This window comes from Anolis sagrei, chromosome 5 (assembly GCF_037176765.1).
Source record: "Anolis sagrei isolate rAnoSag1 chromosome 5, rAnoSag1.mat, whole genome shotgun sequence".
NCBI lineage: Eukaryota > Metazoa > Chordata > Lepidosauria > Squamata > Dactyloidae > Anolis > Anolis sagrei.
The window spans coordinates 20,273,858-20,345,023 of NC_090025.1; the positions used below are offsets into that span (position 1 = coordinate 20,273,858).

At 41.2% G+C, this 71,166-nt stretch overlaps 4 protein-coding genes across 4 annotated transcripts in view; 2 read left to right on the forward strand and 2 right to left on the reverse strand.

Annotated features, from left to right (window-relative positions):
* The first annotated feature begins 217 nt into the window (after window positions 1-217).
* LOC132777009 (probable E3 ubiquitin-protein ligase HERC6) lies at window positions 218-33,744 on the forward strand. Its single transcript, XM_060779251.2, has 23 exons — window positions 218-583; window positions 5,400-5,556; window positions 5,814-5,890; window positions 7,601-7,828; window positions 9,731-9,825; window positions 10,984-11,114; window positions 11,203-11,348; window positions 11,840-11,913; window positions 12,960-13,087; window positions 14,321-14,380; window positions 14,505-14,601; window positions 16,998-17,187; window positions 18,207-18,358; window positions 18,437-18,553; window positions 21,689-21,790; window positions 22,737-22,907; window positions 24,221-24,367; window positions 24,893-25,059; window positions 25,953-26,019; window positions 27,563-27,633; window positions 28,193-28,376; window positions 30,135-30,237; window positions 31,405-33,744. The coding sequence occupies exons 1-23, from the start codon at window positions 331-333 to the stop codon at window positions 31,629-31,631; spliced, it is 3,144 nt and encodes a 1,047-aa protein (XP_060635234.2). The 5' UTR covers window positions 218-330; the 3' UTR covers window positions 31,632-33,744.
* Window positions 33,745-37,513: 3,769 nt separating this feature from the next.
* Window positions 37,514-71,166, forward strand: part of LOC132777271 (E3 ISG15--protein ligase HERC5-like) — a 43,403-nt gene continuing 9,750 nt past the window's right edge. The window contains exons 1-19 of the mRNA XM_060779623.2: window positions 37,514-38,168; window positions 41,595-41,727; window positions 43,535-43,611; window positions 44,941-45,162; window positions 46,806-46,897; window positions 48,151-48,281; window positions 48,825-48,973; window positions 49,920-49,996; window positions 50,398-50,501; window positions 53,513-53,572; window positions 53,806-53,908; window positions 54,258-54,441; window positions 55,778-55,950; window positions 57,232-57,339; window positions 58,718-58,756; window positions 60,657-60,761; window positions 60,841-60,951; window positions 68,504-68,647; window positions 71,040-71,166. The exon at window positions 71,040-71,166 is cut by the window's right edge and continues 40 nt beyond it. Of these exons, the coding sequence (XP_060635606.2) occupies window positions 37,814-38,168; window positions 41,595-41,727; window positions 43,535-43,611; window positions 44,941-45,162; window positions 46,806-46,897; window positions 48,151-48,281; window positions 48,825-48,973; window positions 49,920-49,996; window positions 50,398-50,501; window positions 53,513-53,572; window positions 53,806-53,908; window positions 54,258-54,441; window positions 55,778-55,950; window positions 57,232-57,339; window positions 58,718-58,756; window positions 60,657-60,761; window positions 60,841-60,951; window positions 68,504-68,647; window positions 71,040-71,166 (2,494 nt within the window). The 5' untranslated portion in view covers window positions 37,514-37,813. The remainder of the gene's footprint in view (window positions 38,169-41,594; window positions 41,728-43,534; window positions 43,612-44,940; window positions 45,163-46,805; window positions 46,898-48,150; window positions 48,282-48,824; window positions 48,974-49,919; window positions 49,997-50,397; window positions 50,502-53,512; window positions 53,573-53,805; window positions 53,909-54,257; window positions 54,442-55,777; window positions 55,951-57,231; window positions 57,340-58,717; window positions 58,757-60,656; window positions 60,762-60,840; window positions 60,952-68,503; window positions 68,648-71,039) is intronic.
* Window positions 62,583-63,439, reverse strand: PIGY (phosphatidylinositol glycan anchor biosynthesis class Y). Its single transcript, XM_060779254.2, has one exon. The coding sequence runs from the start codon at window positions 63,437-63,439 to the stop codon at window positions 63,224-63,226; it is 216 nt and encodes a 71-aa protein (XP_060635237.2). The 3' UTR covers window positions 62,583-63,223.
* Window positions 63,480-65,447, reverse strand: PYURF (PIGY upstream open reading frame). Its single transcript, XM_060779252.2, has 2 exons — window positions 65,222-65,447; window positions 63,480-63,621 (listed from the first exon to the last, which is right to left on the reverse strand). Exons 1-2 carry the CDS (start codon window positions 65,410-65,412, stop codon window positions 63,480-63,482), a joined length of 333 nt encoding a protein of 110 aa, XP_060635235.2. The 5' UTR covers window positions 65,413-65,447.

Consider the following 71,166-nt stretch of genomic DNA (forward strand, 5'->3'; position numbering starts at 1 on the left):
TGTAATGTATTTTAAAAAACACAAAGTTTAGAAACTTGGTGCTTATATTAAATGTCCTTGTAGCTGGCCACTTGGAGTGCCTCTGGTGTTGCTCTATTGTGCATGTGGCATGACTCGAGGCTCTGTTATGATTCTATGAAATTGGCAGTTTCTGGTGTGGGCAGGGCTGCTGGGATGGGCGGTGCTCCCTCTGGGCTTGTATATGAAAGCCCGAAGTGGGAGGCCAGAGGGGTGCTTCCTTGGGAGGGAGGAGGAAAGGTCCTGCAAAGGAGGGGCAACGCGGATTAAACCCTGGGCCAAAAGGGAGAGGCGCAATTGCGGGGCGAGAGGATGCTGTACTGCTGGGGCCAGGGCTCTGCTGGGCAGCTAGGACTGGGGAAAGAAGAAGGGGTCTCAGAGCCGGTGCCTTTCCGCCCAGGACCCCGAGCTCCCGTGGACCAAGCGGTGGTGCTGGTGGCTTGCGGGGAGCGGCACACGCTGCTGTTGCGCGATGATGGCGGGGTAGCCTCTTGCGGAGACAACAGCCGGGGACAGCTGGGCAGGAGGCTCCCTTCGGGACAGGAGAAGCGCTCCCACGTCCCAGGTAAGTGGCCCAGAATCGGGGAGAGGCTTTGGGTCCAGGGAAGGGGCTCCAGTCCCTTTCCTCTCCCTCAAACCTCCAGATGCCAAGCATTCTGAGTGTCCCAAAAATGTATATACATGTTAAACTCCATGCGATTGATTAACGGAGCCAATCCCTGGGAAAGCATTACTTCCAGGCAAAGGGCTCAAGGCATTCTCTCCCTCTGCATGTACAGAGTGCCTCCAAAATATCTATGCACCCTATAAACACGCATACTAGCCGTGGGAATTATCTGAAGGCTAAGGAAATGCACTTCCATTGAGTCCTAGAGTTGGAAGAAACCTCATGGGTCATCTAGTCCAACCCCATTCTACCAAGAAGCAGGAAAATTGCTTTCAAAGCATCCACAACAGATGGCCACGCGGCCTCTTGTTTCAAAGCCTCCAAAGAAGGAGCCTCCACCACACTCCGAAGCAGAGAGTTCCACTGCTGAACAGCTCTCACAGTCAGGAAGTTCTTCTTCATGTTCTGGTGGGATCTCCTTTCTTTCCTGTAGTTTGATGCCATTGTACCACCTGAAGCTACGTCTCCACACTAGAGAATGAATCCACTTAAAATCCGGTTTCTGCCTCCTGCAGAATTCTGGGGTTTGTAGTTTAGTGAGGCTGTTAAAGGCTCCTTCCTAAACTACAAACCCCAGAATTCTGCAGGAGGCAGCAACCAGACTCTAAGTGGATTTTTTCTCTAGTGTGGTGAGGCTATAGTAGTGTCATCATACTAGAGAGAGAAAATCCACTTAAATCAGCAGAAAACAGGCTTGCTCCCTCCTGTGACTTCCCCTCACATCTTGATACATGACCCTCATCATGTCTTCTCTCACCCTTCTCTTCAGCAACTAAACATGCCCAGCTCTTTAAGCCACTCCTCATAGGGCTTAATCTCCATACCCTTGATCATTTGAGTCGCCCTTATCTGGACACATTCCAGCTTGTCAACATCTCCCTTCAATTGCGGTGCCCAAAATTGGATGCAGTATTCCAGGTGTGGTCTGGCCAAGGCAGAATAGAGGGATAGCATGATTTCCCTGGATCTAGACACTAGACCAGTGGTTCTCAACCTGTGGGCCTCCAGATGTTTTAGCCTTCAACTCCCAGAAATCCTAACAGCTGGTAAACTGGCTGGAATTTCTGGGAGTTGTAGGCCAAAACATCTAGGGACCCACAGGTTGAGAATCACTGCACTAGACTCTTCTATTTATGCATGCCAAAATCTCATTGGATTTTTTTGCTGCCGCATGACATTGTTGGCTCATGTTGAAATTGTTGTCCACGGGGGATCCAAGATCTTTTTCACATGTACTGCTGTGGAGCCAAATAAATTCTGTATCTTTGAATTTCCTTTTCTCTGCCTGAGTGGAGTATCTTGCATTTGTCCCTGTTGAACTTCATTTTGTTAGTTTTGGCCCAGTATAATAGTGAGTTAATCAGAATTACAAGTGCCACCTGAAACGACAATTTTCTGACAGATGTTCATCCCTGACTTAGCAGACCTCTCTGGCAAAGTTCCTCCTGGCATTTCAATACACTTCTCCACTTTGGGAAGGTTTTGATATTTTTCCAAAATGTAAAAAGTGGTAAGAATTAGAAACTGTTACAAGCTGTATACAGTGTGTATCTCTAAGGGCACTAGAAGATTCACCCCACAAGAAAACATATAGGCTGCATTGCCATCCTTAGATCTTGGAGTAGTTCCTTTGGGAGAACTGCAGTTCCCAGAATCCCAACTCCCTCCGCCATGGCCTTTCCTCTCAAAACTGGGAGCTGAAATAGCTTAAATCAAACATGGGCAAATTTTGGCCCTCCAGATGTTTTGGACTTCAACTCCCACCATTCCCAACAGCCTCAGGCTGAGGGGCAAAAGGAAAGGGCCTGAGGCTGTTGGGAATGGTGGGAGTTGAAGTCCAAAACATCTGGAGGGCCAAAATTTGCCCATGCCTGGCCTAAACAATGAAAATAAATTGTATGAGGCATATGTTTAAATGGATTGCAGCCACCTCCCCAATGCAGAGGCATGAAATGTAACTTGTGTGTGAAAGAGAAGCAGATGGAATAGAAATACAAAAAAGCACAGCATCATGCTGCAAGTCTCCACTGTTTCTAAAAGGAAGATTGTCATCCAGCCTTTTTCTGCCTGCATGAACTCTAGAAAGACTTTTCTGAGTTTCGTTTCCTGCTTACAGTTGATCAGTCCGGATTCCCTGTTCTCAGAGATGAGTCACTCCTGAAACAGTTTCAGTTTCCTTTCCTTCCCTTCTCAGGCTGTGTTTGTGCTGATAGATGAACCCTCCTCCTCCCTTTCTTCATATGGATCCTTTTCTTCTGTTCTTGGAACCTATTCAGACTTTGGAGGGAGTCCAGGACTGAACCTGGACTGAATCAGCAAAGGCAACTGGCTCTTCAAGACTGTCCAGCTTCTGCTAACATCTTCGGACAGGAGGGCACTGTGCCCAGCAGAAGTGTGGGCACATACGTGCCTTCAAGTCACCTGCCCAATTAGGGCCACCCCAAGAATTTAATAGAGTCTTCATAGGCAAGGAACAGAGGTGGTTTTGCTAGTTCGTCCTCTGAAATACAGCACACAGGACCTGGTATCCATTGGCAATCTCCCATCTGACTACTAACCAGTACTGAACCTGCTTAGCTTCTAAAATCATACCAGATCCAGGTGTTTTAAAATACTTAGGGCAGTGGTTCTCAACCTTCTTAACACCATGACCCATTAATACAGTTCTTCATGTCGTGGTGACCCCCAACCAGAGGCGGCCCTAGGTAATTTTCAATGGTAAGCAAACAGTATTTTGCCCCCCCCCCAACAAATCAATGATATATATTTTCTATTTGTCGTGGGAGTTCTGTGTGCCATATTTGGTTCAATTCCATCATTGGTGGAGTTCAGAATGCTCTTTGATTGTAGGTGAACTATACATCCCAGTAACTACAACTCACATATGTCAAGGTCTATTTTCCCTCAAGAGCGCCTCTGGTCAGGCATGTAGCCGGGGGGGGGGGGGGCTTGGGGGGCTTCAGCCCCCCCCCCCCTCGAAATTCTCATGGTGGTCCGTGAGAAGGCCTTACTGGTACATTATTTAAACTGTTATGTTTATTCATATCATGATCTGATCACCATGCTCAATATATCCCATACACATGGGGGTATTGGGGTAATGATGCAAAAGGTTTGCCAGGGTAGACCCTCTTTCACTCAGACTCAGCCCCCCCCCCCCGCCCCCCCAAAACAAAATCCTGGCTACGGACCTGCCTCTGGTCAAAATCAACTATACTGCAAATGCTTACTTTGCGTAATGGGTTGAGCTCTCCTGCCCCCAACCATAAAATTATTTTTGTTGCTACTTCATAATTGTAATTTTGCTACTGTTACGAATCATAATGTAAATATCTGATATGCAGGATGTATTTTCATTCACTGGACCAAATTTGGAACAAATACCTGATAAGCCCAAGTTTGAATACTGGTAGGGTTGGGGGGGGGGGGGTTATCATTTGGGACTTGTAGTTGCTGGGATGTATAGTTCACTTACAATCAAAGAGCATTCTAAACACCAACGATGTTTGGCACGCAGAACTCCCATGACCAACAGAAAACACTGGAAGGGTTTGTTGGGCATTGAGCTTGTGTTTTGGAGTTGTAATTCACCTACATCCAGAGAGCACTATGGACTCAAATAATGATGGATATGGACCAAACGTGACACAAGTACACAATATGCCCAAATTTGAACACTGGTGGAGTTTGGGAAAAATACACCCTGACATTTGGGAGTTGTAGTTGCTGGGATGTATAGTTCACTTACAATCAAAGAGCACTCTGAACTCAACCAATGATGGAATTGGACCACACTTGGCACATAGAACTCCTATGACCAACAGAAAGTGCTGATTCAGAAAATTGCATTGGATAGACCACATCAGCTCTAGTTTCTGATACAGAGCATATGCCATCTAGTAGTCACCATCTGCTCTCCCACAGAAAACCATATTTAATAATCTAGAGCTGATGTGATAGTAGTAATCTTTTGTAGGTAGTCAGCAACTCCCCTCCCAACATCCCTGTTGCCTCAGCACGATAAGAGGGTTTCGCGAGACCAGTCTCTTTTGTTGCTGCGTGGTTTCAAGGCAATGGTGTAGCAATGGTAAGGCCATGGACCATATTCTCATTCTTGTGAACCACTGGTGGTCCACGTACCACAGGTTAGGAACCACTGATTTAAACCAAGATGTTTTAAGGGAGAGTATATGTTTTTGGGCAACTGAAATAACACAATTGAAACTCATCTATCTATCTATCTATCTATCTATCTGCATTGGCATATCTTTGTCCCTAACAGTTCAAAGAGATATCTAGGCTTTCAGTTTAACAACTGAGAAACCTAATTACCTTGCATGAATACTAGTGGATATTTTACCACTAAGGAGAAGGTTGACTCCAGCAGGTTTTTAATTTTTCTCAGGAAGATTCCTGGTTTTCCCAAATGGTAATGTATGCCATTTCCAAAAAGGTTATGATCTCGACTTTCCTGTGACAAGTGGTTTTCCTGTGACAAGTGGTTTTCCGAAAGGTTATGGAAATTCACATAACCATTCATTCAGTGGATTTCCACCTCCAGAAGCATAGAGTGTAAAAACATCTTTTCAAGGAGCAACCAAATTCTGATTATTTTTGCACTGCAGTACCGTTGTTGTATAACTTATGCAAGTCTTTCTATGATCGTGGTTTATGAATTAATATCTTGTATCTTTCTTTACTTCCTTCTTATAAGAGCTAATCCAAGCATTTGAAACACAAAAAATTGTCCATGTAAGCTGTGGAAAGGAGCACTCATTGGCCGTTTGCAACAAAGGAAGGGTCTATTCATGGGGAGCTGGCACTTTTGGACAGCTGGGCACTGCTGAATTGGGAGACCGTTTACTTCCAAAGTAAGTGGCTAATAAATGAAATCTTGTATGAAATATTATTTTGATATTTAATATAAGATGCTGTGCTAAAAACACCTGTGTATTAATGACAGGTCTTGATCAAATGTTAAGTCCAAAACTTGGGATATATACAGATTTCATATTTTGGCAAAGTTGTTTTTGTAAAATATCAATAATTATTTATTTTGAGGACTAGTGGGTTTTTTCTCCTCCATTAAAAAATCCTAACAGTTTTCTTCTTTCATATATTTTTACAGGGCAATAAATGCTTTGTCCAAATACAAGGTAATCCAGGTTGCTTGCGGACATGACCACTCAATAGCACTGACAAATGGTAAGAATTGATTTTGGTATATTTGTTTTGTTTTTGCTAATAGTATTTGCATCACTATAGAAGATATTGTATGTTCCACTTTTAAAGATTTCTTTGCTGTCATTGCCATACTTAATTTTGTTGCTGCACAAAGTAGTTGGAAGATAATGAACAGTGCAAACTAGAGTTGTGCGTGGATTCTGTTTACTTTGGTACCTTCGGTATCTCCGGAAGCTCATAACAGTAATGGCCCTCCTGATAAATAAAAAACCAAAAACTGCTTGACACGAAAACTCCTCCTCCTCCTCTCGGCTCCTCCTCCTCTATTGAGCATCAGAGTTGAATCTTTTTGGTTTTCCTTTATTTTCCTGATTCTTTTTATTTAGTGGGACTGACTGGGAGTTGGGGACATCAGGGATGGTGGGTGGGATGTGTGTGCATTTGGGGTCTTTCATCCTTTGAACTTCTTTTTCTCCTTCCCTTCCTTCAGAAAATACTTCTAAAAGATAAAAATTATTAACGGTAATAGTAATTCCAGCAAACAAAAAGAGAAGCCTACCTCTCCTCTAGCCTAGAAAGTAGAAACAGCTTTAAGGAAGCAAAACCCCAAACAGAAAGGTGATTTCAGTCTTGCAGGTAAGAGAGGGGATTTTTAAGGTAGTCGAGGGAGGATAGCTCAAAGCTTCACTGAGCTCCAGGTCATCACTCTTCCTTCCTGGACCTCCTTAAAATGTCTAAGTTGGAAAGCTGTGTGGCATGTTGCTGGTGCTGGCCTTGGGAGAGAAAAGTGCGTGTCTGCCTCTCCTCTAGGGTAGAACAGCTTTAAGAAGCATTAAACCCATCTCCTCCTCTACAAATGGAAGGGAAAGGATCCAGAGAGTGGTAACTGGTGCATTTTTAATCCAGGTCTTAATGGGGAACCTGTAGGAAGTCCCCCCCCCCCCCCCCCGCATAATGGGCTGGATAGGGTGCTTTTTTAACCCTGTTGCTGACACCCAGGCTCCCTTGAAGGGAAAAGAGGAAAGGATCCTAGGGAAAAGGGGAGCCTTGTAAGTTACCCTTTGCTGCCAATGGGCCAAAAAGAATTGATTTTTTTCGGATGCGGAACGAAAAAGCCCATTTGTCAGCATGCCCATTTTCAGGAGACACTGGAAAACTGATATGGGGGGCTTCCAGTATCCGGCAAGCAGAAACAAATAGCGATTCACCCTAAATGCACAAACCTAGTACAAACTACTTTCTTTACAGTGGACTACATTTCCCATTAGGTTGAGAGAGCAGGCTAGTGGTGGTATTGTCTGAATGATAAGATAGTATTCTGATGCATCTGGTGAGCATTAAGTTGAGGAATGCTGACTTAAGAACTTGTCTTTATGGCTCTTTCAACAGAGGTCAGATGGGAGTCTTTCAGGCATGCTGCAGCTCTGCATTTCTGCAGGGCCCGGGGGTGGACTCGATGTCTGTTATGGTGCTACCTAGATTAAATATACTATACATGTATTGTCAAAGGCTTTCATGGCTGGAATCACTGAGTTGTAGGTTTTTCGGGCTGTATGGCCATGTTCTAGAGGCATTCTCTCCTGACATTTCGCCTGCATCTATGGCAAGCATCCTCAGAGGTTGTGAGGTCTATACTATGTATGGTTTATGAAGATATACTATATATAGTTTATGAAGATGTTGTACAAATATGATTAAATTCATTTGAAACATTTTTCTTTTTAAATATAGATGGCAGAGTTTTTTCATGGGGTCAGAACATCCATGGGCAGTTGGGGCTTGGCAGAGACATCTCCTCTCAGGCTTTTCCGCAGCAAGTCTCTGCTCTGGATGGCATCCCATTAGCCCAGGTGGCAGCGGGTGGAGCGCATAGCTTTGCCCTGTCCCTTTCTGGTGTTGTGTATGGATGGGGAAGGAACAACGCACATCAGCTGGGACTGAGCCAAGCTAAGCCCAAAGGTAAGCCTTCACATTCTAGAAGCCCAGTTGAGGTCCTTTTCCCCCTCACATTTGACCTAAAAGCCTTGGCTTTGGAATAGTCAAACAATACCATGAGCAATTGACTGTTCTTTCAAGAAACTGCTTTTCTTCGTGTACTGTTCCACATGTCTCCTTTGTTATTAAATGGCTATAGAGGGGACCCTTGGTATCTGCTTGGACTTTGCTCCAGGATTCATTATGGATGTTAATTCAGGGGATGCTTAAGTTGCATTATATAAAATGGTGTCTTTTATATAAAAAGGCAAAATCAAGTTTTTGGAATTTAAAAAATATATAGGAACCACAGTGGCACAATGGGTTAAAACCTTGTGCTGCTGAACTTCTGACCTGAAGGTTGGCTGAATTGCTGATAGTTCAAATTTGTGAGATGGGGTGAGCTCCCTCTTGTCAGCTCCAGTTCCTGCCAACCTAGCAGTTTGAAAACATGCAAATGTGAGTAGATAAATAGGTACCACTTTCACGGGAAAAAGCAAAGAGATGCTCCAAGCAATCTTGCCGGCCATATAACCAGGAGGTGACAACGCAGGCACCTCTTCAGAGCCAGAGATGAGCACCACCTCCAGAAGCTGGAAATGAAAGGGGAAGCCTCTGCCTCTGTTTGTGTGTCTCATTGTATGTGATTGCAAAGGCACTGAATATTTGTCTGTATAAATGCTGTAATCCACTTTGAGTCCCCTATGGGAGAAAGGCGGAATATAAATAAAGTGTATTATTATTATTATTATTATTATTATTATTATATCATTTTAAGTTGTGCGTGGTTGAATCTGTGAAATATGAGAATTTGGAGGGCCAGCTACATCTGGATTTATTTTTAAAAAAATGGGTTTATTTTTACTGGCAGTTTCATGCAAGGTCTCTTCCAACTCTATGATTCTATGATTCCACAAGGAGACTCAAAATGGCTTACATTGAAAGCATTTCACTACAATTTAAAATATACAAACATTAAAACAAAATTAAGCATCAATTATATTACAAAAGAAACAGTTAAAACCCATAAAATGTATTCAAAACCAAATACCACAGCACCCCAACTTGGTCTTAAAAACCATTTTCTTTCAAAGCCTGCCTAAATTTTAAAACAAGTTTTTAATGTTTTTATTTACTGCATATGTAAAAGTCTAGAAATTTTAGTCAAAAAAATCAACCCATAAACCTGTGTCAGCTTATCCACAGGACAGCGTACATTGTGTACTTTAATTCTTATTTTAAAAAGAAGGAATAATCCCCTTCTCTGAGCAAAGTGGAAAAAGGCAGGAGTGTAGTCTGTCTTAGTAGAACGTAACAGGTACACTGATACCTTCTAGTACAAACTTGTGCCCTCCAGGTGTTTGGACTTCAACTCCCACAAGTCCTAACAGCTGATACGGATTGTGGGAGTTGAAGTCCAAAACATCCGGAAGGCCCAAGTTTGCCCATGCCTGCTCTAGCTGCTCATCACACCTTTGAGGGAAGTGCCAAAGAGATATTAGCATTTTTCCTCCAGGTATTAAAAAAGATGTCACCAAAGAAAGTACAGAGAGTTAACATTACTTTTAGGTTGTCCTATGACAGACCAAGCTCTCACTTTTTTTTTTTTTTTTTTGGCCATTCAACTCAGACAAGGGAATTGTTCCTTTTATTTAAAAAAGACACATCCTCTTCTCTGAATAGAGTGGCAAATGGCCTTTTTGATAGCCTGGGTGGAAAATGACAGAGATGGCACTTCTTCCTGACTGTATCGTGATGGTCAACTTATCCATAGGTCATATGAAAATTCATAATGCTGGCCCTAAACCTTGCCCTTGACTTTGACATGAGATTGGCTTATACATAACTATATATGGTATTATTCTAATGTGTTTTTTTTCCCCACAGAACAAATCTTCAAACCATACTCAATAGCTGCTTTGAGGAGCCTTGATGTTGCTTTTGTGAGCTGTGGGGCTGAACACACTGCTGTGCTCACCCAGGTACTAGCTAAATCACAATTCTTAAACTGCGTCCCAACCCCAAATGGGGTCCTCTTAGCTCAATGTTGGGGTCATGAAAAAAATGGCAACAGTAAAAGTTGTCTGAACCTCACATAGCGACTGTTTTAGACATTTACATAAATCTGTTAGTAAGAACATGCAGTGTTTACAGTGGACTCTGCAGAAAATGCTTCAGCTGTACTTTGTGAAAAGGAAAAGTGGTCTATTTACCAAGCCTTACAAATGCTGATTTCTTATATTTGTTTGTATGCATATTTTATGCATTTTTGGCTCTTATACATATTTGATATATCTATATGCTGCACTGGACCATGATCTTACCCTCCATATTACATACAGGATATTGCCCAAAGTGACTAAAAAAAATGTGTGACTCTGTAAAACCAGCAATACTCACTGAAACAGTCAAATGTTATGTTTTGAGATAGTAGCAACAAAACCACTTAGTGAGCTTCATCCAAAGATTGAGACTATTTGTGTAGGTCAGTGGTTCCCAGCCTTTTTTTTTTACCAGGGAGCACTTGAACAGGGACCATTTTGACCAAGGACCACTCTCCAACATTAGTTAGTAGCAAAAGGGTTACCAATCAGTTTTTGGTCAACTTTGGGTTCGGTTCAGTTATCTGGAGTGCTGATTCAGAAAATTGCATTGGATAGACCACATCAGCTTTAGTTTCTGATGCAGAACATGTGTCAACCAGTAGTCGCCATTTGCTCGTCCACATAAAACCATATTTAATAATCTAGAGCTGATGTGGTAGAAGCAATCTTTCGTGGGTAGTCAACCTCTCTCCTCCCAAGATCACATTATAAGAGGGTTTCACATGACCAGTCATTCTCATTGCTGCATGGTGTTGAGGCAACGGTGTAGTAATGATGAGGCCATGGACCATATTTTCATTCTTGCAGGCCACTGCTGGTCCAGGGACCACAGGTTGGAACCACTGTTGTAGGTGGATCTTGGCATGTCTGCACACGAACATAATTCTGTTTGTTGCTTGATGAACACCATGGTGATATTGTAAGGAAAAACAAAGGTTGAATTAAAATACATTTTAAAACTGCAAAAATTGAGTAGAATTTGTCAACACTACCCATGACAGTAACACAAATTTGGTTTTCAAAAACCCTGAATAGAATGGCAGTGTGTTCACATTTGGAGATGACAGCGCTGGACAACTGGGACGCAGTAGTTCTTCAAGTCCAAAGTTTGGTCCTCAGAAAGTTGAGTGGATTGATGGTCCAGTATCACTTTTGGCATGTGGAAGGTATGTACCAGAGCCATTAAAGGTTCATGGATTGAGTAAAGGCTTCAGCTAACCAAGTTACAATATCCCTTTCTCCTTCTTACAACAGTTATCACACTCTTGTGTGCATCTCTACTTCTGGTCACCTTTTATCTTTTGGCCGTGGACCTTTGCAGCGAAATGGAAGTGGAACAACGCAGAGCAAGCTGGATGAGGGAGGATGTCTGAACATTAGTGCTCTTGTTTCTCCAAATGGTACCTGTTTTAAAAGGGCCAGGAAGAAATGTTTGAGTATTTGGGTCATGCCTCAAGGTTTCAGTAACCACACCGAAAGTGCAATAAGACTTTCCTGGCCATGGTTGTACAGGTTGATTAACCCTATCTGAAATGCCTGAGACCAGATAGGTCCCATAATTTATTTTTATTTTTATTTTTGGATTATGGAATCCTTAGATATACAGAATGATATATATTGGAGATGGGACCTAAGTCTGTACATGAAACTCATTTGTGTTTCATATACATTTTATACAGATGGCCTGAAGGTGGGTTTATACACAACATTTTAAATAATTTTGTGAATGAAACAAAATGAAAGGGTAGAATGCAAAAGAGGGGGAAAACAATACATGGGATGTTTTATTGGACATCTCAAAACTATCCCTTTATGGTTGCACAGATAATTCCAGGAAAGAAGTTAATGCGGACTCATAACTTAGGAATGACCTGCTTTCCTATCATTACAGAATTGCAGGGCATCCAAGTGAAACAGATTTTTGCTGGAACATATGTCAACTTTGCCACAGTGTTTCGCACACAGGTAGGCTGTTTGTTTATATTGCCTTCAAAACATGTTTATGTAGCACATGGTATTTGTTATAGTGACGGCCTGCTGCAGTATAATTATTACAGTTTAAGAGCTGAACTGACACAACAGGAGAGGTGGAAAAATGTGCTTTTGGAGGACAAAAAATTGCCAAAATCCATCCCACCTAGAACAGACACTTTAAATTAATGGAAACTTGTGTAGGTTTTTTTTTTTTTAATTCAGTAGATATACTGTAGTTGGGCTACCAGTTGGATTTAGGCTTTGGACTGCAATTTCATGGGGTTGTGCTAATTGGGGATTTGAGGCTTTTTAGTATAAAAGGCAACTTTCCCAAGCTGTTCTGTAGTGTATTGTCGAAGGCTTTCATGGCCAGAATCACTGGGTTGTTGTAGGTTTTTTCAGGCTATATGGTAATGCAGGCGAAACGTCAGCAGAAAATGCCTCTAGAACATGACCATATAGCCCGAAAAAACCTACAACAACCCTGTTCTGTAGTGATTTGTCCACATCTGATATCTCTCTCTTCGCTTCTCCACTGAGTGATATGGAGACAATGATTCCACATTGCAAGATGGCTACGGTTGTTGCTCAGATCATATATTTTGCGTCTAAATTTGTATCCATCCATGCTAATACATTCATAAGATAGAATCATAGAAACTAGCAGTTGAAAAGACAATTGAAATGGAATCGTAGTGCTATTCACTGCACAGTATAATCTCTTGGAGATCTTAGGAGCAGCTATTCACTTTTTAAATCCTTTGCAGAACCCCCTATTGAACTATGTAAGAAAATAGCATTTTTTTCAAATTACAGAAATGAATTTGAAGTCATATTCATTAGGATGGGGCAGTTTGTTCAGCCTGCAGATGGTCCTGGGGCAGAATATTGGTACCCATATTATTTACAATTGCCGGTCCATCTCACACTATAAATTAAGGATCTGTGAGTTTAATCTGATGATATCTCGAGGTATGGATGATTCCTGTTAAAAACGATAAGGTGAAAGCTCTTCATGTGGCTTTTTCTTTTCAAAGGTTTCTTCATATGGGAATGAAACCCTCTCTATGGAACCCTTGCCACAGATTAGCCGGCTGGAGGAAATGCAGATGGACATGTGGTTGTCAGCAACTGCAGAAAGTGAAAAGCGGCAGAATGCAAAAAGGCTGGTGTTCATACTCTTTGTCTTCACAGAGTTTAAGAAACAGGCATGATAGCGAACTTTGGCTTTTCAAATATTTTAGTGCCAAATTCTAGCAACCCCAGTAGCAAGTAATGAAGGATTGTGGGAGCTCCAGTCCAAAATTCCTAACCAAAGTTCCTAGCAGACTTATAAAACCATAATTATTTTGTGTTGTCGAAGGCTTTCATGGCTCGAATCACTGGGTTGCTGCAAGTTTTCAGGGCTGTACGGCCATGTTCCAAAAGCATTATCTCTTGACGTTTTGCCTACATCTACAGCAGGAATCCACAGAGGTTGTTAGTAGTTTACAATCTCTGAGGATGCCTGCCATAGATGTGTGCAAAACATCAGGAGAGAATACTTCTGGAACATGGTCATACAGCCCAGCAAACTCACAGCAACCCATAATTACTTTTTTTCTGTATGATCTCATGTATTAAAAGTAAAAACTATGCTGCTCTCTCTAAAGCTTTGAGGGTATTTTTTTTGTTACCCAATATAATTTGTGAGCCACAAACCTTTAAAAAAACAACGTTAAACTGAATTCAGCTAGCCATCTATTTCCACATGTCAACAAGTTCAACCAGCCACAGCTTAAATATATTTGGAAGAAATCCCCAAAGGAAACCTTTATTGTGCCATTTTGTATAAGGACTCCATTTCACCACCTCATTGTATATTATGTTATTTTAATACCCAAGGACATGTTTATCCATAGGGGGTCCTGGAATCAAAGCCCAACAGATAATTTAACAACTAGCTGGTTTTATCCTGGTGTGCTGCTAATCTTAGAAACTAGCTGTGTTGTATAAGGTGGACAAATATTTACCAGTCCTGCTCCAGTGTAGATAAACATTTTTTTTTTTGCAACTAAGTGAAATTACATTGGCAGTTCTAAAATAATTAGTATCCCAGTCTGGATACACAAGGATTTTCAAGTAAACATTTGGATATGCTATTAAGCATACTTCCATAGTATTATGACTTCCAGGCATGTCAGACTTCAACTTCCATGATCCCCCTGTCAGTTGTGCCACGTTCTAGAAGTCTGTGGAATTACTCCCATTTTAGTTCCACCAAGTATTATAGGTTTAATGAAAAATAACAAAAATACAATTTGCACAGAAAAAAAGAGGAGAATAAAATCTCCCAGGTCCATATCACAAGCATGATGGTGTGTTCTGATGGATATTCTTTTTCTTTTCTTTAAAATAGGGAAATAGAAACAATATTTTCATCTTCTTCTTGTTTAACTGCAAGCTTTTTAAAGCAAGGGTAAGTAGTGTGCTTTTTATGATACAGAAAAAGGGACGGGATGAGATGTCTACAACATCTTAGACAGATTTAAAGCATTTCCTTTCATAAAACTTCAGGAAGGTAATTCTTTTTCCCCTTCTAGATCTCCTTTTAAAAGTGGCTGTTGTGTAGCAATCGATCTGGAAAAAGCAAGAAAAGTATTTGAGAAACTTGCAACTAGAGACTGGATAGCTGGAAGAGTAAGAATGATTTCTCTTTGCTCTTAACAACTTTATTCATTTCTGTTTGGTGGCTGGTGTGTAGAAGATATGAGAAGTCATAAATACTTATGGATAACTAGTTCCATGGCTATCTCCCCCCCCCCCCCCCCCAATAATAAAGGATTAATTACGTTATATGCTCAGCATTCCAAATTTGCTGGAGTTAAGAGTGCAGAACTCTTTGAAAATGAAGAATTGCAAATAATAACATTGCTTTATTTCAACCTCAGAGATCTCTTCTTTAGGATCTCAATCATGACTATCATCAACTTTCACTGGATGTTGACCACAGAATTGCATTACATGACCTAGAACTTCCTAGAGGGTGTTCTCTCTATGAATCTGTAGGTCCTCCATCATGACTTTATGATCAGCTTTCAGTGGAAGTTGGCCACTGGAGGATCTAGAGCAGTGGTTCCCAGCCTTTTTTTTGACCAGGGACCACTTGACCAGGGACCAATTTGACCAGGTACCACGCTCCAACATTAGCACTAAAAAGTGCTAATGCCAACCAGTGGTCACCATCTACTTGCCCACAGAAAACCATATTTAAGAAGTTTCAGCACTATAAGAGGGTTTTGCAAGACCAGTCGCTCTCGTTGCAGCTGTGTAGTAATGGTGAGGCCGCAGACTATATTTTAGTTCTTGCAGACTACTGCAAGAACCACTGATGTAGAGATCCCTGGAGAGAGCGTTTTCATCAAATCCACAAAAAATCTGCAAATGTGGAGGGCCAACTGTAACACAATTGTGGCTTAACAAGTGATTGCTGCAGTCCTAGCTATAACTTTGTTGATACTCTTTTAGGTGCAGGTTTGAGGTTGTACCATAAGGAAGAGGGAAATATCATATGGCCTTGTAATGCTGCCTTATTCTTGGTCATAGAACTGTGTTCTATAACACCTGTTTCACAAGCCCAAAATAACTAAACATTGTAGGAAGAAAAGTACTTTTTAAATTGTCAAAGGCTTTCATAACTGGAATCACTAGAGTGTTGTGTGGTTTCTGGTCTGTATAGCTGTGTTCTAGCAGCATGTTTTATCTGCATCTGTGACTGGCATCTTCAGAAAATGCAGGTGAAATGTCAGGAGAAAATGCGGCTAGATCACAGCCATAGAGACCAGAAACTACACAACATCCCTGTATATTTTAACAAATTATTATTTTTTGGTCATAATGATTTGCCAAGATAGTTACAGGATTGACTTCTAGAGAAGAGAAATCTTCTGATGTGGTTCTGTTCCTTTTTGTGATTTGGCTCCAGACTTTGAAAAAGTTTAAGTATGGACTGCCGCTCTTGAACATTATGTGGCCAGCATAATTTCTAAGTCTTGGAATTTTATTTATGTCAGAAGTATTTATAATATTTTGCTTTTCCCATTCCATAGGACTCAAGGTGGCTGACATTTCATTTAATGAAGTAGACATAAAAAAAATGGAGCCAAAATGTTTCACAGCCGAGAACAATGCTTCCCATACTCTAGTTCTCCACATGCTTTGGACTCCTGGAAGCCTCAGCTGCCTTGGCCACTGAACAGGAAATATGGGAGCTAATATAGAAAATCCTGGAAGACTACAGTTTGGGAAACACTGGTCTAGAACCAATGCATAAAATGAAACAGAATGATAGTCATGCCGGGTGGGAAATTCTGGGAATGACAATCTAAAAATGCTTTCCCAAGCATTCCAGGTTTCCCCTGACCAGGCCCGTAGCCAGGGTTTCGATGGGGGGGGGGAGGGGCTGAGGTTTTTTTTGGGGGGGGGGGCTGAGTCTGAGTGAAAGAGGGTCTACCCTAGCAAATCTTTTGTATCATTACCCCAATACCCCCATGCATATGGGATATATTGAGTATGGTGATCAGATCATGATATGAATAACATATCAGTTTAAATAATGCACCATGAGAATTTCGGGGGGGGGGGGGGGGCTGAAGCCCTTCAAGCCCCTCCCCCCCCCCCCCCCCCGGCTACATGCCTGCACCTGACATTAAGTCTAATCGTGTCTCATCTCAGTTTCTAAGCTGAAGTGCTGGAATTGTCCATAGACATCTCCAAGGTCATGTGGCCAGCATGATTGCATGGAGTGCCATTCCTCTCTCGCCAAGGCGATATCTATTGATCTACTCACATTTGCATGTTTTCAAACTGCTAGGCTGGCAGAAGCTGGGCCTAACAGCAGGAGCTCACCCTGCTCCCCAGATTCAAACTGCCAGCCTTTCGGTCAGCAAGTTCAGCTGGCCAATGGTTTAACCCACTGTGCCACAAGGTGGCCATTCCAAGCTTAGGTCGAATATTTTTTTAAAAGTATATGTGTTTGTGTTGTGTTGTGTTCTGTGCTCATCTAAATGTATTGTTTTTTTTTAAATTGGCTATAGATCTCTTTCTGCCTGTTGAACTACCTGATTCCAGCCCTTCCGCTGAATTCTCCTCACCAAGAAGCCCTTTCGATCTTCCTGCTGCTGCCTGAGTGTTCTGCAGCCCTTGAAGCCCAGAAAATGCAGTCTTTGGCCCTTCCTTTTGCAAAAGCAGTTCTAGGCTTAAGCAAGCGCTCTTCCGAAATTTTAGGTAAGTGTGGAAAGAAGGAGAAAGCAGACAACGTATTCCAATTTCTTTGCCTTTACTCGTGTTAATTAAGATAATGTAGTCCTAGGCTTCCAAAGAGTTTTTGGATCAGGCTAAGGCAGTGTTTCTCAACCTTCTGAATGCCGTGGCCCCTTAATACAGTGCCTCAGGTTGTGGTGACCCCCAATCATAAAATTATTTTTGTTGCTACTTCATAACTGTAATTTTGCTACTGTTATGCATCATAATGTAAATATCTGATATACAGGATGAGTTTTCATTCACTGGACCAAATATGGCACAAAGACCCAATATGCCCCAATTTGAATATTGGTAGTGTTGGGGGGGATTGATTTTGTCATTTGGGAGTTGTAGTTGCTGGGATTTATTTTTCACCTACACTCAAAGAGCATTTTGAACTCCACCAACGATCAAATCGAATGAATCCTGCCACATAGAACTCTCAAGACCTAGAGAAAATACTGGAAAGGTTTGGTAGGCATTGACCTTGAGTTCTGAAGTTGTAGTTTACCTACCTCCAGAGAGCACTATGGACTCAAACAATGAAGAATCAGGGCCAAACTTGGCATAAATACTCAATATACCCAAGTGTGGACACTGGTGGGGTTTGGGGAAAATAGACCTTGACAGTTGGGAGTTGTAGTTGCTGGGAATTATAATTCACCTACAATCAAAAAGCATTCTGAACCCCGCCAATGATAGAATTGGGCCAAAATTCCCACACAGAACCCTCATAGCCAACAGAAAATACTGTTTTTTTATGGTCACTGGCAATCCCTCTGACACCCCCTCGCGACCCCTCCCCCAGGGGTCCCAACCCCCAAGTTGAGAAGCACTGGGCTAAGGCTTTGGATCAGGATAGCAAAAAAGGCACTAAGAAAAACTAACATGTCTCCTAAGTTCTTGTTCCACATGTCTAGAAATATCAACAGTAATGTCTTTCTATATATTGTTTTTTCAAGAAGGGAAAAAATAAATATTTTTATTGTTTTTTCCCCCAGAAAACTATTGGTCTTTGCTGCCAACCTCATGTTTTGACCAAATAGTTCAGATGCTTAACAAAGCTGTGAAATCTCAGCTGTCCTATTACCATTTCTTCCCGCAATGCCAAGAAGTTATTCCACTTCTCAAAGTACTTAAAAAATTGTACAAGGTAAGCATGTGGGGATCTTGTCCATGGTAAACGAAAGCCATCACTGTTTATAAACACGAATATTTGTTGCTCTTCAAGGTAAACAAGAAGGCAGACTACAAGCTTCAGATAAGAAACTTCTACATCAATGAAATCAATCAAATAATTAATACCTTTGGAGACTTAGCAAGGTGGCATGTACAGAAGATACACCCAGTAAGTATTACTGCTTTGTTTATTCTCCAGGCTTAGAATTAAATGAGAGTAGCAAAGTTTATGTAGTTTCTATAAAATCAATAACATTCAGAAACACACTGTTGGTTTTGGAGAACACATTGCTTTGGTCAGTTAAAAAAGCTTTTGGGAGCAATACTTGAAAAGATATCTGTGACATGCCTCTAGAACATGGCTCTATAGCCCGAAAAAACCCACAAGAACCTAGATATCTGTGACAGTTTGGAGAGTAGATGAAAGCAAGACTGGATAAGAATTAGGCAACTTGTGGCCTTGCAGATCTTGCTGGACTGCAACTTATACCATCCTTCACCACTGGCAAGATTGACTAGGAATGGATTGATGGGATATGGATGATGGCATATGGCACATTTTTGCATTAGAATAGAGATTTATGAGCAAAGAAATGTGAGAGGACTCCGATAAAGCATTCCTTTCTTCATTGCATACAAATATTCACAACTAATTTTATGTTAATTTCTTAACGAATATGCATAACATAGTTGTCTTCAATGATCTTTGTCATAATCAATCAACAGAGCTTTTTGTGTAAATACACAAGGTTATACATTCCTGTTCATATTGCTGTACTTTAGAAAAAAATACCACTTTAGAAACTTTTTTCAGGAGCTTCTTTTCTCCATTCTACAAAATGCTAAGAATTAAAGGTTGATTGATTCCTTATATAGGGAAGTAGGGTTTTTTAATTCACAAATTTTATGTAACAATTACAACAACTATCATGGTATTGTCGAAGGCTTTCATGGTTGGAATCACTGGGTTGTTGAAGGTTTTTTTGGGCTATATGGCCATGGTCTAGAGGCATTATTTCCTGACATTTCGCCTGCATCTATGGCAAGCATCCTCACCTCACTACCTCTGAGGATGCTTGCCATAGATGCAGGCGAAACGTCAGGAGAGAATGCCTCTAGACCATGGCCATATAGCCCGAAAAAACCTACAACAACCCAACAACTATCATGTTTTTTCGATTCTAAGACGCCATTGATTGTAATTTCATTACCACTAACAGAAGAAATGATTTATATATAAGAAAAGTATCAGTGAATCTAAGGCCCCTTCCAAACACCTGAATAAAATCCCACATTTTCTGCTTTGAACTGGAATATATGGCAGTGTGGACTCCCGATAACCCAGTTCAAAGCAGATTTTGTGGGATTTTCTGCCTTGATATCCTGGGTGTTATCAAGGGCCCTAAGACAGGGGTCCTCAAACTAAGGCCCGGAGGCCGGATATGGCCCTCCAAGGTCATTTACCTGGCCCTCGCTCAGGGTCAACCTAAGTCTGAAATGACTTGAAAGCATACTACTACAACAACAATGACAACAACCCTATCTCATCAGCCAAAAGCAGGCCCACACTTCCCATTGAAATACCAATAAGTTTATATTTGTTAAAATTGTTCTTCATTTTAATTATTATATTGCCTTTACATATTTTTTGCACTGCAAATAAGATATGTGCAGTGTGCATAGCAATTTATTCATGTTTTTTCAAATTATAATCCGGTCCTCCAACAGTTTGAGGGACTGTGACCTGGCCCTCTGTTTAAAAGGTTTGAGGACACCATCTTAGAGATGTTTTTGTAGAGAGAAAATGTGTCTTAGAATTGATGAAATAGGGTGTCAGCTGTGGTCAACTCTATTTTTTGAGCAGAGCTATAAACCAGAGCTTTCCAAACTTATATTCTGCAACACATTACTGTGTCAGCTGCAGTGTAATAGGTGTGTCACTCAAACATAATGAGAAACCTATGTGAAAAAAGCAATACCAACTTGCATGCATAGTATTAGTAATATTATTAGTATTGGCAACATATGGTTACTCATAAATGACAAAACACTTGGAAATGTATGTTACTCTCTTACAAATCATACATTTTAAAAATATATAAATGAAAGGTTTTCATGAATCATAGAATCATAGAATCAAAGAGTTGGAAGAGACCTCATGGGCCATCCAGTCCAACCCCCTGCCAAGAAGCAGGAATATTGCATTCAAATCACCCCTGACAGATGGCCATCCAGCCTCTGCTTAAAAGCTTCCAAGGAAGGAGCCTCCACCACACTCCGGGGCAGAGAGTTCCACTGCTGAACGGCTCTCACAGTCAGGAAGTTCTTCCTCATGTTCAGATGGAATCTCCTCTCTTGTAGTTTGAAGCCATTGTTCCGCGTCCTAGTCTGCAAGGAAGCAGAAAACAAGCTTGCTCCCTCCTCTCTGTGGCTTCCTCTCACATATTTATACATGGCTATCATATCTCCTCTCAGCCTTCTCTTCTTCAGGCTAAACATGCCCAGTTCCCTAAGCCGCTCCTTGTAGGGCTTGTTCTCCAGACCCTTGATCATTTTAGTCGCCCTCCTCTGGACACATTCCAGCTTGTCAATATCTCTCTTGAATTGTGGCGCCCAGAATTGGACACAATATTCCAGGTGTGGTCTAACCAAAGCAGAATAGAGGGGTAGCATTACTTCCTTAGATCTAGACACTATGCTCCTATTGATGCAGGCCAAAATCCCATTGGCTTTTTTTGCCGCCACATCACATTGTTGGCTCATGTTTAACTTGTTGTCCACGAGGACTCCAAGATCTTTTTCACACGTACTGCTCTCGAGCCAGGCATCCCCCATTCTGTATCTTTGCATTTCATTTTTCCTGCCAAAGTGGAGTATCTTGCATTTGTCACTGTTGAACTTCATTTTGTTAGTTTTGGCCCATCTCTCTAATCTGTCAAGATGTGACAGAGATGTGTTGCGTCCCCATACATTTTGTTATTGCAATTTATATATGTGTCTGAATCTCTTCTAAAGTCTTGGTTTAACCACTGGTTTGCTAGTAAAATTGAATTACTGTGTTGTGAAATGATGCATGTCTAAAACATATATTACTAACATGAAAAGTTTGGAAAGCTCTGCTATAAACCTTTGAAAACTTTTATTTTCTGAACTAAATAGAGTCAGTCTGCACCTTATAGGTAAGGAGTCGAACCATTGTCTTTTAGAGTCCTAGTCCAGCATTCAAGGCACTGCATCACACTGGCTTGCAGTCCATTTAAATTATTAGTTTAAAAAGTTGTAAGCATATTTTTCCCCTCTACAGAATCCAGAAACATGTCCCGTTTCTCTTTGTTGCTTTCCTTTTGTTTACAATCTACTGACCAAGATGGAGATTTTTGCCATGGAGGCCATTTTCAATCAAGAGGTAAGATGCACTGGGATTTCTGCAAGACTTCTGCAAAAAATTGTATTTTACGTATGTTTGGAGCAGAAAGGGGCAAAGCATTATTCAGTACTATTTGTCTGGAAAACAGTAAACTGTTTTCTCTGCAGAAAGACAATGTACATAGTTTGCATACTGCAAAAAATTGTCCACTGCAGGATTCTCTTCTTCTCGGTTGTCAACTCCTCAAAAAACAATTTTCAACATCTAAAACTATTTTTCCAATACTGCTCTCACCTCCCCAAGTTTACAGTTTGGCTGCCAAGTGTGAATCCCTTGCAGTCTTTTCCAGGGGAGTGATAGCAACTTAGAAGTAAGGTTCTCCTGTCACTTTTAAGCAATGTTGAACTACATTTCCTCCCAGATCTTCTTTAACCTCTCTCTCTCTCTCTCTCACTCTCTCTCTATCTATCTATCTGTCTATCGAAATAAAATTGCAAACAATTTAGACAGAGGGAAATTAATTGTGAACTGTTCTGTCATCATGACAATCACTTTCTAAAAAAGGTGGGCAGAGCTTGGGGAAAACTATAATTTTTGGGGTGCCCTGCAAACCATCTAACTCAGATAGAAATTCTAGACGTTGTATTTCAGAAAATTAATATCTTCAAGCTCTGAAGGTGGGTTTGCAATCCATGAAACACATGCTACAATTGTTCTCTTAGGGCCCTTCCACACAGTCATATAACCCAGAATATCAAGGCAGAAAATCCCACAATAGCTGCTTTGAACTGGGTTATCTCAGTCCACACTGCTATATATTCCAGTTCACAGCAGATATTGTGGGCTTTCCTGCCTTGATATTCTGGGTTATATGGCTGTGTAGAAGGACCCTAAGTGTATTATAGCAGGAATAATTAAGATTCCCATTGCATTTTAAAAACTAGCTTACCTATTCCTTTGGAAATCGCTCCTTATATTCCTCCAGTCAATGAAGGCTGCTGCCCAACATACAATCATGCTGAATCGATTGCAGAGCAGTAGTGGACTCCCCAAGTTGCCCGTCTTTCTTTTGAAAGTGCGTCGCCAGAATCTTGTTGAAAACACTTTGCACAAACTGAGTCATGTGGAGGATATCTCTCTCAAGATGCAACTGTTGGTAAGTTGATGAAAGCTGGTCATATTATGAAATGTTGTTGCATGATATCAATCTTTAGAACTGGCTTAACAATTAGGATGATAAGCATATACTGGCAATCCCCAAGTTACAAACATCCAACTCACAAATGACACATAGTTAAGAACAGGAGTGAGACAACAGGAAGTGGGAGAAATCTACCCTTTGGAAGGGAAATTCACTCCTGGCAGAATTATGGGGAAAAGGTGTCTCCACTGAAGCTTTATCCCATATCCTTGTTTCCTTGTTTCCGCAACAAGCCAGTTCTTTTTTAAAATCCAATCCAGAAAGTGAGGTACAATCTTCTGAATATGGGCAGACAGCAAAACAAATGCTACAGGGGTGTTAACTCTTCCCTATGCTATCCAAAGCTACAAAATAAATATTTATGGTTGGAGTTACACTTTAAAAAGTACCTGTTCCCACTTACAAACAAATTCAACTTAAGTACAAATCCACAGAACCCTTCTTGTTTGTAACTTGGGTACTGCCTGTACCGTCTTGAGTTCTTCCTCAAGCAGAAAGATGGAATATTATTTAAATTCCTGCATGCATGTTTGCATGTGTACATATATATACTACTTTGGCTTGCTCAGCAGGCTTTGAACTGAGTAGACCTCAATAATTTGCAGGATGAGTTAGACTTGGGCCAGTCAGTTATGGATCCAGAGCAGCATATAACTTTGTTCAAATGTGACATTTTTGTTCAGTGGTTCTCAACCTTTTTTTTTGACCAGGGACCACTTTGACCAGGCATCACTCTCCAACATTAGTACCAAAAGAATTACAAATTAGTTTTTGACCGACTTTAGATTCGGTTTGGTTATTTGGGGTGCTGATTCAGAAAACTGCATTGGATAGACCACATCAACACTAGTTTCTGATACAGAACATATGCCATCCAGTAGTCACCATCTGCTCGCCACAGAAAACCATATTTAATAATCTAGAGCTGATGTGGTAGTGGTAATCTTTCCCCTTCCAACATCCCAGTTGCCTCGGCACTATAAGAGGATTTCACGAGACCAGTCGCTCTTCTGGTTTTGAGGCAACAGTGTAGTAATTTTGAGGTCATGGACCATATTTTTGTTCTTGTGGAACACAGGTAGGAACTAGAGAGGTCCTAGAGATTCCTAGAGTGGTGTTAAAAAAAGCCTTTTTATTCATGTTATTCCAGTGAAGGCGGAGAGCTAAGATCCTCCCTTACAAATAGGCACTTTCCATGCCATTGGGAAGCCAAGATTTCCCTCCTTTCTGTGGGGTTCAAAACACTTGTCTTTATTTTTTCCTTACAGGTTGAATTCGAAGGAGAGATGGCTAGATTTGAAGCTGGAGGGGTTCTTTTGGAATTTTTTTCACATCTTTTTGAGGATATGGTGCAGCCAGACTATGGGATGTTTATGTATCCTCATCCAAGTTCTCCGATGTGGTTTTGTACCAGGGTGAGTTTCAGTGACTTGTGGTCAGTCCAGATGAACTCCTAGGGTATTCAAGATTTCACCTATTACAATTTCCTCACCTTTCCAACATGTCTGCCTCACTCTGACCATGATCATTCAACAGGTATCCATAAGTCATACATTGGCTCTCAGGTATCTTGACCTCTTTTGCTGGCAAGACTTTTATACATCTACCTCCTGTTGCCTTTTGGGTTCCCCAACACATTTTGATATCACTGTTTCATGCTTTTTGCCTTTCCTGTTGAAATTCAGTTGTTAGTATTCAATTCAAAATTAACTGCATCTAGTGGGATTGGGAGCTCCCCTTATCCTACAACTTATCCTACCCTTTTGATTATAATTCATAGAGTTTTCAACATGGTAACATTTGAAAGTGGTGCCTTTTTCTAAGATCCTAGACAAATCCTGCTGATCACAATGGACATTGCAACTCAAAAACAATGGTTTGTGTTGGCCATAGGAACATGGAACTATTTCATGTTATTGTATGTTTTTTCTCTCTTGCAGAAAAAAGTAGCCAAGAATAAATATTACTTTTTTGGGATCCTCTGTGGCCTTGCCATGTTCAATAGAGTCATTGCCTATGTGCCTTTCCCACTTGCTGCTTTTAAAAAACTGCTTGACAAGAAACCCACCCTTGAGGACTTAAAAGAACTGGACCCTGTACTTGGGAGGTAAATGGTTTATGTTATTTCCATCAATAAGTCTATATATCCAGCCTTCATAGGCCTAGGTTGACTAGACCAACTAGTTCTATCTGCATAGATGTGGGCAAAGTTCACAACAGGTTCTGTATGCATTTCTCAGTTCTCCTCTCCTATAGTAATGAGTCTTAACTTTTCTCAGATAAAATGCACAAATACATTCTAGAATCAAGGATGTGAATAGATCCTTGCTAGCATGTTGATCCTAAAATACTCTTTTGAATGGGGATTGTGCTCTTCTTCTTTCCAATTGGGCAGTAGATGCCTTAAAATAATTTTATCTTAGTGGCCAGTAGAACTTTCCCCAAGTTATGACTGTGTTGGAGTTGGTTGACAAGCCCTTTAACAGGCACTTTATGGACCAAGGAAAGGTCACACTACTCTCTGCTTCAAACAAGCTAGGAACACAATCATTTGTTGAGCCTGGGGAGGCCCTGCCCTCAATTCCACCATCATCACAAATGCAACTGGTGGGGATGAGAGACAGGGCCTTCTCAGTGGTGACCCCTTGTCTGTGGAACTCTCTTCCTAGTAACATCAGATTGGCACCATCCCTCCTGTCTTTTAGAAAAAAAACCTCAGAGCCTCATTATGGGATCAAGCATTCGAATTACAGGGACAAAAAGTGAGGTACAATCTTCTGAACGGGCAGACAGCAAAGCAAACACTACAGGGGTGTTAACCTTTCCCTAAGCTATCAATATTTATTTATAGCTGGAGTTATATTTAAAAAGTTATCTGTTCCGCTTTACATCCAAATTTAACTTAAGAACTCACCTACAGAACGTATCATGTTTGTAACTTGGGGACTGCCTGTACTGGTTAAAAATACATGTTGTAATTGTTTTCTGTTTGTTAACCAGGAGTTTGCAGACAGTTCTTGACTATGAATGTGATGACATTGAAGAAAACTTTCAGCTGTGCTTCTCTGTAAGTGCCTCCACAACATTTGTGATTCTGTTCCCCAACTACTGTCCCTCTTCAAATGATAACCCTTTAAGTTAAGATCTTTAGATCCACATGAAACTGAGGCCAGCAAGATCATGAAAATTGGGCAAGTGTTTACCTGGTATTTGCAAATTTATTTTAAAACAGTTCTTGTTTTCTTTGAAAGAATCCCAGTTTAAACAGACACACTGACATTAACTTCCAAAAATTCTAAGAACGAAAGTATCAAATCAACTCATTAATGTTCGTAATAATGACTAAATAAACAGCTTTGCTTTCAGTTGAGAGTCAAAAAGTCTAATGGTTGAGGTCTTCATGATCTCAATGAAGAGACTGCTCAACATAATGCCTTATCAGATAAGGTCCTCTTTTGTTTTAATTTATACCACAAACCAGTTCTTGAGTTCTATCTCAGAAAAAAGTGGAATATAAATCAAATTAATAACTAAGGCAGTGTTTCTCAACCTTCCTAATGCTGCGACCCCTTAATGCAGTTCCTCATATTGTGGTGATCCTCAACCATAAAATTATTTCTGTTGCTACTCATAACTATAATTTTGCTACTGTTATGAATTGTAATGTAAATATCTGATACTCAGGATGTATTTTTATTCACTGGACCAAATTTGGCACAAATACCCGATATGCCCAAATTTGATTACTGGTGGGGTTGGAGCGGGATTTATAGTTCACCTACAATCAAAGAGCATTCTGAACTCCACCAACGATGGAATTAAACCACCTTGGCACACAGAACTCCCTTGACCAATAGAAAATACTGGAAGAGTTTGGTGGGCATTGACCTTGAATTTGGGAGTTGTAGTTCACCTACATTCAGAGAGCAATGTGAACTCAAACAATGATGGAGCTGAACCAAACTTGGCACGAATACTCAATATGCCCAAATGTGAATACTGGTGGAGTTTGGGGAAAATAGACCTTGATATTTAGGAGTTGTGGTTGCTGGGATTTATAGTTCACCTACAATGAAAGAGCATTCTGAACCCCACCAAGGATAGAATTGGGGCAAACTCCCCACACAGAACTTGCATGAGCAACAGAAAATACTGTGTTTTCTGATGGTCTTTGGCAACCCCCCCACCCCCAGGGGTCTCGACCCCCAGGTTGAGAAGCACTGAACTAAGGTATACTGGATAGACCTCAGTAGGCTGTGATCTGATAAGCAAAGTCTTCCTTTGCCAGAAAAGAATGCTATTAGTAATTCATGGGAGAATAACCTGAATTACTCTGGCAAAGAAAAGGTGAGAAAATATTTATTTTAAAAACAGAAATGACATATTATGGTCACATGGATCTTTTTCTTTCCAGTGAGAATGAATTGTTGTGGGGGTTTTTTTATGACAATATTTAGACCCTGATGCTGCAACCATTGCACCTCACTCCATTTTGAGCTGATGACCTTTGTTGTCAAATTCACTGTACATTGAAGGCTTGAGGTGGTTATTGTGAGTTTCAATAAATACCAAACTGGTGTCTATACATTTTTTTTTAAATCTCTTTTCAGATTTTCTGGGATGACGTGAAGGTGGATTTAATTCCAAATGGCAGTTCCGTAGCTGTGAATAACAGCAACAAGTATGTAATGATGACTTAAATGCAATCTCTGAAGTTCTGGATGAATTACAGCTGTGCTGGGTGGCAATTATGGGAGTTATGGTCCCAAACATCTGGAGGGCACCCCACATTGGAGGCAATTGAAGTAAAAACCAATTCAGAAAAATGGCAAAGGGAAGAATGGCATGGCAAGATGTGTGTTTAAGTAGAATGCAAACTGTCTAGGTTTTTTTTCTTCTTCTAGCTTGTTCCAAAACAATACGTTATTTTCCCCATTCAGATGTTTAAGGTTGCTGAATATCCTGCACCATAATGTTAGAAATGTTAATTTTATATGACCCTAAAATATATTTCTGGCAAATAAAGTGTATTACTATTAAGCAACTTTTTCAAACCAGGCTAACTTATATGAGAAAGTTGTAGATTTGTTTGAGTTGGACTAATGAAACCTGAATTACACTCTTGATAAATATAGAAACCCATCAGCTTACATTTAATATGAGAGGGTTTCAAAATGGGTTCTTCATATTTAGAGCATATATAGAGCAAACTATTAATTTTCACTCCTCTTGCTTTACAGGAAGGATTTTGTCAACAAATATGTAGATTATATTTTCAACATATCTGTAAATGAAGTTTTTGGAGAGTTCAAGAGAGGGTTTTACAAAGTCCTTGACAAATGCATGGTTGACTTCTTCGAGCCTCCAGAACTAATGGAAGCAGCAATTGGAAATGCAAACTATGACTGGGAATTGTACGAAAAGGTTGGTGGTGTGCAAAGTGAATTTCCTGTTTTGATCAAAGTGGGTAACCTGAATGGCTAAGGCAGTGGTTCTCAACCTGGGTTCCCCAGATGTTTTTGGCCCTCAACTCCCAGAAATCCTAACAGCTGGTAAATTGTCTGGGATTTCTGGGAGTTGTAGGCTAAAAACATCTGGGGAACCCAGGTTGAGAACCACTGGGCTAAGGGCTACTTGCACATCATGGCTATTGCTGAGCAGGATGGTGGATGTGGCTAAAAGCTATAACCCCAATTCAGTTGAATAGAATTTCCTTTTGCAAGATGTAATGCTGGTCTGTTTATCTAATGGCCAGGATTTCTAGAAGCTGCTCTCCAAAACACCTGGAGAGCCTCAGGTTTCACACCTGTGACCTGGAGGATAGAAGCTGTTCCCCTTTCCTGTTTCCTCCTCAGATGGACATTTACGGTCATTGCCCAGTGAAATCTGGTTAGCCCTTATGGAGACCCAGTCCAGGTCTTAATCCATCTTTCTGTGATTGAACAGAGTTCCTCTTACATTCATATATTTCTCTTTCATTGACATGAGTGCACACCCTCTCTATTATTTGAGTGTGTGCACGTTTCCTTTGTATTACACATAGTGTTCTTTTACACGACACTATTTATTTATCATGTCAGGAGTGAACCAAAATAGTTGCATTGCATTAAAAACAAACAAACAAAACACAAAGTTTGCAGACTTGGTATTCTATTAAATGTCCTTTGACCAGTAGCTGGTCACTAGGAGTGCTTCTGGTGTTGTTGCAAGAAGGTCCTCCATTGTGCATGTGGCAGGACTCGGGTTGCATTGCAGTAGGTGGTCTGTGATATGCTCTTCTCCACATCGCATGTCGTGGATTCCACTTTGTAGCCCCATTTCTTAAGGTTGGCTCTGCATCTTAAGGTTGGTGCCAGAGCGCAGTCTGTTCAGGGCCTTCCAAGTTGCCCAGTTTTCTGTGTTCCCAAGAGGGAGTCTCTCATTTGGTATCAGCCATTGATTGAGGTTTTGGGTTTGAGCCTGCCACTTTTGGACTCTCACTTGCTGAGGTGTTCCAGTGAATGTCTCTGTAGATCTGCTTTAAGGCTATAGTTGAACTTTAACTGATGTGGAAACATCCTAGGAATCCTGGGATTTGTTATTTAGTGAAAACAACTTAGAATGCTTTTGGAACATGGCCACACAGCTCGGAAAACTCACAGTAACTCAGTAATTCCAGCCATGAAAGCCTTAGACAACACATTCAACTTAGAATTCTCCACCAGAGCACTACAGTGCCTCACTAAATCACTCTTCTCATAAGTTTTCCTCCCTTTGCTGACTTGCACTTTGAGTATCCCTGCCAGGTAGTATTTGGGTGGCTGTAAAGATCAATAGTTTTGCACAAGGAGGACACTGCATAGAGAATTTAATTCACATGCACCTTTTCTCATGACATCCCTGCTTAGCTCCCGTGAGTCTGCTGTGGCTTTCAGTGGTGGGAACTTGAGGGCTTGAGTGCCAGGCCATAAGCAAGGTCTCCAAGGGCCCAGTGCAAACTGAAGGGTCCCCAAAGTTTGAAAAAGGGGTTTTTTTGGATGGTACTTTCCAGACTCCCAGTATAGCCATAGCTAGTGTAAACTTCATGCACTTGTAGTTCTGAGGTTTCCCATGAGGATTCACTACCACTCTTCTAAATGTTACTTTTACGTCTTTTCATTTGTCTGATTAAAGTGTTTTGTTCTATCTTGTTTTGTTTCAAAGAATGCTGTGTACTGGGGGATATACAGTCCAACACACCCTACCATTAAAATGTTCTGGAAGGTTTTCCATGAGCTACCTTTGACTGACAAGAAATCCTTCTTGTGTAAGTATCCTATCCATAAACCAATTTTTAAGATAATTTTCCAAGAGGTCATTTTGGAAAATCTCTGTCTTCAAAATGAAGTAGCATTAATTTATTTCACAAAAGACACTTGAAATCCTGAATAACTTCAGAAGTCCAAAGAAGTACTATAGATAGATAAAACGCTGCTGTCTTAATTGAAGCCTTGAACTTCAGTAATGCATAGAAGGACTGAGGTAAAACCAGTTCTTTCCAAAACATGAGTTGTCTGAAAGTATTAATAATTATTTGACCAGAGACCCAAAAAGCTAGTTGTTTGGATGTAAAATTCCCAGAATTATGGGATCTGGAGTAAAAAAATGAACTTTTTAAATTATGTAGTCAATTGGGTTGCTATGAGTTTTTCAGGCTGTATGGCCATATTCCAGAAGCATTCTCTCCTGATGTTTCACCCACATCTATGGCAGGCATCCTCAGAGGTTGTGAGGAAACTAGGAAAGTGAGATTTATATATCTGTGGAATGTCCTGGGTGGAAGAAAGTACTCTTGTCTGTTTGAGGCAAGTGTAAATATTACAATTGGTCACCTTGATTAGCATTGAATGGCCTTGCAAAATTATTTTTGGAACTGGAAAGATTTCATATACTTTAAGAAAAGTATGTTTGTTCCACTCTTCCTCCAAAGAGGATTGTGAAATCTTGTGTGTGAAGTTCTCACACCTTTCTAGATTAAGTTAGCCAACTGTGGCCAACTTCATAAGTTTCCCAGATGAACTGGGAATTTGGATTTCCCAAAACTTTGCTTCATACCCTGAGATATCCTTATTGATTACTGAAGATAAGTTCCTTATATGATGATCTATATGGACATGTGTCATTACACCTATTCCAAGAAACTTCCAAGTTTTGAGTGGCTCCAAGGATTTAGGGAATTTGAAATCCTTTAATATGTATCAAAGGTGACATGAAAACCTCATCCTGTCATGCAGTAACATATAGTCAGGACGTGTGTGTGAACAAAAAGCCTGTGGATATCAGTGGAAAGGAAAAGAAAGACGCTTAGAGCTGATCTCACTAATTTAGGTATTTCATTTTGTCCCACTTGGGATTTATGTCACACATGGGGATTGTTTGAATATTTCCTACCTCTAGACAAAACCTAACAAATCCCTTTCTCTTCATCATCTAGTATTTATTGCAGGAACTGACCGAGTCCCTCCGATGGGGATGGATTCCTTGAGGATCACAATTCACTCGCACCGGTCTCTTTCAGAAGATCATATCCCCGAAGCCCAGATCTGTTTTCATCTTTTGCTCCTGCCACCTTATTCCACAATTGAAAAACTCAAGGAGAAACTGCAACAAGCCATTGAGAACAATCGAGGCTTTGGCAAACAGGAAAATGAAAATGTCTGAAATGGAGATTCTCTTTTTTGGCAGTTCTTAACAAACCTACACTTAGGCTTAACAAACCCATACTGGCTCCTGCTGATCACTGCATTGTCATCAAGATACTGCTGGCAGACTCCTGTATAATCCATTCTGATTTTTTTTCTTGATATTGTGGTCTAACAGACTGGTTGTAATTTCCTGGATCATCATGTCTTCTTTTGAAGTGGGCAACAATGTGTTTCTCTACTACAGCTTTATCTCCTAAAAGCTGAAATAAGCTTCCTAGCTTTTTTGATTTGAAAGCTCCTTTCACAGTTCTGTTTCTTTTAGAATTATTTTCCTGGATAATTCCTTAATTACATCTTTATTTGTGAGTGTGTGTGTGAGGAGCAACTTGAGAAACTGCAAGTCGCATCTGGTGTGAGAGAATTGATCATCTGCAAGGACATTGCCCATGGGTCGTCCGGATGTTTTACCATCACGTGGGAGGATTCTCTCATGTTCCCACATAAGAAGCTGGAGCTGTCAGACAGGAGCTCACCCTGTTCCCCAGTTTGAACTGCCAACTTTTCAGTCAGCCGTCCTGCCAGCACAAGGATTTCACCCATTGCACCACCAGGAGCTCCTCCATTGAGGATACACCTGTTAATAGTCAAGATCCAAGAAGCATGTTGATGGCATATAAGCTTATGCAAATGTTTTGGGGTTTTTTTGTCATCACTTAGAGCAGGGGTGTCTCTTTTGGCCCTCCAGATGTTTGGGCCTTCAGCTCAGAGAAGGCTGAGCCAGTTTGTCTAATGGCCAGAAATTCTGGAAGCTGAAGTCCAAAACACCTGGAGAGCTACAGGTTTCACACCAGTGACCTGGAGGATAGGAGCTGTTCCCCTTTCCTGTTTCCTCCTCAGATGGACATTTACGGTCATTGCCCAGGGGACGCCTGGATGTTTTTGATCTTTTACCATCCTTGTGAGAGGCTTCTCTCATATCCCCGCATGGGGAGCTGGAACTGACAGAGGGAGCTCATCTGCACTCTCCCTGGATTCAAACCTCTGACCTGTTGGACTTCAGTCCTGCTGGCACAAGGGTTTATCTCATCTCGCCACCAGTGGTTCTCTGTGTGTGCTAAAAACCATATAATAATTCTACATTTTCTGTGGGAATGGCAGGTGCCTATTTCTTCTACAGTTGGGAATTTAGTATATTTGGTTTGTTGTGCTGGATATTAGACTTAGTGTTGGACTAAGCTAGAGGTTAATATCTATTCTGTTTTTTCTTAGTACTCAATATTATTCTTCTGACACAAGGACAAATAGATTCAAATACAAATTTAGGTACAGGAACATTACCTCTATATCATGCATTGATTAATTAAATACAATTTAGGTATTGTGTTATTTACACAAAACTATTTTTATTGATCAGCCAATTGGCCTTATCGAAACAGACAATATAAACCCAACGTACAGTATACATCTAGACTGAGTACAGATATAAGTAGACAAGTACAGAAATAAAAAGTGGGGATGGCCAACTTGTAACCAAATGTAGAGTCTTACTTATCCTACATAAACGAGCCGGCAGAATGTTGGATAAGTGAAAATGTTGGATAATGAGGAATTAAGGAAAGGCCTATTAAACATCAAATTACATTATGATTTTACAATTTAAGCACCAAAATGTCATGTTTTACAACAAATCAATGGAAAAAGCATTGAAACTATAAAAAACTATACACAGTAATGTTATGTAGTAATTACTGTATTTACGAATTTAGGACCAAAACATCACAATGTGGTTCTGGGCAGGAGGTAGACTGTGTTGGATAATAAAGAATGTTGGATGAGCAAAGGTTGGATAAGCGAGACTCTACAGTACCTTAATCTTAGGTATATACATCAGATGTCCTCTTCCCCTTACATAGTGTACCAATTTGATGGATATACTCTGATCTCCTTTTAGATGCTTCAAACAGATAAAGGGCAACTTCTGTTGTTACAGTGGGGTTATAACTAGCTAGTAAAAATAACCCCACTGTAACCTTAATTACATCTTTATTTGTGTGTGCGTGTGCGTGTGTGTGTCAGTGGTTTTGGCCCCTGTATCCCAGCTCGTTACAAATAAAAGGCCATAAACATTGTTTCCTTTCCTTTTTTGTACAAACAACATTTATATAATACGAGGTTCAGACTTTCAACTTCGGCTTAAGGGGACACTGCAGATACAGTGTCTTCGGGTGGGACATGATTTAATCTACCGTATCTCTCTATAGACTCCAATAATTGAAGATCCTGATTTTGGCAAGTGGAGTATATTTCTAATTCTTCTCTGACAGCAGCAGGAGTGCCCCTTGTGTCTACCCCCAGCATCCTTCTTAAGAATTTTGATTGGATTTGTTCCATCAGGCCTGTAGCTGGGGGGGGGGGGGGGGGGTAGGGGTTCAAACCCCCCCCCCTGAAATTTTTCAGGTTAAAATAAACCTGGTTTACTCATGAATTTTAACTCGTTAACCAAATCCCCATGCTAAATCTATGAGACACAAAAAATGAAGAGTCCCTCGAGAACTGCAAGCACTATCTCAAGCAAATATTGACAATTTATTCACACTGTCATTACTTGCAGCAATAGCCAATGTAGCGAAGCAACAAAGTTGGGGGGAGGGTTGAATGCTCTCATTAAGGAGGCCAGACTTGGTGGAGGTGGTAGCATTACTTCCCTAGGTCTAGACACTATGCTCCTACTGATGCAGGCCAAAATCCCATTGGCTTTTTTTGCCGCTGCATCACAATGTTGGCTCATGTTTAACTTGTTGTCCACAAGGACTCCAAGATCTTTTTCACACGTACTGCTCTCGAGCCAGGCATCATCCCCCATTCTGTATCTTTGCATTTCGTTTTTTCTGACTAAGTGGAGTGTCTTCCATTTGTCACTGTTGAACTTCATTTTGTTAGTTTTGGCCCATCTTTCTAATCTGTCAAGATTGTTTTGAATCCTGCTCCTGTCTTCTGGAGTATTGGCTAATGCTATCCCTCCCAATTTGATGTCATCTGCAAACTTGATAATCATGCCTTCTAACCCTTCATCTAAGTCATTAATAAAGATGTTCTAGCCCGCACATCATCATACATGACCCTCATCATGTCTCCGCTCAGACTTCTCTTTTGCAGGCTAAATATGCCCAGCTCTTCAAGCCGCTCCTCATAGGGCTTGTTCTCCAGACCCTTGATCATTTGAGTCGCCCTTATTTGGACACATTCCAGCTTGTCAACATCTCCCTTCAATTGAGGTGCCCAGAACTGGAGACAGTGTTCCAGGTGTGGTCTGACCAAGGCAGAATAGAGGGGTAGTATGACTTCCCTGGATCTAGACACTAGGCTTCTATTTATGCAGGCCAAAACCCCATTGGCTTTTTTTTTCTTCCATATTACATTGTTGGTTCATGTTTAACTTGTTCCTGCTCGATGCTATGAAATTCTGGACTTTGAAGTTTGTTGTGGCCTCAGAATTCTCTGGCAGAGAAGGTTAAATGCCTCCCAAAATTAGGAATCACAGAATTCCACAGTACCAAGCAGGGGCAGTGAAAGTGGTGTCAAACATCCATCATTCTGTAAAGTGGCTGGCTACCCTCTCATAGAATTTTCTTAGAGAAAACTAGCATAGGTTCAGTTCTGTAGGGAATCGTAATAGTACAACTGCACAAGGACTTTAACGTTATCTGCTAGAGCAACGTTTCTCAACCTGGGGGTCAGGACCCAGGGGGGGTCTTGAGGGGGTGTCAGAGGGGTTGCCAAACCCCATCAGGAAACACAGTATTTTCTGTTGGTCATGGGGGTTCTGTATGGAAAGTTTGGCCCAATTCTATTATTGGTGGGGTTCAGAATGCTTTTTGGTTGCAGGTGCACTATAAATCCCAGCAGCTACAACTCCCAAATGCCAAGGTCTATTTTCCCCAAACTCCACAAGTGTTCACAGTTGAGCAGATTGTGTATTGGTGCCAAATTTGGTCAAGATTCCCACAGTCTGAGTCCACAGTGCTCTCTGGATGTAGGTGAACTATGACTCCAAAACTCAAGGTCAATGCCCATCAAACACTTCCAGTATTTTCTGTTAGTCTGGGAGGTCTGTGTGCCAATTTATTTCAATTCCATTGTTGGTGGAGTTCAGAATGCACTTTGATTGTAGATAAACTATAAATCCCAGCAACTACAACTCCCAAATGACAAAATCTATCCCCCCTAACCCCACCAGTATTCAAATTTGGGTGTACCTGGTGTTTGTGCCCCATTTGGTCCAATGAATGAAAACACATCCTGCATATCCAATATTTGTATTAAGATTCATAACAGCAACAAAATTACAGTTATGAAGTAGCAACAAAATAATGTTAGGGTTGGGGGTCACCACAACATGAGGAACTGCATTAAGGGGTTACGGCATTAGGAAGATGGATCTGTAATTGGTTAAATGGACGAACCCAGAGGGTGCTCACTAATGCTTCCTCTTCATCTTGGAAAGAAGTGACGAGCGGAGTGCCGCAGGGTTCCGTCCTGCGCCCGGTCCTGTTCAACATCTTTATTAATGACTTGGATGAAGGGCTAGAAGGCAGGATCATCAAGTCTGCCAATGACACCAAATTGGGAAGGAATGCCAATTCTCCAGAAGACAGGAGCAGAATTCAAAACGATCTTAACAGATTAGATGGGCCAAAACTAACAAAATGAAGTTCAACAGGGACAAATGCAAGATACTCTATTTAGGCAGAAAAAATGAAATGCAAAGATACAGAATGGACAACGATGACTGGCTCGAGAGATCTTGGATTCCTTGTGGACAACAAGTTAAACATGAGCCAACAATGTGATGCGGCTGCAAAAAAAGCCAATGGGATTTTGGCCTTACTTACTTACTTACTTAGGTGATCCCTTGTAGTCCGAGGATGATGGTCTTACAAGAGTGGTAACCTGGGGGTGGATCCGTAGGTGGCTGTGGAGCCCTATTCTTGATCTGCATCTTCTCCCACAGTGAGGGGAGGTGGGAGGCAGTCCCAGTCGGGGTTGGCTTGACGTGCCTTCCTCTTGCCATGTTTCTCTCTTTCACCCTCCATTTGTGCCTCTTCAAATTCTGCAGCACTGCTGGTCACAGCTGACCTCCAGCTGGAGTGCTCAAGGGCCAGGGCTTCCCAGTTCTCAGTGTCTATGCCAGAGTTCTTAAGGTTGGCTTTGAGCCCATCTTTAAATCTCTTTTCCTGTCCTCCAACATTCTGTTTTCCATTCTTGGCCTGCATCAATAGGAGTCTAGTGTCTAGATCCAGGCAAGTCGTGCTCCCCCTCTATTCTGCCTTGATCAGACCACACCTGGAATATTGTGTACAATTCTGGGCACCACAATTCAAGAGAGATACTGACAAGCTGGAATGTGTCCAGAGGAGGGCGACTCAAAGAATCAAGGGTCTGGAAAACAAGTCCTATGAGGAGCAGCTTAAAGAGCTGGCCATATTTAGCCTGAAGAAGAGAAGACTGAGAGGAGACATGATAGCCATGTATAAATAGTATACGTGAGAGGAAGTCATAGGGAGGAGGGAGAGAACTTGTTTTCTGCTGCCCTGGAGACTAGGATGCAGAACAATGGCTTCAAACTACAAGAAAGAAGTTTCAGTCTCAACATTAGGAAGAACTTCCTTGCTGACTGTAAGAGCCGTTCAGCAGTGGAACTCTCTGCCCCGGAGTGTGGTGGAGGCTCCTTCTTTGGAAGCTTTTAAGCAAAGGCTGGATGGCCATCTGTCAGGGGTGCTTTGAATGCAATATTCCTGCTTCTTGGCAGGGGGTTGGACTAGATGGCCCATGAGATCTCTTCCAATTCTATGATTCTAAAGCTCAGCTTCCAAGACAGATCAGCTCGGATCCTGGCCACCCAATCCAACTTTGATGTTTTCCTTTTTTCGTTTGCAGAAAATCGAAAGTGACCGTGAGGAGACAGGAGCAACAAGAGTACTAGTTTCTGTTTCCTCGGAGGACGCGCCCCCCCCGGGTGAGGTTTCGAAACTAAAGGCGAATTAGGAAAGTGGCAATCGGAAGGAAAGCTTCCCCGCCCTGAATCAAACCTCCTTCGGAGAGAGACCGGCTTTTGCATCGCACTCAGCACAGCCTCCTCTGTCTTGGCACTTGCATCCTGCAAGAGGGAAGAAAATTGTTGAGTTTTCCCCCCACTAAATGGAAGGACATCAGACCCCCGCGAGGAAGAAGCAACCCTCGAAGATGCCCAAAAGGGAGAAGAAGTTGAGAAGATGCCCAAAGGAGATGCCCAAGAGGGAGACTTTGCGCAAAGGCAAAGGCAAGGCGCCCTCCGTGCCGGGCCCACCACCCATGCCATCCTCGGGAGTCTCGGCGGGGCTGAGGCTCTTCCCTGAAATGGACCACGCTTGCGAGGTTGGCCCTGGAGCCATCCGACAGATCAGCTGCAAACACGGGTATCTGGCCGTCGTGGGGACGCAGAAGCGAGACGTGTTGGTGTTTGAGCGAGCGGGGGAGCCAGGCTGCCCAAATGCGGCGAGGAGGAGGAAACCCAGTGAGTAGCCGGGGAAGGAACAGGGCTTGGACTACAACTCACAGCATCTCCTGTCCAGGGAAGGATGGGAATTGCAGTCCAGACAAAAAAGGAGGAGCCTTGGATTGTTGTGAGTTTTGTGGGCTGTATAGCCATGTTCCAGAAACATTCTCTCCTGACGTTTCACCTGCATCCATGGCAGGCATCCTCAGAGGTAGTGAGGTCTGTTGGAAACTAGGAAAATTGGGTTTATATATCTGTATATATAAGATATATAAGACCAGGGTGGGACAAAGGACTCTTGTCTGCTGGAGCTAGGTGTGAATGTTTCAGCTGACCACCTTGATTAGCATTTGATAGCCTGGCAGTGCCTGGAGCAATCTTTTGTTGAGAGGTGATTTGATGTCCCTGATTGTTTTCCCTCTGCTGTTTTGCTGTTTTAATTTTAGAGTTTTATAATACTGATAGCCAGATTTTGTTCATGAAAGCCTTCGACAATACATTCACTACCTCACTACCTCTGAGGATGCTTGCCATAGATGCAGGCGAAATGTCAGGAGAAATGCCTCTAGAACATGGCCCTATAGCCCGAAAAAACCCACAAGAACCATTCTTATAGGGTTTTTTTTTTTTTTGCTGAATTCAGATCTGTGTTCATTTTTTTTCTCTATCATGTGTAGTTTTTGCAATGAGGCTAATTGAATAATTAATGCATTTATGCACTGATATCAATAGAATCTAATTGATATCAGTGCTTAAATGCATGAATTATTTGATTAGCCTTATTGCAAAAACTACACATGATAGAGAAAAAATAAACACAGATCTGAATTCAGTGCAGAAGACTCTATAAGAATTTTTTGGTCGTGTCAGGAGCAACGTGAGAAACTGCAAGTCGCTCCTGTTGTGAGAGAATTGGCCGTCTGCAAGGACGTTGCCCAGGGGACACCTGGATGATTTTTTGATGTTTTATAATCGTTGTGGGAGGTTTCTCCCATGTCCCCGCATGAGGAGCTGGAGCTGATAGAGGGAGCTCATCCGCCTCTCCCAGGATTCGAACCTGCGACCTGTCAGTTTTCAGTTCTGCCAGCACAGGGCTTTCACCGGGGGCTCCTCTATACGAATGACTTAACATGATATCTGATTGGGAAAAAAAACTTGTTGGCTTCTGTTACACAAAAATGATGTGAAATGTGCAGACTGAACAGTAGTCTGCTGTAATAGACCCTTCATATTTTTAAAAGTTGACATGTTCGAAAAAAAAGGCATTTAAAATCAGCATTAAAATGGATTTAAACTGTGCTACTCTCATTTCTGACGATTCCAACAAGTTTGATTTTTTTGGCTTGTTTAAGCTTTCATAGAATAAGGGTATGTCGCTGTAGAATTAATGCAGTTTGTTATGCAGTTTTCAGATTCTATGGAATCATGGGAGTTGTAGTTTTACAAGATCTGTAGAAAATTGCTGGTGCCTCACCAAGCTACGAATCCCGTGATATGATAGAGATGAACAGGGGTGGCTCAACCCATTATGCAAAGTAAGCATTTGCAGTATAGTTGATTTTGCCCAGGGGCGCTCTTGAGGCGCTTTTGGGGGAAAATAGACCTTGAAATATGCAAGTTGTAGTTACTGGGATATATAGTTCACCTACAATCAAAGAGCATTCTCAACTCCACCAATGATGGAATTGAACCAAATATGGCACACAGAACTCCCATGACGAACAGAAAATATATATCGATGATTGGTTGGGGGGTTCGCCAAAATACTGTTTGCTTAACGTTGAAAATTACCTAGGGCCGCCTCTGGGGATGAGCCAAGTGGTATCAAATTGCATTCAATCTTTAGTGCAAATTCACCCACGGTTATTTAATTTCACATTTACGTAATGTTAGTTTTTAATAATGGGTTTGTTGAAACATATTCCTTTCTTTTTTGAAGAGCCAGAACCCAATTTTTTCCCACATTACTTCTGCTTCTAACATGTTCTTCTAAAGACTGTAACTTTGAATCTTAGGCAGGAAAGCTAATGGTAATGAATTCTGGAAGTTTTAATCCAAACACATCAGAAAGGCCCAATTTTCACCCATTATTTGCATTATCATGTCTTTCAGTTTCTATTCTGGAGACAGGACATCATATATACATGTGTCATCTGGTGGTTTATGTAATCATTTTTTAAAGCTGTCATAGAGCATCTAGATTGTGGACACCACTTTAACTGCTTTGACACCACTTTAACTTCTATGACTCAATACTGGGAGTTGTAGGAGTTGTAGGGCGCTTCCAGACAGCACTAAATCACGGGTTTTAAACAGGGGCAAAAAATCTGGGGACTTTAGAAGAGGTCTACATACAGATCTGTTGGTCCTGGGATTTCTGCCTCGGTTGTCCAGACTTGATGCTTTGTTGTGAGATTTAAAGGTTTCCAAGATGAAACTGTGGGACTTCTGCTGAAAACTTTGGCTTTTTTTTAAAAAAAACCTCCAAGATGTGGATATGCCAATATGCAGAGAAACACTGCAGCAAATCACTGCAAAAGTTCCATTTTTTGTCCTGCCCCGAGAAACTATGCCCTCCAAAAAATTCATGAAGTATCTTCCACACAAACAAAGTTTATGGGGTAGGACCACTTCTGCCTAATTCAGGACTGCACAATCAAACAGGAACACACAGTTTCAAGCCAGGAACAGAACTTCGTCATTATTGACACTTTTTAGAGCCTGGCTGCCTGGCCATCTGTCCAGACAGATTTGGTTGTGTACTTGTGGCATCAAACAACAGGATGCTGTTCCTGGGTTATACATGGCCGTTCCTGATTGCTCTTTTTGTGAAAAGATGTACAACATTCACTAGGGGGGCACAACTTTGTCCCAGCCAGAGAAAATGTGCCCTCCACACGTTTCATGAATTTTCTGGCACACTTTTTTTTGCCTTCTACTCAAGTGTCACCATCTTTTTAGAAACTGACCAATCAGGAATAAACATCGAAATCCGCAAACAAACCCAGATAAAAAATCCTGTGATTTCCGATTGTAGGGACATACAGACATGCAAAGATCCACATATTTGGCTCAAAACTGCAATATTCCATCACCTGGTCATCTCACATTTTTTGCCTTTTTTAGTGATTGCTTTCACATTTACAGGGAACGACATCTGACCACCCTCTTATTTGCTGTGGAAGCTCCTGGGATAAAGGTACTGTCTGGAGAGGCCCATAGTTTGGTGAGACAACAAAAAAGCACGCTAAAGAACTTGTAAAACTATGACTCTCATGATTCCATTGCATTGAGCCAGGGCACTACCTTTCACTGGCTTGCTATTTACATTTTGGTCTTTATTATATGCTGTTCAATTTATCAGAATTCTCAAAGCGATTTGAAAGCCAAATGATAAAAAACATGTATAAATTATGTCTGAGTTTGTCTTGTGCAATCTTGCAGAACACATCAAGTTGAAAAAGAATAGCAAAGTGGATTTGCTGGACTCCGAAGCGTCTCATCTGCTCATCCTTTCATCTGAAGGAAAACTTTCTGAACACAGTCTCGCACCTGGAACTGTTCATTCAGAACCAAGGTAGAAGTCCCTCAATGATATTGCATGCAATTAGTTTTGGAGGTCCAGTGTGTTGTTGTGTTGTTTGTAATTGTGAGTGGATTAGTTTGTACCGAGTGGGTTGTCCTAGGGCCATGGCAATTTTGGTGCAGTTTCGTTGGGGGGGTTTAGAGTTTACCTGTCCGGTATAACCAACCTAACAGATTTATATATATAGATATCGCTGAGACATCAATAAAAATTTTCAATTCATAGAATCATAGACCGGATGATCTCGTGGGCCATCCAGTCCATCCCCGCTGCCAAGAAGCAGGAAAATCACATTCAAAGCACCCCTGACAGCCTCCAAAGAAGGAGCCTCCACCACACTCCAGGGAAGAGAGTTCCACTGCTGAACAGCTCTCACAGGAAGTTCTTTCTAATGTTTAGATGGAATCTCCTTTCTTGTAGTTTGAAGCCATTATTCTGTGTCCTAGTCTTCAGGGCAGCAGAAAACAAGCTTGCTCCCTCCTCCCTATGACTTCCTCTCACATATTTATACATGGTTATCATGTCTCCTCTCAGCCTTCTCTTCTTCAGGCTAAACATGCCGAGCTCTTTAAGCTGCTCTTCATAGGGCTTCTTTTCCAGACCCTAGATCAATGTAGTCACCTTCCTCTGGACACATTCCAGCTTGTCAATATCTCTCTTGAATTGTGGTGCCCAGAATTGGACACAGTATTCCAGGTGTGGTCTAACCAAGGCAGAATAGAGGGGTAGCATGACTTCCCTGGATCTAGACACTAGGCTCCTATTGATGTAGGTCAAAATCTCATTGGCGTTTTTTGTCACCACATCACATTGTTGGCTCATGTTTGATCTTTTTCACACATACTGCTCTCGAGCCACGCGTCCCCCTTGTTATTCCAGAAGTAGTGGTTTGAGCTTTGAAGTATGACTCTGGAGACTATCACTCAAATCCCTGCCAAACTCACTTGACGGCTTTGGGCAAGTCACACTTTCTCAGCCTCAGATGACAGCGAAGGCAACCCCCCTCTGAATAAATCAGAAACTCTGTTAAGGCACACAGCAACAAGAAGGATATATTAGCATATTAGCACAACTCTTGTGTACATGAGAATATGTTCCTGGACTTTATATGGATAGACGAAACCAAAGATAATAATGAACCCTATTGAAATGAAGCATTTCTGTTTCAAGAATATTGCTAGAGATACTAGAAAATGCTCAGAGGACCTATTTTGTCAGATGTGGAAAAATGAATCCATGAATATTGGTCCTGCGGGTATGGGGATCGTATTGTAAGACTGAACACAAAACGGGTATTGTGTTCATCTGCTCTCAGTTTGGCTTTTTCAAGTACAGTAGAGTCTCGCTTATCAAACCTTTACTCATCCAATGTTCTGTATTATCCAACATAGTCTTCCTCATGCCCAGATCCACAGCTGTTGCAATGTTTTGGTGCTAAATTCATAAATACAATATTTACTATGTAACATTACCATGTATTGAACTGCTTTTTCTGTCTATTTGCTGTAAAACATGATGTTCTGGTGCTTTATTTGTAAAATGACACTGTAATTTGATGTTTAATAGGTGTTTCCTTAATCCTTCCTTATTATTCAGCGTTTTCGCTTATCCAACGTTCTGCCGGCTCATTTATGTCGGATAAGTGAGACTCTACTGTATAGCTAATCCACTCAAGTTAAGTTATAATCTTCAGATTCCAAAGATGTTTCCCCTCTTGAGTCATTTGCCTAAATTGTGGAGTACTTACACAAATGTTGACACTTGATTGACACGTGTGTTCATTTTTTTAATAAAACAGATTACTGAAAGAATTAGGAAACAAACGGATTGTTCAAATTGCGTGTGGTGACCATCATTCCATGGCACTTTCAGAAGGTACTAAGCATCTTTTATATGTCATTAATTTTTTTTGAGTTAAAAATCTCATAAAATTTAAAGCAATCATCTTAGAAGTGTGCAGTTAAACTTCAGTTGTATGATGCCCTCCTCAAGCCAAAAGGAGAGGCAGGTAAAAAATAAAAATAAAATCAGCCACAAAGTTAGAGCCAGGCAGAATCAAGCCTGGCAGTGGTCAGACCAAAGGTCGCCTAGGCCCCTTCTAAGGTAAAGGTAAAGGCTTCCCCTTCACATTAAGTTGAGTCGAGACTGACTCTGAGGGGTGGTGCTCATCTCCATTTCTAAGCTGAAAAGCTGGCATTGTTCATAGACCTCTTCTAGGCCATGTGGCCATCATGACTGTACGGAGCGCCATTATATGGCAATGTAGGCCCCTTCTACACTGCCATATAAAATCCAGATTATCTGTTTTGAACTGGATTATATGGCAGTGTAGACTCATATAATTTACTTCCAAGCAGCTTACCTGTCCAAACATATGTCCCTCTATGATCCACCTCAGAGATTAAGATCGTCGAGGGAGGCCCTACTCTCAGTCCCACCCCCATCGCAAGCACGACTTGAGAGGACAAGAGACAGGGCCTTTTAAGTGGTGGCCCCTCACCTATGAAACTCCCTCCCCAATGAAATTAGATTTGCCCCATCCTTCTTGACCTTCAGGAAATAACTGAAAACATGGTTTTGGGATTAGGTTTTTAGCCAGTAATGGAAGAAGTGTAATATGAGACTACAAATTAATATAATGATGATTCAGCCCTGGAATATGATTTGGATCATGTGATTTTAATTGATGTTTTAATGCTATGTTTTCAATGGGTTTGGTTTTAACTTTTTTGTTTATTTACCGATGTATTAATATATGGCATTGAATTGTTGCCTTTGTAAGACTGTCCTGAGTCCCCTTTGGGGTTGAAAAGGGTGGGATATAAATATGGTAAATAAATAAATAAAGAATAAATAATGTGGATTTTCTGCTTTGATAATCTAGATTATATGGCAGTATAGAAGGGGCCTAAGTGATCGAGTGTACTTAACTATGTACAGTACTTGATATTGGTTCTGATTTTCAACCTTGGAACAAATAATTTATTAACATTTTAATCATCTGTAGCATGTATTTTGACTTAAACTTCTTAACAGATTTCATGTTAGAGAGAATCCTGAGATGTCATTCCTGAGGGAAATAGTCCACATACCTTTTCAGGTGTTGCAGTCCACTGTACATCCTTGCTGAGACCTCCACACAGACACCTGTCAAGAACCTCAGTGTGTATTGCATTCGGTCATGTTGCCTCTTGTTCTATTAAGGAGGAGAACTCTTTGCCTGGGGTCAAAATGAATATGGCCAACTTGGATTGGGAAGGAAGAGCAGCACTACTGGAGAACCACAGTTGGTGTGGCCACTTGAAAGCGTTCCTCTGGCCCAAATCGCAGCTGGTTCATCTCACAGCATGGCTCTATCTTTGTCCGGTACTGTATTTTCTTGGGGAAAGAATGCTTTTGGACAACTGGGACTTGGAGACACAGCAGGTGAGGAAAAACTGATATAAATGTGGTGGAATGCGTATCTGAGAAATACCTACCACAGCTAAATGAAAGGCGAGATATATCTCCTCTAACTAAGCCTCTAACAGCAAAGGTCTTTTTTACAAGTCTTTAAACACCCACCTAGACCTCCCTTTGACTTCATTCTCTGTCTAGCTGGGAGTTTTTTTAAGCAGCATCCCAGTGTCAAGGTAGAGGAGTATTTTTATAGTAAACAATGCAATCAATGTATTGTCGAAGGCTTTCATGGCTGGAATCACTAGGTTCTTGTGGGTTTTTTTGGGCCATATAGCCTGAAAAAACCACAAGAACCTAATGCAATAAATCTTTTTTAATATGATTTTTATTGACACATTTCAAAATATATATACATAAAAAGAATATGGATAGAAAAAGGGTATAGTGAGCATTGGAAAAGCATTTGGGGTGTGGGGAAAAGGATTTGGATATATAGTGCTAGGGAAGGAGAAGAAAGAAAAATGAAAAGAAAAGGGAAAAAAAGATAAAAATTAAAATTAAAAAAAAAGGAATGGGGCATCAGAAAGTGTGTATGGGGGGAGATTTGGCTTCCCCAATTTTCTTTTCCAAGTCCTCATCTTAATTTTTGTCTATTGTTTCTTACTTGCCACATCGGCTTCGCCATCGGTGTTTCTTTTTGGTCTATCTATTTTTTTCCATCCCACACTGTTAGTGTGTTGTCAATGCTGTTTTTCCATATATTCATCGAACAGTTTCCAATCTGTTTTCTTAACCGGTCTTCCTGTAAAATCTTTCAAATAAAAAGTCAATTTATTCATATCTCTTATTTCCTCAACCTTGTTTAACCATTCTTCTTCTGTTGTAATTTCATTGGATTTCCATTTTCTAGGATACACTATTCTGGCCGCAATAGTCAAATAGTCATTGTTTGTGTCCAGTACTATATCTTCATCCGTGATTCCTAGTAACACAATAAATCTTGATGCATCCATATTGTAGAATTAGTGCAGTTTGGTGAGGCAACAGCGTACTTTGGCAGACAAGGCTAAAGTCCTTGGAAAACAACTCCTGCATTGATTTCATAGCATTGAGCCTTAACAGTTCAAGTGATGTTGAACTGCATTCATTTGACAAGGTAGATGCATCCTTAGCCTCTTGTTATTGTTGATGCGTACAATACAAACATACAACCAGCAACATCTATTTAAATAAAAATGTAATGTTGGTTTGTGGGATTAACATAACTCAAAAACCACTGGACAAATTGACACCAAATTTGGACACAATACATGTATCAGGCCAACAAGTGACCATCACTCATAAAAACATTGAGAAACACAGCAGAAGAGACTTAAAAAGCCAAAAAACAAAAATGCATTACAACACATGTGCAAAACCACACATATATACGCAAACTCACATATACACATATATATACACACAAAACACATATACACAGACTGGTCCACAGCAATGCATGGCAGGGAATGGCTAGTTTTACATAAAATTCCAGTTGTGTATATAAAGGTAGACAAAATTATTTCCAGGTATAGTGATAAACTATTTTATTATCTGTTTTTCTTCTTAAATACTGTATGTATTGGTAATCTTTCAGCATGGCTCCATTTAACATTTGATTCTTATTTCAGACAGATGCTTCCCTATGCATGTGAAGGCCTTGGAAGATAAGAAAATAGCATTCATTTCATGTGGTGGAGAACACACTGCAGTTCTATCAAAGGTTTGCATGGGTTTCAGAACTTCAGCAATTTTTTAAAAGTCACCACAGACTAGTGCCCCCCCCCCCAACGTTCATAGGCCATAGTGCAAAAAAATATAGTTTGACCTCCATATTCATGGATTCTGCATCCATCAGTCATCACTCTGCCAAACATGAAGGTGTCTCATCAAATAACAAATCCCAGGATTCCATAGCATTGAGCCATGGCAGTTAAAGTGGTGTCAAACTGCATTAATTCGACAGTGTAGAGGCACACCCAGTCATTAATGGAACTGGACCAAGCCTAAAGAAACTATCTCAAATTGATGTATGAATCAAAGCAATTTATTCAAATTTATATAAGCATATAAAGGTATAGCAATGCTGTGTTACAAGCCATGCAAATGTATAGAAGTCCTCATTTTCTTTATAGAAAACAGACAAATCATGAAGAACTATGAATTTTTAAATGGTCTGATATTGCAAAAACATTGCCACCTGGGGTCTCTCTAAGAGAGAAAGGCAAAATATGAAACCAATACATAAAAATAGAAGGAATCAACTGAATATGTTATAGAGAATAACACATTATCAATTCAAAAATGTCCATTTCCAGTATGCTGAGCCAGATGGTGTAATAGTTTGAGTGTTGTACTATTGTGTGACTGTGGAGCAGAACAGATAACTCCACATCTGTATGCTTGTCTACTATGCCCTGCTTCATGTACAGAGGAAGAACTTTTGGAGGCTACAGACAATGCCATTGCTGTTGCCCGGTTTTGGTCAAAAGATATTTAGCCGCCTATTTTTATCAGTTTTATACTAATTTATGCAATGCTTTTGATACGAAATAATAAACTTTATGGGAACGGTTTTAAATTTCCACTTGGCCATGGAAACCCACTGGCTGATCATGGGCATGTCACACACTCTCAGCTTCAGAGGAAAGCAAAGACAAATTGCCTCTGAAAAAAGTTTGCCAAAAAACCCCCCACCATCATACATTTGCCATAGGATTGTCATAAGTCAGAAAACAACAAATTGTGGTCCCAAAATTAAATTGTCCAAGCTCTGCCAAAGATCCTGGTCATTGTACCATCATGTGTACTGTTGTCTCATCTGTATTCAGAGAGAATTTCCCATGCAAAGAGCAGCAGTAGAGAATTGGATGATTTCTTTAACCTCTTGCCCTACCTTGACAAATGTTCCTTCTCTATGAATTATCAGCAGTTGTTTGTGCTGAGGAGTGACCTTATTTTCTTTTGTCTATGAAGGATGGGATGGTCTGCACCTTCGGAGCTGGTAGCCATGGACAACTTGGTCACAACTCCAGGCGCAATGAGCGGTTTCCACGTCTGGTGACAGAGCTGTTTGGGGCTCGAGTATCTCAGATAGCTTGTGGAAGGTAAGCAGGAACTAATTATTAGCATTGTTAAATATTATTTTAAGATGCACCATAGTACAATTTGTCCTGCTTTAAAAGCTACCAGTATTTATGTCAGGAAAGGCTTCTCACCGTCGAAAGTGACCCCAAATCTTAGGAGCCCCCGGTGGCACAATGTGTTAAACCCTTGTGCCGGCATAAGTGCTGACTGAAAGGTCGGAGGTTCAAAATTGGGGAGCCGAGTGAGCTCTCGTCTGTCAGCTCCAGCTTTCTCGTGGAGACATGAAAGAAGCCTCGCATAGGATGGTAAAACATCCAGGCATCTCCTGGGCAACATCCTTGCAGACGGCCAATTCTCTCACACCAGAAGCAACTTTCAGTTTCTGAAGTTGCTCCTGACACACACAAAATAGGTTGATCCTGATCCACTACACAGAGGAAACCACCAAATGCTTGACAAAAACCTTTCACTTCCATAGTAAAAGTTGTTTTGGGAGTTAGGCTTGGGAACATTTGATGTCAATAGAGCTTCCACATATAATTTTCCTTTAATTCTGCTAACAGATGGCACACTCTTGTCTACGTCCCAAACCTGGGAGAAGTCTATTCTTTTGGATCTGGAGCAGAAGGACAGCTTGGAAAGGGGGAGAAATGTGACCAACTAATACCGCTTCCTCTGGATTTGACTGTGAATGGCCAAACGATGATCCGAGGTAAATCGTGTGCTTTTTTTGTACACATATAGTTGGAATCAAGACAATTCTAAATTTAAGAACCACCTTTAAGTTGGTGTTTCCCATTAGCTACAGCTGGTCTTCCACATTCAGAGCTTCCACTTCTGCAGATTTAGTATTTGCAGATTAAATCAATATGTTCTTCTAGGAATCTCTAGGACCTTGAGCATGACTCTGTGATAAGCCCCATCCATAGAGTGTTGGATGACCTATAGATTTGTAAAGGGAACACTTCTGTAGGCATTTACAGGTCCTCCAATGTGATTCTCTGGTCACCTTTTGGAAAAAGTTGACCACAAAGTTGTGCTGAAAGACTTATAGATTTCTAGAAATGTGTTCTTTCAGATAGAAAATATTTTTATTCATTGTTTTTCTACTTTTGTGAGGGTCCTGCAGCAAATGTAGAGTGAGGCCAAATTATATGGAGGAATTAAAGATCAGGAAAGAAATGGACAGAAGGGGAGAACAGCTACTTCAAGAGAAAATGACAAGACTAATAATTCTGTAAACATAATTTGTCTTATGGTTGTCATTGTAATTTAAAGAAGCCGTGGTATCACAATGGGTTAAACCCTTGTGCCAGCTGAACTGCTGACTTGAAAACTTAAAGGTTGGTGGTTTGAATCCGTGAGATGGGGTGAGCTCCCGTCTGTCAGCCCGAACTTCCCACGCAGGAACAGGAGAGAAGCCTACCACAGGATGGTGATACATCCGGGAGTCCACTGGGCAACTTCCTTGCAGACAGCCAATTCTCTCACACCAGAAGCGACTTGCAGTATATTCTCAAGTCACTTCTGACGTGATAAAAAACAATTGTAATTTAATGAAACATTTCTGATTTCTGGCCAAATAATAAGAATAGCTCACAATTGTTTAAATAACTTGTTTAAATAACTTGTGATCAACTGCTTAATATCTATTGCAGGAAAGAATATCCCAGAGGAAATGGTTAAAGTCATTGCTGGAGAGGATCAAAGCATTGTGCTTCTATTAAAAGAAAAGGTGAGCCATAGTGAATGGAAAAACTTGGTGGGACTGACAAGTCTACTGACAAATATGAAAGATACTGAGACACGAAAATGCTTAAATATTGGATTGCGGAGGACTCCACTTCAGCAGCAATAATTTGAAGGGAAGTAACTCTGCATTTATTGAACACAACCCTGAATTTCTGGAAAGGCTGAAATACATCCTTATCCTCCATAGCATGTTTTAAAAGACAACTTAAATATTTATGGAATCATAACAGCACAATTTCCACATTATTCTGGTCATAGTGACCATATATAATTTGACACATTCATTCCAAACTTCACTTGGGGCTCTGCTGTGAAGTCACCGGAAGACGGAAAAAATACTTAGCATATGAAATCATATTCTGGTTTTTGTCTTATTTTCTGCAGCAAAAATATGCAAATTTAAGCCGAACACTTGCCAGAGTAGAGGAGGAAAAGACTGAAAAGTGGATTTCTAATTCGGATCCTAAATGCTGGCAGAACATAGAACAGTAAGTCTCTGCTGGATTTTTACAGTCGCTGTTTTAAGAAAGTAGTTCTGTGCCAATCTTTGTCATAGTTTGGTTTTTATGGCATAACATTCCTAATTACAAACCAAAGAGAAGAGTACAATATTTAGTATATGTGGAATGTAGGATTAGGGAGTGGATGGCGAGGAACACTGTGAGTTTCATTACAGCGACATTTAGAGAATTACAATATTCTCACTTCTAGTTTAATGGGTTTGTGGGAGCTATTTTTGCAGTGTTGGATGTCTCAGGAATTCTTGGGCTTAAATAAGAAATGTCATGTTTTGAGGTTCACCATCTAGCCTTGTGCGCTACTATCATTTTTTGTACCCAGGATGAAAGTCCTCTTAAGGAATAGAACAGGGTAAGCCTTTTTGCTTCAGACCCAGAAATAGATGGAGATTTATTAGACAAGACTAACTAAACAGGACAAGCATGGTCTAAGTTCTAGCCCACCTCCTCTGTTTGGTCAAAAGAAGAGTGCCTTCTGTCTGAGCTACTTCCAGGAATGCATATACACTGGAAAATCAATGCAGCTTGATACCACTTTAACTGCCATGGCTCAATGCTATGAAATCCTGGAAGCTATAGTTTGAAGAGGCACCAGCTCTCTTTGGCAGAGAAGTTTAAGACCTTTAAAAACTGCATCACTGATAATTCCATAGCACTGAACCATGACAGTTAAAGTGGTGTTAAACTGTATTAATTCTAGAGTGTAGATGTATCCTAGGCCTATTTTCCAGGTCAAGCAAGTTAACCCAGAGATTGGAGCACCCAGTGGCACAATGGGTTAAACCCTTGTGCCAGCAGGACTGAAGACCGGCAGGTTGGAAGTTCGAATCTGTGGAGAGTGCAGACAAACTCCCTCTGTCAGCTCCAGCTCCCCATGTGGGGACCTGAGAGAATTCTCCCACAGGGATGGTAAAACATCAAACATGCTCATGATGTAAAATAAGAGAAAGGGAAGAGACAGCCAATCTATTGCTACTCTTTCCTCTGTTGCCTCTTTTCCCATCTTTTTCTATTATGGAAAAGCAAGCCATGCATGATGTTGATTATGTCAGTAGAAAAAGGAAAAACAAGGAGGCGATAGGACCTCTTCGAGGAGAAGATGGGGCAATGCTGACAGGGGATAGGGAAAAAGCAGAAATACTTAATGCCTTCTTTGCCTCGGTCTTCTCACAAAAAGAGAGTCTTCAACCTCAGCAAGATGGAGTGGATGAGGGTTTGGAGGACATCCAACCCCAAATTGGGAAAGAAGTCGTCCAGGAATACCTGGCCGCTCTTAATAAGTTCAAGTCCCCAGGGCCAGATCAACTACACCCCAGAGTATTGAAGGAACTAGCGGAAGTCATTTCGGAACCATTGGCAACCATCTTTGAGAGTTCTTGGAGAACGGGAGAAGTTCCAGCAGATTGGAGGAGGGCCAATGTGGTCCCAATCTTCAAGAAGGGAAAAAAGGACGACCCAAACAACTACCGTCCGGTCAGCCTCACGTCGATACCGGGCAAGATTCTGGAAAAGATTGTTAAGGAAGTGGTCTGCAAACACTTAGAAACAAATGCAGTCATCGCTAATAGTCAACATGGATTTATCAAAAACAAGTCATGTCAGACTAATCTGATCTCTTTCTTCGATAGAGCTACAAGCTGGGTAGATGCAGGGAATGCCGTGGATGTAGCGTACCTGGATTTCAGTAAGGCCTTCGACAAGGTCCCCCATGACCTTCTGGCAAGGAAACTAGTCCAATGCGGGCTAGGCAAAACTACGGTGAGGTGGATCTGGAACTGGTTAAGTGGACGAACACAGAGAGTGCTCACTAATGCTTCCTCTTCATCTTGGAAAGAAGTGACAAGTGGAGTGCCGCAGGGTTCCGTCCTGGGCCCGGTCCTGTTCAACATCTTTATTAATGACTTAGATGAAGGGCTAGAAGGCATGATCATCAAGTTTGCAGACGACACCAAATTGGGAGGGATAGCCAATAGTCCAGAGGACAGGAGCAGAATTCAAAACGATCTTGACAGATTAGAGAGATGGGCCAAAACTAACAAAATGAAGTTCAACAGCGACAAATGCAAGATACTCCACTTTGGCAGAAAAAACGAAATGCAAAGATACAGAATGGGTGACGCCTGGCTCGAGAGCAGTACGTGTGAAAAAGATCTTGGAGTCCTCGTGGACAACAAGTTAAACATGAGCCAACAATGTGACGTGGCGGCAAAAAAAGCCAATGGGATTTTGGCCTGCATCAATAGGAGCATAGTGTCTAGATCTAAGGAAGTAATGCTACCCCTCTATTCTGCTTTGGTTAGACCACATCTGGAATATTGTGTCCAATTCTGGGCGCCACAATTCAAGAGAGATATTGACAAGCTGGAATGTGTCCAGAGGAGGGCGACTAAAATGATCAAGGGTCTGGAGAACAAGCCCTATGAGGAGCGGCTTAGGGAACTGGGCATGTTTAGCCTGAAGAAGAGAAGGCTGAGAGGAGATATGATAGCCATGTATAAATATGTGAGAGGAAGCCACAGGGAGGAGGGAGCAAGCTTGTTTTCTGCTTCCTTGGAGACTAGGACGCGGAACAATGGCTTCAAACTACAAGAGAGGAGATTCCATCTGAACATTAGGAAGAACTTCCTGACTGTGAGAGCCGTTCAGCAGTGGAACTCTCTGCCCCGGAGTGTGGTGGAGGCTCCTTCTTTGGAAGCTTTTAAACAGAGGCTGGATGGCCATTTGTCAGGGGTGATTTGAATGCAATATTCCTGCTTCTTGGCAGGGGGTTGGACTGGATGGCCCATGAGGTCTCTTCCAACTCTTTGATTCTATGATTCTATGATTCTAGGGAGCTATGCTTGAGAATGGACTCTAACAGAGAAACAGAAATCAACTCAGAATAACTCAGAGCAGATGCCCCTTGTCACTTGCAAGAAATGCTGAATGCCAAAAACAAAAGCTAAAAGACTACTGGTACTTTGTTCTTTTTTGCCAAACAGGGAAATTAAGCTGATCTTCTCATCTGCCGCTTGCATCAACGGAAGCTTTCAAGAGAAGAGGTAAATTGCATTCATTTGAGGATCTACTGATTCGGTCAACAATAACTGAGATTAAACTTGGGTGGGTTTTTCTTTTAATGATTAGCAAGAATATGTGAAAATTCTGTGGGCATCTACAGACATGCGTTATCACCAAGCAGGCAAATAGGGCTTGCAAAGTGTTCAGAATTGATACATTTTCACAAGCAAGGGAAGAGTCTGTGATTGTAACTGGTCCATGGTCTTTCTGGCAGAGAGAAAACATGCAGAACATCCTCGAAGGGTGCCAATGTGGATATGCCAGCAGTATTCCTTTTCTGTGAAAAGATTGCTGCTAAGCCTAAAATCATCACACAGGTAAGACTCAACCCTGAAATCTGATATATCAGGATAGAAAAGGGCAGTTTCAGATTTTTGTCCGATAGGAAAAGCAGAACAACTTCCTTCCATTAAAACCAATATCCAAAGGACACTGACTATGGAAATCACACAGGAGGACATAGACATTCCTAGAGAAATCATATTAATCAAATCCAATCTGCAAAGGTGGATTGTCATTTATGAGGTCCAATTTCTGGTAGAACATTTTGCACGGGAGAATCCTGGGGGAATTAAAACTGAGTATTAAAAACCAATGCTATATTAAACTGAATTTACTACTCTAGAGCAAGCTTTTTATTGCTGTCATGTTTTTCCCCTCTGGAAGATGTTGAAGGCCCTTCGGAAGCTTCTCAACTCTCTCTCATGTATTCCTGCCTCTCCTGAAGCACTCAGACTCTTCCTCATTGTGCCTGTCCTCCTACGGAAGGAGGATGTTACGTCAGATTGTCTCCTTGGTCAACTGGCACAAGTGATCTGCAAACTTCCAGAGAAGGACAAGAAAGTCCTTGGTAAAGCTGGTTTATTCATTTCACTTAAATAATTTTGATAATATTAAATACTCATACTTTAAGGTCCTTCAGGTGTTCTGAAATATAAAGGAAGGTAACACTTAAAGAACAATTGCCCCTGAACTTTCTGCAGCCCTGGATGGCTGTGAGTTTTCCAGACTTTATGGCCATATTCCAGAAGCATTCTCTCCTGACATTTCACCCACTTCGATGGCAAGCATCCTCAGAGGATGTGAGGTCTGTTGGAAACTAGGCAAGTGAGATTTCTATATCTGTGGATATCTAGCGTGAGAGAAAGAACTTGTGTGTGCTTGAGGCAAGTGTGAATGTTGTAATTGGACACCTTGATTAACATTGAATGGCCTTGTAGCTTCAAAGCCTGGCTTATTGCTGCCTGGGGGATCCTTTGTTGGGAGATGTTAGCTGGCCCTGATTGATCCTTGTCTGGAATTCCCCTGTTGTTCTTTATTTACTGTCCTGATTTTAGAGTTTTTTAAAATACTGGTAGCCAGATTTTGTTCATTTTCATGGTTTTTTCCTTTTTGTTGAAATTGTCCACATGCTTGTGGATTTCAATGGCTTCTCTGTGTAGTCTGACATCGTAGCTGTTATAGTGGTCCAGCATTTCTTTGTTCTCAAATAATATGCTGTACCCAGGTTGGTTCCTCAGGTGCTCTGCTATGATTGACTTCTCTGGTTGACTTAGTCTGCAGTGCCTTTCATGTTCCTTGATTCGTGTTTGGTGGTCCCTATGTAGACTACTCAACAGCTGCATGGTATACAGTAGACTCCTTCAGAGGATGCCTGTCATAGATGTGGGAGAAACATCAGAAGAGAATGCTTCTGGAACATGGCCATACAGCCTGGAAAACTTAGAGTAACTCAGTGATTCTGGCCATGAAAGCCTTCGACAACACATTTTCAGCAGTCTGTTTTGCTTGCAGTGATGTCTAGCTTGCTTTTAAGGGTAGAGTCCTTTAAACAAGAAAAAATGGTTATAATAACGCCATTTATTTGCCCCTTCAGATAATAAAATATGGAGAGGGGCGTTTTTTCATCTTCCAGCGAGAATATATCAGATTGACTAAGGCTCTGGGAAACTAGGATTTGAATCCTGGCTCAGCCATGGAAGTTAATTGGGCAATCTTGGGCAACTCTCAGAGGAAAGCAATGGCAAGCCTTCTCTGAATACACATTGACAAGAAACCCCTAGGATAGGGTCACCATACGTTGGACTGGACTTGAAGGGTCAGAACAATAGGGACACATCTCTACCACAAGTATTTGTGTGCTTAGCTCCAGGACTGCAATGTATACTCATCTGCTCTCTTTACAGAATCCTGGTGGTCTAATCTAGACGTCATGTTCTTCAAGGATCTAGTGGGCATGTATCAAAGACTTATCAGTGCCAATCTCTCTTCTGTCATTAAACACCTGAGATGTTTAGAGAGTGTAAACCTATCAGTGGACTTCATTTCGTCTCTTCAAGTTCTACAGATGCTTTATGAGGTAGGGAGACCTTGAACGGTAAAGTTTGAGGCATTGTATGAGAGAGTCTCAACATTTCCTAACTGAAGGATCGATGAAATATTTGTTCTATACCCCCACTTTCTCTGTGACGACCTGGGAACTACGTACCAATGGCTTTATGGTCAACTAGCAACCTACTGATAACTCAGAAACCCACTGATCTAGGTAGAAGAGGGAATGGGCTGTTAGGGAAGAGGAGGAAAAGGCAATGCGGGGGACGAAGGCAGCACCTTGACTACTACTGACCTCGACCCCAATTGATTATCACCAGAGATTACTAAAAGGGAATATCAGAGCTTAGAATTACCCAGCCGACATGCTTCAATATGCTCCCTAGGTTAGCTGGGGAGACTTGGTTTGAGGGTCTACACCTGATGGAAAACAGAGTTGGTGGAACTTCTCTAGAACTGCACTATCTCCTTAGAACTCCCTTGTGCAAGGAAGTCTACCTGGTTTTGAGTGTTGAATGTGGGATCGGAAAGAACCATGGTGCAGCTAATTAGTAGCCAGCTGCATTAAATCACTATTGACCAAGAGGCCATGAGTTCGAAGCCAGCTCAGGTCAGAGTGAGCTCCTGACCATTAATAGTCTAGCTTGCTGTTGACCTATGCAGCCCGAAAGACAGTTGCATCTGTCAAGTAGGATATTTAGGTACTACTTTACATGGGGAGGCCAATTTAACTAATTTGCGATGCCATAAAAATCTCCAGCAGCGTGAAAAAGAATGAGGAAGTACTCCATCAAAGGACCCGGTGTCACAAGTGGGCTGTGAAGTGACAGCTCCCTTGGTGGCTGGAATTGAGCATACCCTCATGAAGCTGAAGCTGGAATGTTAAATTGCCTCTGTGTCTGTCTATATATGTTGTGTGCCTAATGGCATTGAATGTTTGCCATGTATATGTGCATTGTAATCCGCCCTGAATCCCCGGCAGGGTGAGAAGGGCTGAATATAAATACTGTAAATAAATAAACTGGCTTTTGCAAAATCATGAAGCTCACAATGTGACCACAAGCCAATAACTGTCTGTCAGGTTGACTTTAAAATAAGCAGCAGTGAGGGAATTACACATGCTCCTTTCAGATTGATAGAAACATAACTCTGATTTTTTTAAAAATTGGGCATTTTTGAAAATGAGGCAGTTTCTTTAAGGTTGTCTCGCTGATTTTGTCTTCCATTGTACTGTTACTACCGAACCACAGTATTTTGCAGCAAGTTCCACATATATCCTGTTAATCTTTGTTTGCATTCATAAATTCAGGTAAATTGCAAGACCAACTTCAGAATCCAAGAAAGCAACTTTTACATTCCTGAATTAAAAAGAATGCTGACTCCTCCAAGTATGAATAATATATGGAACGAGGAACAAGTAAGTAGCAATTGAAGTTGTTCTTACCTTTAGGAGTCAAGTGTCATTTCCTCCTGTTTTTTATTCTTCAAATTCAGATTTATTCCACTGTATTATAAATATTAGTGAGCCAGTGTGTGTAGTGGTTTGAGCACTGGACTATGACTCTGAAGACCAGGGTTAGATTCTCCACTCGATCTTGGAAACCCAATAAGTGACTCTGGGTGAGTCACACATGGTTTTGGATGAATCACCTCATAATAAGGTTTCCTTTGGGTCTCAATAAGTTGAAAATGACTTGAAGGCATACAACAACTATGACTGTAAATACCAGTATCTAGGTGAAACTTTCCAAAAATGCCATTTCTAACATCTCAAACTTTCCCAGACCACTAAAACAAAAATAAATATGAATATCCACAATACCGAGGCCAGCAGTGATAGCAATGCTAATATGCATTACTTCTACGATGTAATAAAATAATAATACATTTACTTATGTTCCACTCTATCTCCCTGAGGGGATTACAGTATACACATATATAGGCAAACATTCAATGCCTTTTTATACAGTGAACAATGACATAAAGGTAAAGGTTTTTCCCTGACATTAAGTCCAGTTGTGTCTGACTCTGGGGGTTGGTGCTCATCTCCATTTCTAAGCCGAATAGCCAGCGTTGTCCGTAGACACTTCCAAGGTCATGTGGCCAACATGACTGCATGGACTGCCGTTACCTTCCTGCCGGAGCGGCACCTATTGATCTACTCAAATTTGCATGTTTTCGAACTGCTAGGTTGGCAGAAGCTGGGGCTGACAGTGGAAGCTCACACTGCCCCTCAAATTGGAACCTGTGACCTTTTGGTCAACAAGTTTAGCAGCTCAGCGGTTTAACCCACTGCTCCACCGGGGGCCACCGAACAATGACATACAATACACAAACAAAGGCAAAGGTTTCCCTTTCCATCTCCGGCGTCTGGAGATGATGCTCAGCCCTAGTCATATAGAGGTGCTCTTGTTCCATTTTCCATGCTGAGAAGCCTGTTGTCCATAGACCCTCCTGGTCATGTTTTGCCGGCATGGCTGCAGGGAGCCTTTTGCTTCTTGCTGAGGCGGTACCTATTAATCTACTCACATTACATGTTTTCAAACTGCTAGGTAGGCAGAAGTTGGGGCTGACAGCAGAAGTTCACCCTGACATGAACTGCCAACATTCTGGTCAGCAAGTTCTTCTGCAGCTAGCAGTTTAACTCACTGAGCTACCACGACCCCTTTATGTAGATGTACCCAAAGCTATTAGAAAGTTGGCCATCTATGTCGCGAAAGGGAAATATTGTTTCACTGAAAGTGTTTCAAAATATTGTTTTTTTCTCTGTTTTCTCTTGTACAACTTTGGAGCAGCTGATCCGAAGACTTACTTCAAAGGGAGATGAACTCAAGGTAGGGATTACTTGCTCTGTATTTTGTCATGCTCTAGTCTCTCTGGTGTCATTAACTGATTAGCTGTCTTGCCTTTCCATGTTTATCTCAGCATGAATTTTTCTTCCCATTTAACATGCTTTTACTTTGCTACCCCTTTCCTACAAGAGACTCGAATGCTATTTGCCAAGAAGCATCTTGATTAGGGCCACCATATGCAGGTATTCCTGCAATGACTAAAAAGCCTAGGTGTTCTAATCTGAAGAAACGTTTTGTCTTTCTGGCTGAAATTATGTCACTTCAATCTGACTGTAACAGCTGTTCAACACTGGAATAAGCTGCCTCCGAATGTGGTTATCTCCTTCTCTAGAGCAGTGGTTCTCAACCTTCCTAATGCCGTGACACCTCAATACAGTTTCTCATGTTGTGGTGAAACCCCCAGCCATAAAATTATTTTCATTACTACTCCATAACTGTAATTTTGCTACTGTTATGAATCATAATGTAAATATCTGATATGCAGGACATATTTTCATTCACTGGACCAAATTTGGCACAAATACTCAATATGCCCAAACTTGAATACTGGTGGGACTGGGAGGGATTGATTTTGTCATTTGGGAGTTGTAGTTGCTGGGATTTATAGTTAACCTACAATCAAAGAGCATTTTGTACTCCACCAATGATGGAATTGAACTAAACTTGGCACAAAGAACTCCCATGACCAACAGAAAATACTGGAAGGGTTTGGTGGGTGTTGACCTTGAGTTTTGGAGTTGTAGTTCACCTACATCCAGAGAGCACTGTGCACTCAAACAATGATTGCCATGGACCAAACTTGGCACAGATACTCAACATGCCCAAATGTGAACACTGGTGGAGTTTGAGGAAAATAGACCTTGACATTTGGAAATTGTAGTTACTGGGATTTATAGTTCACCTACAGTCAAAGAATATTCTGAACACCACCAACAATAGAATTGAGCCAAACTTCACACACAGAGCCCCCTGTGACCAACAAAAAATACTGTTTTGTGATGGTTTTTGGTGAACCCTCTGACACTCCCTTGTGAACCCCCCACCAGGGTTCCCAACCACCGGTTGAGAAACACTGCTCTAGAGGTTTTAAAGTAGATGGTCATCTGTCAGGAGTGCTCTGATTTATGTTCCTATATGGCAGAATGGAGTTGGACTGTATATCCCTTCGTGGTCTCTTCCAACTCTAGGATTCTAGCCCAGGAGATATCTATTCTATAGACTGTTTTATAAAATAGAGTCCAAGGAAGATATTAATGACCTTCAGTACAAGTGTTCTTAGGTATTTGGAAAGTGAAATAGATTTTATCCCTCGTTTTCACTGAAAATCTGAAATCCACTGAGGAGAGAGACAGAAGCATTGTTGTGCTCTGGCAAAACAGTATGTGTTTAAGCAAGCAACCTGCATGCAAGTCAATGGAGCATGAAACTTCTTCATTCAACTCAGGCCCCTTCTCCACTCCCAGATAATCCAGGTTATCAAAACAAAAAACTCACATTATCTGCTTTGAACTGGATTATCTGAGTCTACACTGCCATATAAACCAGTTCAAAGCAGATAATGTGGATTTTATATGGCAGTGTAGAAGGGGGCTGAGTGTACATTTTGGCCTTCGCTCCATCATACTGTTCTACCATCCTGTTTCACATTTCATACCATTATTCATATTGTCCTGTTTCATGTGTCCTCTATCAGTACCACCAGGCATTTTCCTTATTTCTTTTAATTTCTGCAAAATTCTCGGTTCTTCCACACCTTCTCATACTTTTCTTTAACCATGGAATACATGAAACGGGTTAACAATTTAGTAAAACTGTAGACTTTTCAGTATCAGATTTGAAAGTTAGCAATTTTATACTGTAAACTACTGCTTTGTCATTTCAGTTTGCTTGTGATGTACTCATCTGCTTCCCTTGCATCTTTGAGTTGGAAGATAAGATTCTTCTGCATACACTATGCTGTTTGAGCTTGAATCTTGACTGCAGCTTGGTAAGTGAATCAAAAATTGCAAGGTATGACTGTAAAATACTTATCACAGTCCTGTGACCTAATATGTGTGTCCTCACAGAACAACCCTGGCATTGTCAGCAAGCTGCACGTTAGAAGGCAACATTTGATGCAGGATACGTGGCAGTGTATAAGAAGTGCCCCATCAAACTGGTTTCAGCGGTTTCTTAAAGTAAGATACTCAGTTTTATACCTCTAATTGTGTTGTGGTAAGGCTCATCTGAAATTCAGAAAAGTACCATTATATATACCCATGCCCTTTTTTGAGTTTTTTGGGAAACGAAATCTTGTTAAGCTCAGTATCACAACATGTGATACTGCCTCCTTTGTTATAACTAATGTAAATCACACATGATTAAATTCAGAGGGGAAAAAAGTGAAGTTAATTTTAGTTGTATTGGAGACCAGAGTGTCAAATTAAGTCTTCTAGTAAACTAGACATCTCCAAACGGGTGCCTGTCAAATATGTTGAACTACAAATCCCATCACACATTATCAGAGGCATTCCTAAAGACAGCAAGAGTTGAAGCCAACAGATGGAGAGCATGGCAGTCTGAATTACATATATACACCAAAACAATGAGTTTTTCCAATGTCCTGCCTCCCTGCGCACATTTCTATATAACTGACAATATGCAGTTTCTCTTCCCAATTTATATGGCATTAGAATGCTGGTATATCTACGGTAAACAATTGTAATGGAAAGGAGCACTTTGATGGTGTGTAATCTTGAGGTTACTTGCAATAATTCATAATTTTTTAACAAGTAATATTTATTATTATTTATTTACTGTATTTGTATACCGCCTTTCTCAGGCCGCAGACAACTCAAGGCGGTTTACAGGCCAAAATTCAGTGGCCAATACCATAATATAGGCTGACCATTAACAATTCAACCAAATCACATAGAGTCTTGAATAACAAAAGCAACTTACAGAAAGGTGGTGACTTCGGCATTTAATGTAAGTGAAGCTCAATGTCCAGTTAGGGATATGTTATACCTGACTAACATGGTCTGAGGGTCTCTTGGTGGCACAGCGGATTAAACCGCTGAGCTGCTGAACTTGCTGACTGAAAGGTTGGTGGTTTGGATCTGGGAAGTGGGGTGAGCTCCCTCTGTTAGGCCTAGCTTCTGCCAACATAGCAGTTTGAAAACATGCAAATGTGAGTAGATCAATAGGTACCACTTCTATGGGAAGGTAATGGCATTCCATGCAGTCATATTTGCCACATGACCTTGGAGGTGTCTACGGACAACGCTAGCTCTTCAGTTTAGAGATGGAGATGAGCACCTCTCCCTAGAGTCAGACACAATTAGACTTAATGTCAGGGGAAACCTTTACCTTACTAGTAACATGGTCTAGTACTTTGATCATTGGACTAGCACTGAAGAAAAGAGTTTGATTCCCTGGGCCGCCATGGAAACTCACAGGGTGACCTTGTCATTTTCTTAGCCTCATAGGAAGTTTAATACAAAGAGGGTCTGTGATCAAAATCTGTCAAAAAATCCCTTAAGAACTGCCATAAACTGGAGGGAGGCACTCATCAGCAGAACAAATGTGTATTGCCATTTTTAAAAACAACCTCTGGGCTGACTCTAATGCTGGATATTATTTAGTGGAACTACAAGGGCAAAACCCATTCTCGCTGCAACCCTCACCCCTATAAATCCAGTTCTGAATGCCTGGAAAACCCCTCTGGAGCCAGATTAGTATGGCACAAAAATTGTAGGTAAGGGGATTATCCCCTTTAAGGTGAAAATCCAAATAAAGCATTGAGCAAAAAAATAATAACATATCTACCTGGTTTTTCAGTTGCTTTATTAGTGGGAAATAATTGCTTTCGGTTTCCTTATAATTCTGTTTTGATCACAATCTGTTAATATCACTCATTCAAGCATAAAAGCTATGGGTAGAAAACAGTGCAATTTAATGAAAGCAAAATCCTGAGTACTATTATCACCATGTCCAACAATGTTAAAAGACATCCTGGAAACACAATAGCGCCATGACAGAAAATCCATTTAGGGTGTCATCAAGTATTATTCTGCACTAAATGCCATTCTTCCAAGGAACTGTGAAAACGGCTTGAAAGCATCTGGCAACACTTTAAAATTCTACCATGGTATATTTCTGCACAGGGTTGACTATACAGGTCCAAAGATGGAAATGTAGTCACTTTCTTGTGGGCAAAGCAGATAGCTCGTGAAATTACAGTGTGTTTCATCCACCTTATCTGTATGATCCATCATCATTCCTATGGATTTGGTTTGGAACTAGGTTTGCTAGAGTTGGAAGGGTAAAAGCAAGTTTTCTATTCGCTTGTGTGGATGATTATTTCAATATGTTTAGTCCACTACTTGTTTGGGAAGACTTCTGATCCTATTGCAGACAGATAAAAAGAAAGCACATATTTTAGTCCATGTCCACCCATTTCAGCCTAACCTAGTTGTGGCGAAAGAGTTTAAGGCCCATCCAGGTCCAGAGGTGGAAGAACACATAAACTGGGATGGTAACTGGAAGCAGCAGGCTGTAGAAACACAGGCTGGTTGTACTTGTGCAACCCTGAGGGAAGTTTTCATCAACGCTGGCCGAATAAAACAGTCCAGCTAAAGACAACACCGGGATGAGTACAGTCATCGTAGGCAGAGACAGAAACATTTTTCTTCACCTGTGGATTTCTTATAAGAAGAAAAAACGTCTAGGTCCGCTCAGGTTCCCCTTCCTGCTTGTCTTTGCCAATCATCCTGGCAGCCTGGGGGATCATATTAGGAATGCCGTCAGTGATGGGGTAGGCAATGCCCAGCTCTTCGTTGATTAATTCATTGGTGGACTCCTCATACCTAGGAAACATAACAAATATTGATATGTCAAGCCAGCTATTGCCATTTCTTTAAGAATATGGTACTGGGACAAAGAAGTATGCAAACCAGTCTTTCAGTAAGATGTAATATGCTAGTGGCAATAATAATAATAATAATAATAATAATAATAATAATAATAATAATGTGTCAGGCATCCTTATAACACCCCACTAGGTACAGTTAGACCAGGCACGGGCAAACTTTAGACCTCCAGGTGCTTTGGACTTCAACTGCCACAATTCCTAACAGCCGGCAGGGTTTGTAGTTTCACTAGATCTTTCACTTTCTCTGTCCAAGAATGCAGGTGTCTCATTAAACTACAACTCCCAGTATTTGCATAACATTGAGCCCCCGGTGGCGCAGTGGGTTAATGAAATATAACATAATACTACTAATATGATATTATAATTATATATTTTATATTACATGTAATATTACTAATAATACAATTTAATAATAATAATAATAATAATAATAATAATAATAAAAGCTTTATTTATACCCCACCACCATCTCCCCAAGGGACTCAGAGCGGCTTACATGAGGCCAAGCCCAACAGGACACCAGTAAACAAAAGGTATGGTATAAGTACACTTATACCATACCGTATTGTACTTAATGGTATAAGTACAATATAGTAATATACAATACTGATATTGTACTATGCTAATAATATATATTGTATGTATGTGTGCGTGTGTGTGCGTGTATCTTGTAAGCTGCTCTGAGTCCCTTTCAGGGTGAGGACGGCATATAAATGTCATAAATAAATAAATAAATAAATAAAATCAAACTCCAAAATCCAAACAGTAAATAAAGAACAATAATAAACAACACTAAAAAAATTGGGGAATTCCAGACAGAAACCATCAGGGTCAACTAATCACCTCCCAACAAAGAATCCCCCCCAGGCAGGAAGCATCCTGACCTTGAAGCTGCAAGGCCATTCAATGCTAATCAAGGTGACCAATTGCAACATTCACACTTTCCTCAAGCAGACCAGAGTTCTTTTTCCACCCTTGGACATTATTCCACAGATAAACCCCACTTACCTAGTTTCCCACAAAGGATTCCCCCGCTCCCAGGCAGGAAGCAGCCAGACCTTGAAGCTGCAAGGCCAATCAGTGCTAATCAAGGTGGCCAAATTGCAACATTCACACTTTCCTCAAGCAGAGAAGAGTTCTTTTTCCGCCCTTGGACATTATTCCACAGATATATAAACCCCACTTGCCTAGTTTCCAACAAAGCTCACCGCTATAGATGTAGGCGAAATGTCAGGAGAGAATGCTTCTGGAACATGGCCATACAGCCCAGAAGCTTCACAGCAACCCAATGAAATGCCATTTTAAAAAGATACAAAAAAAAACTTGCAAGATCCACCTGCACTGTAGACTTTAATGCAGTTTGATACCTCTAACTGTCAATGGGATTCTGGGAGGAGTAGTTCCACAAGGTCTGCAGCCTTCTGTGCTAAAGAGGGCAGGCGCCCAACCAAACTACAAACAAGCAGGATTCCATAGCATTGAACCATTGAAACTACACCGATACAGCCTCTAATGGGAGCCCATTGGCTTCTCACCTGAGCGGCTTCTTGGACAAGGGGCAGACGAGGACCTGGAGGAGGCTGGCCTCGAAGGGCGGCTTCTGCTTCTCTCCCTCGGGGCCTTCGCCTCCGTTCCCGGCCGCCGTGGAGAAGAGAGCCCGAGAGCCTTTCCTCCAGAGCGGAACGCAAGCGGAGAGGCGCAGGAAACCCAGAGGCAGCATCGGCATGATTCCACGGTTGCACGCCTTCACTGCCAGCGCCAGCTCCAAGGTCAGCTGGGAAAGGAAGTCAGCTTCACCAGACTGCTTCCTCCGAATGAGTGTGCTGTCGAAAGCAGTCCCTTGGAAAGCGAGAGCCAATGTTCTAGGTTCCTACAAAGAACTAAAGATTGGGTTTAGTTGGGCTGGCTGGCCATGTTCCATCTCTGAGGTTGTGAAATCTGTTGGGAAACTAGGCCAGTGAGGTTCATATATCCGTGGAATAATGTCCAGGGTGGGAGAAAGAACTCTGGCCTGCTTGAGGCAATTGGCCAGCTTGATTAGCATTGAATGGCCTTGCAGCTGCAAGGTCTGGCTGCTTCCTGCCTGGGAGGGAATCCTTTGCTGGGAGGTGATTAGCTGGCCCTGATTGTTTCTTGTCTGCAATTCCCACGTTTTTGAGGGTTCCTTATTTATTCTTTTGATTTTAGAGTTTGATTTTATAATAGTAATAATAATATGTAGCTTCAAGGTCTGGCTGATTCCTGTCTGGGGGGAAATCCTTTGCTGGGAGGGGATTAGCTGGCCCTGATTGTTTCTTGTCTGGAATTCCCCCGTTTTTGAGGGTTGTTCCTTATTTATTGTTTTGATTTTAGAGTCTGATTTTATAATAATAATAATAATAATAATAATAATAATAATAATATCCAGGGTGGGAGAAAGAACTCTAGTCTGATGGAGGGAAGTATCAATGTTGCAATTGGCCAGCTTGATTAGCATTGAATGGCCTTGCAGCTGCAAGGTCTGGTAGCTTCCTGCCTGGGGGAAAATCTTTTGCTGGGAGGTGGTTAGCTGGCCCTGGTTGTTTCTTGTCTGGAATTCCCTCGTTTTTGAGGGTTATTCCTTATTTATTGTTTTGATTTTAGAGTTTGTTTTTATAATAATAATAATAATATCCAGGGTGGGAGAAAAAACTCTGGTCTGCTTGAGGGAAGGGTCAATGTTGCAATTGGCCAGCTTGATTAGCATTGAATGGCCTTGCAGCTTCAAGGTCTGGCTGCTTCCTGCCTTGGGGGGAATCCTTTGCTGGGAGGTGATTAGTTGGCCCTGATTGTTTATTGTCTGGAATTCCCCCGTTTTTGAGGGTTGTTCCTTATTTATTTATTTATTTATTTATTTTAGAGTTTGATTTTATAATAATAATAATATCCAGGGTGGGAGAAAGAACTCTAGTCTGATAGAGGGAAGTATCAATGTTGCAATTGGCCAGCTTGATTAGCATTGAATGGCCTTGCAGCTGCAAGGTCTGGCAGCTTCCTCCCTGGGGGGAAATCCTTTGCTGAGAGGTGATTAGTTGGCCCTGATTGTTTCTTGTCTGGAATTCCCCCGTTTTTGAGGGTTGTTCCTTATTTATTGTTTTGATTTTAGAGTTTGAATTTATAATAATAATAATAATAATATCCAGGGTGGGAGAAAGAACTCTGGTCTGCTTGAGGCAAGTGTCAATGTTGCAATTGGCTAGCTTGATTAGCATTGAATGGCCTTGCAGCTTCAAGGTCTGGCTGCTTCCTGCCTGGGGAGGGAGTCCTTTGCTGGGGGGTGATTAGCTGGCCTTGATTGTTTCTTGTCTGGAATTCCCCCGTTTTTGAGTGTGTTGCTTATTTATTCTTTTGATTTTAGAGTTTGATTTTATAATAATATATTTTTGTTGTGTCAGGAGCAACTTATTTATTTATTTATTTAGCAATTTTGTATACCAGACTTCTCCCCTCTGTCGAGGGACTCGGGCCGGTTTCCAACAATAAAATCACAAAACAATAATTAAAAACGTCATATATCATATTCAATTAAAACGTTAGAACTGCAATTCGCTTCTGGTGTGAGAGAATTGGCCGTCTGCAAGAACGTTGCCCAGGGGATGCCTGGATGTTTTGATTTTTTTTAATCATCCTTGTGGGAGGCTTCTCTCATGTCCCTGCACGAGGATCTGGAGCTGATAGAGGGAGCTCATCCACGTCTCCCCGGATTTGAACCTCCGACCTGTCGGTCTTCAGTCCTACCGGCACAGAGGTTTAACCCACTGCGCCACCGGGGGCTCCTAATAATAATAATAATAATCATCATCATCATCATCTTTATTTATACCCCACCACCATCTCCCCAATGGGGACTCGGAGCGGCTTACATGAGGCCAAGCCCAGACAATAATTACATAAAATAAAACCAAAAACGCAAACAATAAACAACAACAACGTAATTACTTAAAACAAATGAAAACATGGCAATATAAAATTACAATAGGCACAATCACAATGACAATGGGCGGGCTACATGTAATGGATAAAAGAAAGGCTGATTAAAAACTGATTAAAAACTCAGGCGAGATAAGAAAGAAACAGATTATTTGCGGAGGAGGGCTCATAATAATGGAGGTCGTGGAATCAAGCTTTCCCACAAGGGGATTTTAGGAGATAATGCATCTAGAACATGGAGATAATGCATCTAGAACATGGCCACATAGTCTGTAAAACCTACAACAACCCAGTGATTCTGGCCACGAAAGCCTTCGACAATATGATTTCAGAGTTTTTTTAACACTGGTAGCCAGATTTTGTTCAATACTCAAAAACATTTTTAAACTATGTATTTTAAAATGGCTGTTTATTGCTATAAATTGTTTTAATGGGTTGAGGCAAGTGTGAATGTTGCAGATGGCCACCTTGATTAGCATTGAATAGCCTTGCAGCTTCAAAGCGGGGAATCCTTTGTTGGGTGGTGTTAACTGGCTCTGCTGGTTTCTTGTCTAGAATTCCCTAGGAATTCATCCTGGACATTGCACAGATATATAAGCCTCACTTGCCTAGTTTCCAACAGACCTCACAACCTCTGAGGATGCCTGCCATAGATGTGGGAGAAACATCAGGAGAGAATACTTCTGGAACATGGCCATACAGCCCGGAAAATTCATAGCAACCCACCACATTTCAAGCTGCAAGGCTATTCAATGTTAATCAAGTCTGAAAAAACTCACAGCAGCCCAATAATAAGAAGATTGCACAGTGGGGATATAAATGACCTATGTACCTAAATTAGTATGAATAACCTGATTTTAACTCAACAGGTGCAATTTGAAGGAGAACCTGGGATTGATGATGGAGGCTTGTCTCAGGAATTATTTACCATCCTCATAAAAGAACTGTGTGCTCCCAAATGTCAGATATTCACACATTTTGAAGAGTCACATCTGATTTGGTTTCCGTGCCAGGTAAAATGTGAATTTTTATTGTTACAAGTGTTTCTACACTGTACAATTAATGCAGTTTGGCACCACTTTCAACAACAGTGGCTCAATGCTATGGAAACCTGGGATGTGTAGCTTACTGAGGTACCAACCTTCTTTGGCAGGGAAGGTTAGAGAGACCTTGTAAAACTACAGCTCCCAATATTCCATAGCATTGAGCGTGGTCCCAAACTGCATTGATTCTAAAAAGCAGATTCACCCAAAATTCTGGATTACTATTTCTGGCTTTATTTATATTCCCACTAGCCGTCCCCTGCCACACCTTGCTGTGGCCCATATGAGGGTTCTGTGTGGGAGGTTTGGCACTATTCTTTCGTTGGTGGGGTTCAGAATGCCTTGTGATTGTAGGTGAACTATAAATCACAGCAACTACAACTCCCAAATGTCAAGATTCTATTTTCCCCAAACTCCACCAGTGTTCACATTTGGGCATATTGAGTATTTGTGTAGAGTTTGGTCCAGATCCATCATTGTTTGAGTCCAAAGTAATCTCTGGATGTAGGTGAACTACAACTCCAAAACCAAAGGACACTGTCCACCAAACCCTTCCAGTATTTTCTATTGGTCATGGGAGAACTGTGTGCCAAGTTTAGTTCAATTCCATCGTTGGTGGAGTTCAGAATGCTCTTTGATTGCAGGTGAACTATAAATCCCAGCAACTACAACTCCCAAGTGACAAAATAAATTGTTTAAAGTGAAGGACATACATTGGGTTGTTAAGTGTCTTGTGTCCAAATTTGGTATCAATTCGTCCAGTGGTTTTTTGAGTTCTGTTAATCTCACAAACAAACATTACATTTTTATTTATATAGATATGCTGACATAACAAGTGTGGGCATATATACAAGGATTCTCTTTGCACATAAACCTTTTGAGAAGCAAGATAGCGGTGCCACTGACATGAAAATGAGAAGGCAAATTAGGCCCCTTCCACACAGCTGTATAAAATCCACACTGAACTGGATTATATGGCAGTGTGGACTCAAATAATCCAGTTCAAAGCAGATATTATGGATTATCTGCCTTGATATTCTGGTTTATATATGGCTGAATGGAACAGCCCTGAGACATGCTATTTAAAGCAAAATAAAAAAGTGGAACTGAAAATAGATTCATGACTTCTTCACAGTATAAAGCACCTCTGTTAGAGCTAGTGTCCATTGTAATGCTGCAGTGTTTTTCATTTTCTTGTCCTCCAATTGTAGCTTGTGATATAGGGCTGGAATGTGGCAACACAGAACAATTGTGAATTTAGGACTTTGTATAGCAAAGAGAACAAGACAAGTCACTTCTGTTTTTGTTGGCAATCACACGCTGTTGATTTTTATGTGTGTGAGCTCATTGCCTCATTAAGGCAGGTTTCTAGATGAAGTCATCTCCAATTTGCAGCCTTCCCATGTCTTCCCATTGTTTTTTCTGTCTTATTTGTTACCAGGGAAAACCCATTAAGGGGAGGAAAGCTTGCAATCCCTTTCCCAAACATATTTGTATTCCTGTTTTCATCACCATGCATTTTCTTGCTAAACTATTGAAGATCAGAAGTCTTTGGGTCCATCCACACTGTCAAACGAATGCAGTTTGACACCACTATAATGGCTATGGCTGGGATGATAAAACATCAAAACATCCAGGCGTCCCCTGGGCAACGTCCTTGCAGATGGCCAGTTCTCTCACACCAGAAGCGACTTGCAGTTTCTCAAGTCGCTCCTGACACAACAAAAAATGGCTATGGCTCAATACTATTGCCCTGGCTCAGTGCTACAGAATCCTGGGAGATGTAGTTTGGTGAGGCACCAGTGCTCTTTGACCAAGAAGGCTTAAAACCTTGTAAAACTACAGCTTCCATGAGTCTATAGAAATAAGCCATAGCAATTCAAGCAGTATCACCCTGCATTAATTCCACAGTGTAGATGTACACCAAATCTTTGAGCCTGAGATTTTGGCAGGTGTGTAATCCTTTCCAGCTGACTTAGGCCATATAAAATCCAGATTATCTGCTTTGAAGTGGATTATGGCAGTGTAGACTTATATAATCCAGTTCAAAACAGATAATCTGGATTTTTAATGACAGTGTAGATGACATATTTTCAGAATAGTGTTAGCAACACATATATTATCTACATGTGGACTAAATCTCTGTCCTCTGGTCTGCCTTTTGATTGATAAGGAGCACCTCTATCTCATCTGCATTGTGGTTCCATTTAAAAGTCAACACACAAACAAACAAAGGAACATGAACAACCAGCCGCTGGTTTAGAAATAACTGTACAGTAGTAAATTTTCCCTGGGGGAAAACTGAAATAGTTGGAGAGGCTTCAGAACAGTATTGTTCAGTTTATCATTAATTTCCATCTAGATACCAGCACAAGAAGACATATATTTTCTAATTGGGAACCTGTTTGGGATGGCACTCTATAACCAGAAGATTGCTGCCTTTCCTTTCCCTCTTGCTCTGTTCAAGAAGATGAGAAATGTTCAGCCAA

Coding starts and splice junctions, on each gene's coding strand:
- LOC132777009 (XM_060779251.2), top strand. CDS start 331: ATGCTGTACTGCTGGGGCCAGGGCTCTGCTGGGCAGCTAGGACTGGGG. Junction 5,891..7,600: donor CTCAATAGCACTGACAAATG/GTAAGAATTGAT, acceptor TTTTAAATATAG/ATGGCAGAGTTTTTTCATGG. Junction 14,381..14,504: donor GCAAGCTTTTTAAAGCAAGG/GTAAGTAGTGTG, acceptor TTCCCCTTCTAG/ATCTCCTTTTAAAAGTGGCT.
- PIGY (XM_060779254.2), bottom strand. CDS start 63,439: ATGTTTCTGTCTCTGCCTACGATGACTGTACTCATCCCGGTGTTGTCT.
- PYURF (XM_060779252.2), bottom strand. CDS start 65,412: ATGCCGATGCTGCCTCTGGGTTTCCTGCGCCTCTCCGCTTGCGTTCCG. Junction 63,622..65,221: donor TTGTCCAAGAAGCCGCTCAG/GTGAGAAGCCAA, acceptor TATGTTTCCTAG/GTATGAGGAGTCCACCAATG.